This window comes from Plectrocnemia conspersa, unplaced genomic scaffold, assembly GCF_051122295.1.
Source record: "Plectrocnemia conspersa isolate PC_06_02 unplaced genomic scaffold, ASM5112229v1 ptg000006l, whole genome shotgun sequence".
In the NCBI taxonomy this organism is placed as follows: Eukaryota; Metazoa; Arthropoda; class Insecta; order Trichoptera; family Polycentropodidae; genus Plectrocnemia; species Plectrocnemia conspersa.
This window is the reverse complement of record NW_028277170.1, coordinates 6,920,956-6,993,044: the sequence shown is the minus strand read 5'-3', so window position 1 is coordinate 6,993,044 and position 72,089 is coordinate 6,920,956. Positions and strand designations below refer to the sequence as shown.

Below are 72,089 nucleotides of genomic sequence, written 5' to 3'. Positions count from 1 at the left end.
TTTTATTATACAAAAAGAAAATTGAATGTAATTTTTAATCTATAAATATTTTAATTTTGTGTATACACAATTTAATTTAAGTGAACAATTACATTAGAAAGTCAAAATATCGATAATGAAATTAATTTTTATTATCAAAATTTAGATACAGTATATAGACTTCTTTTAGTAAAAATTAACAATGGATGCACGAATGCAAATTGAAGAATTTCAAGTTGCATTTCCAGCATTTGGACTCAAGAGTTTTTCGAATTAAGGTTTAAAATTAAACATCTAGAAATAAATCGTTGGATGATAAATAAAAATGCCACTACAAACAATGAATTTTGAGTGCTTTGAAATAATTACCAGACACTTTTAGCACCATTAAAAATAGCGATGGCTTTACCCACAATTTTCTCTACTATGTACTTTTGTGAGACCTTATTCTTGGAGCTAGATAATATAAAACTAATAAAAGAATCTGACTGACAGAGCTATGTATTATATTATAATAGGGCTTGCTTGAGCTTGAAGTGCACAATATACTCGCAATTGAAGATTTAGCAAATGAAATTCAGTTAATTGCATCAATAACATTATTTGCTTAGTTAAAAATTGTATTTGCTAAATTATAAAACGTCATTTAAGAATTAGATAAGTAAGTGTGGCAAATAAGAAAACCTCTACGTGACTGACCCAAATAGTTTTCTGTTAAAATTAACACAAATTGTATGAATCAAACAAAAAGATCAAGATACATCCCTAAGAAAAATCTACCTGCTGTATTTTCCAAAGACACAACAATCAAGCGGAAATCAGATTTAGCAAATATACTCTGATTTTATAAACTTACTTGATACCAACAAATTATATTCTATAGTTTAACCTTATACATATAAATGTATAAGATTAACACATAATTAATACATCTAAAAATTGTAGTTGCATTGACAAATGCAAATATTAGAAACACAGATACTCAATTAGGTAAGGCAACTCAGTGGTTCGTATTAGGAAGACAGTACGAGCTAGAGGGTTGAGAGGTCATCATAATGGCTAAATCACACGATACGGCGGCAGCAAGTTTCCTGTGTAACCTGCACCTATACAATGCATTGTATAATATATGCGGAAAATTTATGGGCGTTGGCAAACGAACCAATAACCAATTAGTCCAGTCAAATAAGGGTTTGTTTTGGCGTTCTAAAGATAGGGTGAAAAGTCTCATAAGATATCGTGTCTGCTAATCAAGATATTAAAAGGTCAAAGGTCATAAAAATCGTTTTTTTGCAAATATCTCGCCTCCTTTGCGTTACATGTCATTAGATGTTTTACAAAACTTATAGAAAATAAAATTTTCTACAAGTTTGTTTTAAATTATTTCTTCGTATGGTTAATGGTTTTCGAGATATAGCGCGGGGAGTGGGAAGCGCGCATCCGTTTATAGGATAATGCTATGTGAACTACGGAGCCAGAGCTACCTGCACATTTTTCCACAGTTTCATAGGAAACATCGCAAATTGTTATCTGCTGAATAAACCCATCTAAAGCATTATAACTTTCAATCTCCATATCTTCAAAAATCATCATCGATAATGCAAAAATTAATAGCGTATGGCCTCTGATACTTCTTGCAAAAGCATGACCATCCAACATTTTGTCGACAGAATTCGAAGCATAAATTGTACTGAGAGCTTCCTTGATTCAGCTTCCATTCATTATATACCCTATGCATCCAATAAAATACATAAGCATATGAAAGCCTCCTAGTTTCACAACTACTCTGGACAAGTCTGAGTTAGCATCTGAAGCTGCTACGATTTCACGTGCTTTTATGTACAACGGCTGATCAAAAGTTATTAAGCATGTTCTTTGTTCATGTTTCTTGGCAGTGTTTGTAGTACACTGTAATGTGTTGTAAATTGTGTCCATATTACTCGCAGGATGATGAATAAAAGTAAGAAACAGAATCCGAGAAGTTACAAAGTTCTCATTGTTTTTGTAAGTTGTTCAATAAATCCATTCCACCCTGGCAACGGTGAGATATTTTTCCACTTTCCGTACATCCACAACAAATCAACTACATTAAATATTTGTTCGGTTAGTTCTTCTACATCATTAAAATTTCGAACTTGAATCTCTTGCTCAATCCGGGTACGACATGATTTTCATACACTAGAAGGGGTTTATGTGATAGTGCTGCTAACTCCTTTGCACTTGGTTTTGTTGTAAATTTCTTTATGCGGTCATCGGATATAACTTCAGATTTTGAAGTTATTATTTTTATCATTCCCATTACATGAACAGTATTATAGCCATCAAGAGTATAAATATTTTTCTGCAATATCCGCTGCATACTGTACTAAGGCACTTGACTCTGATGGTTGATTACGAGGCTGTGGATGATAAACAGCTGAAATTTAATATTTTACAGTATCACTATATGAAGCAAAAAAACCTAAACTTGACAAAACATCCAAAAGTCTTTATGGATGTTTGGCCTATCTGTATTTCTTCTATGAAGAAATACAGATAGGCCTATTAATAACTGCGAAGAAAAGGACCGTTTTCGTATGGAAGTCATTATAGCATGACTTATAGCTGTGTATTTCGTTTTAAAATGCCCCATCTTTTCTTTTCTGTTCTTTATAATAACTTCTTGCAGAAAATGTAATAAAGTTTTCGGAATTTCTTCATTAATATTTTACTCGGGGGCGGATAGGACTTGGTCTCAACAACATAAGATCGAATATCTTCTCTAATAATTGCCGCAGCAGCTTCCACTACGCGCAAGTGTTCTTCTTCCGAAGTGCCTTTTTTATTTTCATACCAAGCTATGGATAAAATTTAAGCTTGAGCATCGGGAAAAGAAAAAATAGGGAATGATCCAATCTTCGTTGTAATTATAATGCCAGTTAAATATTTTTCTCTTAATTTGGAAATGATCTTCTTATCATCTGGTACATACTCCGTAAGGACATCATTCAACTCTTTCAATTTTTTCGCACAAATTTCTAGTCGAGCAATATTTCATTCATAATTCCTAATAATACAATAAAAAAAGTAATAAAATTATGGTTCAAACGACTTGCCGAGACCACTTTTTTCACGATTGCTTACTTTTTCAAAGCTTATACCAAGTTAAGCAGGTAGAAATACTTGCTGGATTCTATAAACGGATGTACGCCTCCCACTCTTCGCGCTATATCTCAAAAACAGTTAAGGATACAAAACAAATATTAAAACCAAACTTGTAGAAAATTTTATGCTTTACAAGTTTTGTAAAGCATCTAATGTCGTGCGACGCATAAAATGCGAGATATTTGCAAAAAACAAATTTTGTGACCTTTGACCTTTGATATCTTGATTAGCAGACACGATATTTTATGAGACTTTTCACCCTGTCCTTAGAACATCAATACGAAAGTCTGTGCAAAATTTCAGCTTGTTATCTTTCATTCCGATGTTTAGCCTTTATTTCGCCTTATTTGACTGGACTATATGCCGTTCTATGGAAGAGGTTGCGTAGCCGATTTTCTGAGCGTTTGCGTTTCATAATTACGTAAATTAAAAAAATGAATAAATGATTAATTTTTAGAATCGTATTATAATCCCATTGCATGCGCTGCATCTACCGCATGTATGGACTACACGCCACTGACAGTCACATGTTTTTATGTTCATTTTTATATATTGATTAATTTAATATACATATTAAATTACCATTATTTATTAATTGATCTTGCTTTTAATATTTATATTTTAAAACATACTAACACGTAATTGTGTTACACGTACCTTTTTAATTAATATAAAAATTAATCCCTGAGCTTTCAATTCAAGCTCATGCAATGATATCATATCCATATTTTATGTCGAAGAACGTTTAATAAAAATACTAATAGCGATGGTCCATAAATTAAATGCGATCCAAAGACTCAACACAAACATAAACAAAACATTGATACAATGCCTCGTTATAAATATAACTATGAAGATAAATAAGCTAATACTTCATTAACAGTAGTCAGATACATATGCATCTACATTCTTAAAACACGAAAATAATTAACCAAAGTATACAGATAAATTGTTCTTAAACATTATTACACGATTGTTAGAAATATTAATTGAACACATTATTTATATTTGCTACTTCTAGCCAGTGAATAAAGCTGTTAAACAAGATTGTCTCACAAAAAGATAAGATGTGTGGATTTACACACTGATTTTTATTCGCTATAATAAAGATTTTCCAGAATCAAATACAGTGCACTCGTTGTCATTATGTATGTAATATATACGGATTTAAGGTACGTCTTGGTCAAATAACTACGTAGTACACAGTTTGTCACGATTAATAAAGCAAAATCTGCAGAAAACGTATATAAACTGTAATTTTGTTTGAGAAGCTTAATCCTATCAGGTGACTTTATCAAAATTAAATTGTATATGACAAAAAAGGAATTAACGCAAATAATCGGGCGTATTAAAAAAAAAGGACAAGAGAAATGTTTACCGGTTTTTCATTTGAAATGTATCAGTGCTTGTAATATGCACATTTGTTTCAGATGTATTCAAAGTTACTTACATTTAAGATGTGAGGGCTCTCGTATCGCGCCTTTTCTTACTCGCATCTCGTCTGCCGACGTTTTGACAACCGAAGTTGAGATCAGCATCTTGGGCGTAATTTTGCTATTATCTCAGTCGCCGCAAACCCTTGAACTGCGTCGTCCTTGATTCGATTTTGTTTATTTATTATTTTTCCGTTTGTTGGTTACTTAGGGAAAAACAAATGCATTCATTTTCGAATTGGTTTGTTTATATGAATTTTGTTGAAATTTGATTGATCTTGTGTTAAAACCAGTAACCGAATATCCTATTTTATTTAGTGCATTTTTTTTAATACGATTTTAATTGCTTCTCTATAATTTTTTAACATTGAGTCTTTAAATTTACCTGACATTTTAATCGTATGAAAGCTTACATCGTCGGTGATTCTGCATAACCGCTGATCTACTACTTGCAATTCCGCGTAACTGCAAAAGTAGAAAATTTAAAATTTCGCAGCAGCGGGCTTTATGCTACCATTGGCGCATATATTTTTAAATTGACTAATGTATGTGATCATTTGTTGTTTGCTTTAAAACAAACAAATTGCTCGGTAGCTACCCAACGATGAACCCATTGGAAACGCGTCATGTATCGTTATTAACCAGTTTCTGTCATCATCTATTCAGTTGGAGGATATTGACTATTAATTGGAAAGAGCAATGGATCAAGAAGGGATTTCACAGAGGATAATAAAATGAAAAGCAGAAGTGGATACGTGGAAAAGGCAAGGTAATAAAAATATAAAATGAGTGAAAAAGAGCACTTTGGTTTTAGGAAGGTCGGTGTCAAATATGTATAAGGTATTTCAAAACCTTTAAAGAAATGGAATTGGAAAGTATTTGCTTGTAATATGTTTACAGAAGACATTCAAACATGAATATTTGATGACTTTTGGGCAATGTCTTGGAACGAGAAAAAAGCTTAACTAAAAACTAAAACGAAATGAAAGCAACATCTATTATCTGAAAACTACTGGCAATAAAGTGAGTGTATAATAAAGTATTAGTATTCAAGAATGAACAGTCAGGTATTGGTTGGGTGATAGAAGACAGGCGGGAGCCCAGGAACGTTCTATAGAATCAAAAATAAATAATAGCTTTGAACAAATTATGACAAGAAGCTCGGTATTAAATTTTCTCCATGCATTGCCAGAACTACGTTCACACTATTGTAGAATATCTAGCCAAAAACTGTACCTAGAAGCTGTTATTTAATCTGAAGCTGTAATACCGATTGTATGTAGAGCAAAAGAATTCTGTCTCTATTTTACTGTTGCTTTGAAGATTTACTTTTACGAGAAAACATTGTAGTTTTCCAGCCAAAAAAAGATGAGTGTAATACCTGCTGTCTCTATAAAGTTAGTATCAGAGGTTATTTATCAAAGACACGCTGCCCTAAAAGAAGCTGCTTGATTGGAAAAGAAAATAAATAAAGAGGCAGCCATCAAAGATAAAATACATGCTTTGGCAGCTGACTTGCAAGCTCTAATACTATGTCCTTATTTAAATGCCAGTGCATAATTTTATAATTTAAGCTACCACTAGGTATGGGTTAAGTGCAGCAAAATCCCAGGCAACGCATTGGTTCGTATCAGGGATACAGTACGAGCTTGAGGGCTGGTCAATGTCAAAGGTCAATGTAAGGGCCAAATCACACAATACAGCGGCAGCAAAATTTCCTGTGTGATAGTTACCTTGCTACACCTACATAATGCATTGTATGTGCAATTTATGGGCGTGAGAAGATACACCAATGACAGAGAGAGAGTTACCTGTGTGATACTTGGCTTGCTGCACCTACATCATGCATTGTGTCTACATATATGTGGAAAATTTATGGGCGTGGAAGGACACACCAATGACAGACAGATATTTCAACGCAAACATCAGGAAAACAGAACCAAACGGATGTCTCCAACAGAAATGCACCCCTGCACTAAGTATGTGCGTATATACAGGACGCGAAATGAAAATAATGTAATACATAGGACCAGGGATGGTGAACCTATGTAGCGCGTATCAAATATTATAATCTAACAAAATAATAGTTTTATAAATAATATTCAATTAATGTTATATTTAAAATACTAAAAGTTATTAACAATTAAACTCTTCTAAAGATTCTGCTAAACCCATCCCGACAAGATGGTTTACACAACCAGAAAATGTACAATTGCTATTTTCACGCAAAAAAATTGCTTGCATACTAATATATTTTCCTATAATATTGGCTCCGTTATCGTAGTTTTGTTCATATTTATTTTTTTAAATTGTAACAAATATACAAATCAGTTAGATTTTCCTACATACATCAAAGTACACCCAGGCCTCGTATAACACGGTCATTGATACCTAACCTCTATATTGTCCGGCAGTTCTAATGACTGACCGTGCAGCTGTAACCCTATTCGATAAAATTTATCGTAAGCCATCGATGGCAGTTATGTAAATAATTGTGTTTAAATGTATACGATGAGTTTCGCTGGTCCTTCGAACCTCCATTAAAACCAGCTTCACTAGAGTTTCAAGATCGCAGATAAACACAAAGAAAGTCAATTTTTCTTTTAAATAATAATACATAGAAAGAACGCTAATTTCCAAGGCAAAATTGCACATTTCAATGTATGTTATTCGTTATTTCTCAGAAAGAATATGGAAAATTCTTAAAAAGAATCATTCCACTTCATCCGCCGGTTTATTTGTCTTTGCAATCTTAACGACTAATCGTTTAATCCTGTTCGATAATAAAATATTTATAGTAAGCTATTGCTGGTTATCGTGTTTAAATGTATACTATAAGTTTCGTTGGTCCTTCGAAGCCCCGTTAAGACAGCCTGCCCAGCGTTTTAAGGTCACAAATAAACACAAAAACGCTCATTTTTAAGGAAAAATAACAAATTTCAAAGTTTGTTATTCACTCGTTCTTAAAATCAATAGGTAAAAATTCTTTAATAGAATCATTACCTGCGATGAGAAATTTATTTTATAATATATCATTCGCCGGTTTATTCTTCTGGCAGTCCTAATGACTGATCATGAAGTTGTAATCATGTTCGATAATATTTATTGTAAGCCATCAGTGGTACTTGTGTAAATAAACGTGTTTAAATGTATGCGATGAGTTTCGCTGGTCCTTCGAAGCCCGTTAATACGGCTTGTCCCAGCCTTTCAAAGACGCAGATAAACACAAAAAATGACAATTTCTAATGTACAAATGGTACGTTTCCTAAGTCTGTTATTCGTTAGTTCTCAGAAATAATAGGATAGCATTCTTGAAGAGAATTGTTTTTTCCAATGAGAACTGAATTCCACTTTATCTGCCGGTTTCGTAGTACGACTGATCGTGCAGTCGATAATATTTATTTTATGCGTAAATAAATATGTATAAATGTACGCGATATGTTTCGCTGGTCCTTCGAATTTTCGTTAAAACAACCATCTTCAGCGTTTCGAGGTTGCAGATAAACACAAAAAAAGCCACTTTCTCTTTTAAATAATAATAAATAAAAAAAACGCAAATTTTCAAGGCAAAAAATTTACATTTAAAAGTATATTATTCGTTAGTTTCAGAAACAATAGGAAAGAATTCTTGCAGAGAATTATTATCTACGTTTAAAAATAGATTATCTACGTTAACCTAAATAAATCGGGATAATACTTAGACAGAAAAGAAGCTTTAAAAATCGAAAAAATATAGTGACAGTATTCTGGAAGAATTTTTGATTTTGGCTAAAAAATTGCAGTGGAATTATGTTGTAGGGATTTTTGTCGAATACATACAATATATTATCTATGAGGTAAAGTTTAAAAATATGTAGCGTTTTATATCTTAATAAAAAATCATCCAATAATGTAAAACAACTTAATATTTACGAGAAATGTATTCCACTTCATCCGCCTTCTATATGTACGTACTACAGTGCATTCATGGTGAAAATCCACCAAACTCCTCTGATTTTATTTTATCAACACCCATGTGTAAAATCCGTGCTGCTATTGGTTCGTCTCCCTCACACCCTAAATTTTCTGCATTAAGGTATTTATTACACAGGAAGCTTCGTTTACGTTGGATCTTGTGATATTGCCCTTATGATGTTGACCTGTCAACCCTCGAGCTCGTTCTGCATTCCCAATACCAGCATTTGAGTTGCCCGGGGGTGGGTTTGGTACACAAACTTGCAAAAGCATACATATAAAAGCGCATACATGTTTTGCTGCAGTGTGCGCTGTTGGGAAACTGACGACTACCTAGCTAATTCTGTTTTCTTGATAGGTTCGTTTAAGTTGCCTGGGCGTTTTAGTATAATGTTGTAATCACACATATCGTTATGTATCAAGAAATCTTTTTTAAATGTGGTCTTGAGTTTTTATGGCTTATTATCATGGGGGCAATGAACTAGAGAACTAATGAATAAACAGACAGGTTTTCCGGTTAGTCGCCATAATACCATCCCTATAAGTGCAGTGTGCACCTACAGTAAACATTGATACGTACTAGACGGTCGTCATGGTAACTGCAACGATCGGAAAAGGGTTGCAGAAGTTGATCAGAGATAGATTTACGTAAAATATTTAAATTTATTAAAAAGGAACATATTTCACTCAGTTTTCTTTTAAATCCGAAGTAAAAACTCTATAAGATAAACCACAAGCACGGGCAAGATAAACCACATAGTAACTACCACAAAACAAACACAGTTACTTTTACATTACAAGCTCAACTTAACCGTATTAAACGATTGTTTAATTCTTAGAGTCAATCAATTATCTGCATATATAAAATCACATAAAGTATGTTGAATTTCATTATATTAGCAATTATATGAAGTTTTTAATACTAATTTAATTAAATTAATATCATAACAGGTATCCCTAATATATCACGATGGTAAAAAACAATACATTGTATTATTACAATAAATAGAAACATATATAAAAAAACAATACACAAAAAAGTAAAATACAATAAAATATTGAAATAAAATTAAGATAAATTCTACGCATATATTAAAAAAATAGTACACAGTTTAAGATGGCCGAGGTTCGAAAGTTCGAAAACAGAATGCTACTGATAAATTAACAACCTTTATACAAAAGCATATACATAATAATACAGAACATAAATTAGAGGTATGGGGTATGTGCATCAAAATCCCGGGTAACGCAGTTGTTTGTATTAGGAAAACAGCACGAGCTTGAGGGTTTATGCAGTGAGCGTCACGCCTTCCAGATTACATCCAAAAACACACATACGTTTTACTCACACAATCATATTGTAGGAGTTGACAACCAGTTACTGTGATATTATATATATTTTGTGCGAAATAGACCGATATGTTTATTTTAATAACCGGGTGTGACAGACGAAATCATTGAAATGAATAAGCGAGACAACGAATATTCTTACGCGCATGTATCGCTTCTCTCTATACGTCTGTATACGTAAACAACGCATTTACAAAATTATTGCATATGTATCTGTTACTAGCTAACTGTTTTTAGATTTGGTACTCACAATTTTTCATAGTGACTTTTTAAAAATGGAAATGAACTACCAATCTTCTTCTACATCATTAGAACGAGATGCATAAGAAGATTGTTAGAACGAAATCAGAGAAAACTGACTTCCAGCTTAACTGTGATTTTATTTTGAATTTTTATTTTTTAAATGTAAATAATTGTATTTTAAAATATGTAAATTTTCTGTAAATATATTTTCTATGTATGTAAATTTATATCTATTATATATATCATTTGTATCACTATATAATAAAAATATTTTATTAATTTTTGAAATATTTTTAATTGCATTTTTTAAATAATATATCATACATGTAAAAGTTTACGAACTCTTATTAACTCTCCAAACTATGCCGATACGCTGCAGTTTCCCGATAATAACCTTTATTGCAGCGCAGGTAAAAACAAAAAAAAACACACAATCGTATTTTCGTGCGATGTATACGACTTTATTCTTGTGATTGGGCACTAGCACGCGCGAATGCATTGTGTACAACTTGGAAGCTATGACGTTCATTGTATATAGACACCCCTGCTTATCTGTTCTAATACATTATATAAATATATATATATACAAATATACATATATATCATGTATATATACATTATATATAAAATATATACATATATTTGTATATATATTTTTATATAATGTATTGGGAGAACAGATAACTTAAGCTAAAGCTTAATCTATAATATTTATAAATATATTTATTTATAAACACCCTTGCTTATCTGTTATCCTAATACATTATATAAAGATATATATACAAATAAATATATATATTTTTTTTAGTATTTCTATATATATCTTTATATAATGTATTGGGAGAACAGATAAGCAAGGGTGTATATATACAATGAACGTCACAGCTTCCAAGTTGTACACCATGCATTCGCGCGTGACAAGAATATAGTCGTAAACGTCGCACGAAAATACGATTGTGTGTTGCAATAAAGGTTATTATCGAAAAACTGAAGCGTACACTCTTGCTCATCTGTTCTCCTAATACAATGGTACGGAATGCGCAGGTCGTCTAGACTCGCGCAATACATCCCTCATACCCATGGGTCTTTCGATATATATATAATACCTATGTATTAGGAGAACAGATAAGCAAGGACGTCATATATAAATATTATAACTTAAGCTTAAGTTTTCTGTTCTCTTAATACATTATATAAAAATATATATACAAATATATGTATATATTTTATATATAGATAGATCTATATATAATGTATATATATGATATATATATATATATTTATACGTATATTTGTATATATATACATATATTAATATAATGTATTAGGAGAACAGATAAGCAAGGGTGTTTATATACAATGAACGTCACAGCTTCCAAGTTGTACATAATGCTTTCGCGCGTGCTAGAGCCCAGTCACAAAAAAAGTCGTATCATCGCACGGAAATACGATTATGTGTTTTTTTTTTGTTTCTAACTACGCTGCAATAAAGGTTATTACCGGGAAACTGCAGCGTATCGGCATAGTTTGGAGAGTTTAAAAGAGATCGTAAACTTTTACACGTATGATATATTATTTAAAAAATGAAATTAAAAACATTTCAAAAATTAATATTTTAGTGAATGTATGTGTGTACAAATTGGAAGCTGTGACGTTCATTGGTTTGTAGGTTATCATAAAGGCAAAATCAAACGTCACCTCAACAAATATATCAAAACAGTGCACCTTAATGTAATTGATATTTGTACATAATTTTATATATGAATAGATATATTTATTTAATGCTAAATATTTGTTAATGGACACATACTTTAAACCCTTTCGATGCCACCACCACCACCAGTGCTATGGACGTTTACTAACGTCAACCGTTTTTTGAGCGTTTTATGAGACTTAAAAAATAATTGAAGAAAATATATTGGAGAAGAGTAAAAAAATGTAAATATTGGTTTTTATTTTTGTCATTACGCTCGTGTACAAACTTCGTAAATTTATTGTAAATAAATTCACTATATGGCAACACTAAGTAGCAAAGAAAACACGGCTAATTATCAGATAAATATTATGAGTAAATATATTTAATATTTTTTAATGCCCAATTGTAATATTTCGCATATTTATATTATATATTTATTCAAGTAATTATATTATGTTGTTAATATATATATAGCGAAAATATGTTTATGATTTTTAAATATTTTTGTGAACCTAGGATAAAAAGTTTTATATGAATTACACATACATATATATCAAATTACTAATTATGTAATTATATAGATGTTACAATCAATATATTTAACTGATAAAAAAATGCGTTTATATACTTAATTAAAACAAATTGTTTGTACATATTGTACTAGAACCTCAACTGGGGATATAGCTCAGTGGTAGAGCATTCGACTGCAGATCGAGAGGTCCCTGGTTCAAACCCGGGTGTCCCCTTTCTATTTTATTTTTAAAAATATTTTTTTTATAGAAAGTGCATTGCATAAAAACATTAACTACATAATAAACTATTCGTGGTGGACCCGGGCAAGCAAAAGTAGCGATCAAGAATATAGGAACAGCTTGCAGGCTGAATGCTAACAAACTCTTTTCGTTCATGAATCAACCCGTCGCTGTTATGCAAATTTATTTAATAAACTTAAATATTTTAACATATACATAAATCTGTAACAGTTTCACGAAAAACAGTTTTTAAGAAAAGCGGAGTAAATCAATTTAAATACGGTATACTTTTATCTCGATAAAATCTATTTAATTCAAAAGCATAAGTACACAAATTTATATTGTCATATAAACATTTTTTTTACTTTTATGTCGTCATTTATAAATCAAACTGCAGTATTTGTCACTAAGCAAAACGGCAATCAATTGAATTGAAATTGCCCTTAAGTGAATAGTCTGGTGTGGAGTGACGACCACGTTAATAACCCTTTTAATATATATAAATATATACAAAATAGATCAACAGGTGAAACAGAAAAGGCTACAATTCAAATAACTGTCTATAAATGTAATAAAATAAAGTCTGAAAGTTAGTTTTTTGGATTGAAATATAAACTGGCCATTTTGTTATACAGATCTGACGATTTTACCATAGAAAAAGCTTATAATGCTAATCAACCAACAATATTAAACTCTAAATCAGAGTAGCAAAATCTAGAAAACTAAGAGGTGTGCTGTAAAATAATATAATAAACTTATGCCATCCATACCAGTGTAAGAATAACACATAATATATCCATTCAAAAAATATTGTTGTGTAGGAAAATGCATCCATTATAGTTCGAAAACCAACGTAGCACCACACTTATTGCATATGTATGATAATGTAAAATATAAATTAAGTATGGGGTATGTTCAGCAAAATCCCGGGCAACTCAGTGGTTCGTATTAGGGAGACAGCACGAGCTTAGGGGTCAAAGAGGTCATCATTAAGGCAAAATCACACGATGCAACGACGAAAGCAAAGCATACTGTGTGATATCTACATGCACCTATATAATGTATTATATAATGTATAAATTTGTGGGCGTGGGATATTTGAACGCAAACATTGGGAAAACAGCATCAGGCAAGGAGGTAACGGGTTACCACTTTAAATGCATCCCTGCATTTAGTATGTGTGTATATACATGACGCGAAATGAAAATAATGTAATACAAAGAACATGGAATAGTCAACTTGTGTGATTAGATTAAACACATTTATATACAAAAATATTATTTTTATAAATTTTGGTCCATAAATGTTATACACAATTATACACCACATTGCAGTGATTGCATTTGAATAGAAAATATAAACAAGTATATAACAAACGTCTTATTTTAAAAAGGATTTCAGGATTAATTGAATATGTAATTTTGTTTAAGCGGCTAAATTACATAAGGTAACTTAACCCTTTGCACTCGTATTTTTTTTTTGGTTGGGGTAGTGCCAGCTCGTATTTAATTTCAAGTTTTTTTTAAGTTCAATTTTTGGAAGTAAAAATGAAATAAAACATGTTTTGGTTAATCTTTTTACAAATTAAAATTTACACAGCGAAAGATTGATAGTTGTCAGTAAATTAGTGAAAAAACAATAAATTAAATATTAAAAATATATTATAATTTAAATACTTTAATCGAAAAATAACTTTTTTTATTGTACTTTTTTAAATAATTTGTAAAACGTTAACCATGAAACTTAGAAAAGAATAATTTATTGAAATGTGTTGACGAAGAATTGTACTTACTATTCACAAAAAATAAATGACATAGTATTAGGTATACATAGTATAGGAAGGTAAATGTAATGATGTTTTTAGATGATTTTTCGTCCATCGCAATCAAATGCGCGGTAAAACAAATAAATGAATTATTTAAAAAAACAGCTGAGTGATGAAGCGGCAGGGGTTTATAACCATTAAGAAATTGCTAGATGTCATATGAATTCTGAATAATTAAAATATTGACCTGCTTGTATTTTTTTGCACCTATCGTTTATTGTCTTGCGCAATGCGCTTATTATCTTGCGCATCGCGCTCTTTCTATAGCGCTTAGCGCTCATAACATCGATCAACAATTTGCGTTCATACAAAAAAAGAATGGTTACAATATAATAAAATCAAGATTAAAATTACAAAATGCACAAGTTTTTTACTTGTTGTTTTTTTTCTTAGTAAAGCCTTAGTTTTTAGTTTTTTTAATTGTTGTTTTTTCTTGGTGAATAGTTAATATATTCCCATTAACAAGTTTTAGACTTTTTATAAAATCAAATTAAACCTATTATAAAAGATAAAAAATGTACTGTTAGTTAAATAAAACATATAATAACATATAATAAAGTTTTAAAACATAGATAATACGAAAAATTGTTATGCACCTTACAATAAATAAAACACAAACAATATGCACATCAGCACATATGTTTTAAGCAAAAGGATACATTTTGACGATTTAACCAATGATTTTTAAAAGAAAATTTAACACTTTTGACGCTAAGTTGCCGATAATGAGATTCCGAATAAAGTAAAGCGAAGGTCCATATATAAAGGAGAATGTAGATTAGTAAATATGGTTCTAGGACACTAACCGACTGAAAATATATTTCTTGGACAATAACCCCCCGTCAAAACCCCCCTGGACATTGACCCCTCGTGCAAATAACCCCCTGACAATTAACCCACCATGCAAATAACCCCCCTGACAATTAACCCCCGCCACGTATAAAGATAAGTATTTTATATAAGTTGTTAGTATTTATAATAAATGGTCATTATTTTAATAATATAATGTTTAATACGAATAATCAGTATCAATACTAATTATTTGCACAGGGGATTATTTGTACGGGGGGGTTAATGTCCAGGGGAGTTTAGATGGGGGATATATGTCTAGGGGGTATTTGTCCTGCGTGTACGTGCACTTAAGATAGAAATATTTAAAATACGAAAAAGAAGGCCAAATTAAATTAGATATTTTTTTAATATATTCACTGTCTATGGCAGAGGTCAGATTACGGCCAAATCCAGCCCTCTGCTTATTTTCATCCGGCCTGCAAGTAATTGTTAGATTTGACATTTAAAAAAATCAAACTATGTGCTATAATAGAGCGGCCAACCGTCGAGTTAAGGAGCTAGCTAGGTATCACCTTATAAGGTGCTCCAATTGCTTTGGATTTCACTGTTTCGTTATGCAGTTTAAATTTGACAGCATCTTCAGTGCCCACATAACGCCTTTTGTAATAGATTTGTTCGTCTACCAGTTTTTCGGCGAGAACAGTTGCTAAAAGATAAGCACATTGTGTGTAACATCAATAGACAACTAAATAGCAGATTTTTTAACTCAATTCGGTGAATTTAAATTATTTTCGCCTCTTAACGCCATTGCTAAATTCAGGCTTTCGCATGGCTCTTTAAGTCAAAATATTACATGTAGCCTTTGCCAAATAGTTAATATTTTGTATAAGTAAAAGGTTTTGTATAAATAGTAGCAGTATTTATCCGTTTTTAAAGGCTTCTGCAAACAGTAAGTTACTAAGTAAGTTACTGGTTTGCACTAAATTATTTATTCAAGCAGTCAATGCTATGTTTAAGTGACTGAAAAATTAGTTTTGATGAATAGTTTGCATGGAACAACTACAAATGAAAATATTATTAATAAAGTTGAAAAACGTTAACAAAGTACATTTTAAAGTGAATTTCGAATAAAATGTGTAACATCTGATATTAAATAGATTTGAGAATTAGCCTTTGCTGAAGATATCAAGAGATTTCTTAACAGATTGAACTTTGAGCTAAAAAGAAAAACAGTGCTTATATTTAAAATTTACACCACATTTGAATTTTTGAGAGAAATGATAAAGCTCATTTTAATTTTGCTTCCTGGCCCGCTGAGCTTAAAATATTTACAATCTGGTCCTTCACAAAAAAGGTTTGCCGACCCCTGGTCTATGGTATTAGACGAGTAAAATAACCTTGTCTATATTCTTCAGTCATATGTTTTACAGAGAGACTTTCAAAGTGTGTCATGGCGATTTTACAACTTTATATTTAGATTGTCTTGTATAACCGGAATGTCGCAGTCCTTAAGGCGTTGAACTGATATTCAAGAGGCTATCGGTTCAGGTCCCCGCAGCAAACTAAACATTTTAATAATAGGAATGCGCTATTATTAAAATTAGGCCCTAGCTGCTAAGCGACATCTATTGATTGTAAGCTGTAATTATAGTTAACAATATATAATAGATATCCCTAATTTACAAACTGTGTTTTAAATCTTATCCAATTAAATGTGTAAGTGTTGATTATGTTGTGCATAAACGGCTTTTAACTATTGTTTTTCAATGACGCATATTTGGGTCATCCACCAGTAGAGTGTTAAATATGGATAACTTTATATAAGTACAATACAATCCTAAAACTCACTGAAAAAATATGTCTTACAAGACTTTAACCCTTTCACCGCGAATGACTTCTATGGGTGTCATCAAGAAAATCGCCAGTACTCATTAGACATTTAAAGGTGCCGTAAACATTTGAGCCTAATAAGATGGCTTTTTAGTATAATTTAAGGCTGTAAATCACTAGAATTATTTGAACCATAATATTTTTAAAAATATGGCATGAATAGGTGCCCCCACATATTAACAAATTTCGAAATGGCGCTCAAAAATATCAGCTGCGGTGATAATCTAAATGCAATCGGAGCCAGGCTTATCTGCGTTTGTTGCAAAACTTTTGCTGTACAAACAGAACTTGGGAACAGGAGAATATTCTTAGTTTCCAAATCTTTCAAAATTGCAAAATAGAGATGAAGATTTGTTTAATTATTGTCAACACTTAACGGCGCTTCATTCGGACCTAAACCAAAGATTTGAAGACATTCTTCACTTGGATATTCCCGACTACGTGCTTAACCCTTTTGCAAGTAGTCAATCTTAGAGCACAAATACAGATGAATACATACTAATACAGGAGCAACTAATTGAATTATTCACAAATGAGGATCTAAAACCAAAGTTTAAACAACGTTTTGGTTACAAAAACAGATCCCAATTTTATATTCAGCATTATGGATTATTGTACAGAAGCTGTTGATTGCTTTTCCGTCTTCCTATTTGGTAGAACGTGGATTCAGTGCCGTTGTGAGCCTCATCACGAAAAAAGAAACCGACTAGAAATTAGTACTCGTGGGTATTTGCGGTTGCTACTCGCAAACATTGAGCAGGACAAAGTTAAATTTGTAATTTTTCTATTAAGCATTTATGTAGTTTTTCATCCAGGGTCCGTGGGCAAGTTATGAGTATGAAAAGGGATCCGTGGGCCAAAAGAGTTTGGGTACCACTGACCTAGATAGAAGGCCGGACAACAGCGCGCCTGACGTCATTGGGCGCAGGGATACTTGGCGCGTCAAACGTACTTAGAGAATCTACGCGCTTGTACGATTTCGGTATTTTTAATGGCCTTTTCAGGATGAAAAATAATTCTTAAATTTAATAAAATCACGCGCCGAGTATCCCTGCGCCCTATGACGTCACGCGCGCTGCTGTCCGGCCTTCTATCTGGGTGGTGTTGGTAGTACCAACATCACATAGATAGAAGGCCTGGTACTAGACGGTCGTCATGGCAACTGCAACGGCCGGAAAGGGATTGCAGAAGTTGATCAGCTGGCCATTTTGTTATCCAGATCTGACGATTTTCCCATAATATTTTAATCAATATCAGAGTACCAAAATCTGGGAAATTAAGAGGTGTGCTGTCAAAATATACATAATAAACTAATGACATACCAGCAAATTATAATCTACATATACATATGTTTATGTAGATGTGTGAGAATTACACATAATGAATCCATCTAAAAATTCTTGTTGTGTAGTAAAATGCAACCATTATAGTTCGAAACCCAACGTAGCACCACAAGATGTACACTTGTTGCATATGTATGATAATGCAAAATATAAATAAGGTATGGGTTATGTGTTGCAAAATCCCGGGCAACTCAGTGGTTCGTATTAGGAAGACAGCATGAGCTTAGGGGTTGAGAGGTCATCATTAAGGTAAAATCACACGATGCAACGACAGCAAAGCATACCGTGTGATATCTACCTGTACCTATATAATGCATTGCAGAATGTATAAATTTGGGGGCGTGGACTGTTCAGCCAATGGAAAATTGATAGTTGAACGCAAACATTGGGAAAACAGAATCAGACAAGGAAATAACGGGTTACCACTGTAAATGCATCCTTGCATTTAGTATGTGCGTATATACATGACGTGAAATGAAAGTAATGTGATACATAGGATAAGTGTACATAAAGTACTTACACTACATATAAAAAATCAACGTAATCATTTGATTTGTTAAATTAACAACTTTCTTAAAATTTATTGTTCGCTAAAAATCGTAAAAAAAAACTATTATATTATGATATTATAGGCATCGCATTTGTGTAGAAAAAATAAAACGGGTATAACAAACGTCTTGTTTTAAGAAAGATTATAGGATTAACGGTTTGTCGCGATTAATACAGAAAGCTCTTCAGCTAAGTATATTTATACTTGAATATGTAATTTTGCAATTAGCCGTAATATTGTTTAAGCGGCTAAATTACATCAGGTAAATTAAATGCCTTAAGAGTGTGAACGCTGATGAGTAACATAAGGATGAATGCAAATTATGCAAATTTATTCAATATACTTGAGAAGAAAATATTATAAATCTGTAACAACGTATTTCTAATTAAACGTAAAAAAATAGTTTTCAAGAAAACCGAGTAAATCAATTCAAATATGTACTGTATACTTGTGTATTTATAGAAAATCCAGTTAATCTAAATGCACATTAATACACAATTTTATATACAAGAAGGACATAATTTGATACTTTATTCTTGGTGTTCCCAGGTAAACAAAATTTCGTTCAGGAGTATAGGAACAGCTTGCGGGTTGAATGCCAACAAATGCAACTCACGAAAAACTATCAAAAGCACAACAAAATTGTATTATATAAACAAACCAAATTCTCACTTTAATGGAAAAATATATATATACGCATCAGTGGCGTGCGGTCCATACATGCCATAGATGCAGCACATACCTTGGAAATGTAATACGATTCTAAAAATGAAATATTTTTATCATTTATTCATTTTTTTAATTTACGTAATTATGAAACGCAAACGCTCAGAAAATCGGTTACACAACCTCTTCCATAGAACGGCATATGCCGACTGAAGAACGGGCGGGCGTAGTCGATACGCGTGCACCGTGCTCGTCGCGAGTGGAATTTGTCGCGCATGCGCACTAAAACTGTAGCATGTACACGTCATCGTATTTACGATCGCTCGCCATCAACCGTTGATGCGGTTAACATTTTTAAGCTGTTTATTTATTCGGCAATTTTTAAAATCTTTTTCAATTAAATATTGACTGTCTGAATTATTATTTTTTATTTATTTTTAGTGTACCCAAATGAAATATTTGATTCATTATTTACGACATAAAGATATTAGTTATTTGGCATAACCCCTAATATGGACAAACACCAAAGCAATAAATATGGTCTCAACCGCGTTGCTAATCTGGAAAATAATTGCAATTGCCTAATTATATCTTTATGAAAAGAAGTTTTAGTAGTCTATCGTTTAATGAAAAGGATATTATTATTAGTCCAACACCCACATCCCATTTGAACATCTAATCTAAAACTAAAACATTCAAAAGACATTTCAATAGTGAAGTATATGAAAAAAATTAAGTGGATGTGCTCATTTGGAAAAATTATTTTGTTGGCCATGTTTATTATTTTCTCAAGAACTGAATGTCTGGAATAAATGTGGATATAACGATATAAGCAATTTAAGTCAAGCTCGTAAAAGGCACGAATGCACTCAACCTCACATATGCGCTACTAAACAATAAAAAAGATTTGGTAAAGAAAATCGTATCGGAGATTTTTTCAGTGCTCAATTTAAGGAAAATGTTGAATTATATAATAAGGAAGCTACTGCGAATAGATATATTATTTCCAAATTAACTGACGTGATTTGCTTTTTATCTAAGCAATAACTTTCGTTTCGAGGACATTCTGAAAATAATAATACCGTAAATGGAGGCAATTATGTTGAATTATTGTATTTTCTAAGCGAATCAAACCATCACCACCTAGATAGAAGACCGGACAGCAGCGCGCTCAACGTACTAATACTACTAATAATTTTCAAAATAATACTGTATTTTAAAAATCTTTCGGAAATGGAAAACGAATTTTAAAGCAATAATGCGTGGAGATTACTATAAAAAATACTGTAAAATTTACAGTATTTTTTAGTCGCCTCAGTATTTCTAGATATTATATTTTGAATGATAAAAATAGACAAAATGTTGTAGTTTTTAAAAAAAATATTAAAAATAATCACTAAAATCGGATAATAAAATGTTTTGCAATCAAATAATTAAACTTATATAACAGCTTAACAAGCATTACAAATTTTTGAAACATTGCTCAATGAAAAGATTAAATCTCTTAAAAAGATTTACCAAATTCCAATTGACAATTATACATTAATTCCAGTGAAAGACAAAAATGTAATTTCTTATTACAAAACCCGACACTTTGGAAATATGAAAATACTGTTATTCCCTAATGATATTTGAAATTAAAACCATATTTGGACATACTCAAATATTTAGGAATTTAATAAAACAGTTTTAAAAAAAAAATTTAATTTTTCATAAAATTCATTATATTAAAAGGTTATCCTAAAATTTGAAACTTTAAATACTTGTACAAGATTTAAAATTGGTAGAAATAGTCTTAGCATGAACGTGTCTAAAGCTGATGTTGAACGTTCGTTCAGGTCGTTGAATCGCATTATACACATATGAGAAATTTGATTTCCTATGCTGTACTAAATGCCCTTGCTGCACTATCAATCCACTAAGTGTAAAAAATAAATCAAATTGAAAATTATATTAAATTGTAAACTTTTATATAAAACGATTAATACAACATAATAATTAATTTTGCAAAAATACTTTCATATACATTGAATGATAATAAATATTCGCATCGATCCATACTATATAAAACATAATTCCCGTTATAAAAATAAAAACATACAGAAAGTATATTTGAAAATATAATGAATGTTCGAGTTAAAATCATAAAAATATATATAATATTTTAATAAATGCCAAAGTTAACATTTATAAAGTTGTTTCGCCAAACTAAAGAGTTCTTTCAAATGAAAATTCAATGCCTATTTGCATTATAATAATCACTATTATTAAAACATTAGTAAAAATGAATGATAAATATTTAATAATAACCAAATTCGATCACCAAGACATAAAATAAATTAAAAAACAATTGTGTATATATGGGATTAGAACCCAGGATATACGCGCACCACTCGTCAGGTGCTCGGGAGCAAAATAACTATAATGCTATATATGATCCCCTTATTTATGAATGCACTCAGGTCGGTACGGTGGGGTAGCGGACTGGGGCATCGAGCCATATGAATTGCAGACGTCCAGACGCTCGTGTTATATTCTCGATGTAGGATCATCCCGATCCTGCTCGGCCGACCTTTTTTTTTTTTAATTGTTATTTTTTTTATATAAAACGATTAATGCAACATGATAATTAATTTTGCAAAAATACTTTTATATTCTATTCATATTACTGGTTTATAACGATTGTGTTTTATTTATTAATTACTGTCTAGACGAGACTTGGCTATACTCTTAAATTCCTTTTAATGAGCACAATAATATTGAAATACGATCTCGGGGATAATCTCGAACTCTCCACCCAATGTAAAAATACAGGAAAGTATTTTTAATTTAAACATTGGTTTGAAACTATGCTATTTTTCTCGTCCTTAATTAAATTTAAATTATTAAAAGACCGAAAAAGAGAAATAAATATTACGTAAAAAAGTAAAGAGGTAAACAAATTTATATAAAAGAAATAATAATAAAAAAATAAATAAAGTCACGATCACTTTAAACTTATAGCTGTTATTTTGTACATACTTAAAAATTATTTGGATGAAATAATATTTAAATTGTAAAAATTAATGATAAATATTAAATAATCACTAATTTCGAACTCTAAGACATAATTAAAATTAAAAAAACAATTGTGTATACATGGGATTTGAGCCCAGGTTTTTCAGGAATCATCGATTCATTACATTAAAAGGTTCGTTCAGGTCGTTGAATCGCATTAAACACATATGAGAAATTTGATTTCCTATAATGTACTTTCTACACTATCAATCCGCATAGTGTATAAAATAAATCAAATTGAAAATTATATTAAAAAAATATTAAATTGTAAATGCTTATATAAAACGATTAATACAACATAATAATTAATTTTGCAAAAATACTTTTACGTACATTGAATTGTAATTATTACGAATATTACGATTTTCGCGATAAATAAATGTTCGCATCGATCCATACTATATAAAACATAATTCCCGTTATAAAAATAAAAACATACAGAAAGTATATTTGAAAATATAATGAATGTTCGAGTTAAAATAATAAAAATATATATAATATTTTAATAAATGCCAAAGTTAACATTAATAAAGTTGTTTCGCCAAACTAAAGAGTTCTTTCAAATGAAAATACAATGCCTATTTGCATTATAATAATCACTATTATTAAAACATTAGTAAAAATGAATGATAAATATTTAATAATCACTAAATTCGATCACCAAGACATAAAATAAATTAAAAAACAATTGTGTATATATGGGATTAGAACCCAGGCTATACGTGCACCACTCGTCAGGTGCTCGGGAGCAAAATTACTATAACGCAATATATGATTCTCTTATTTGGCAAGACTTTCAGGTCGGTACGGTGGGGTAGCGGACTGGGGCATCGAGCCATATGAATTGCAGACGTCCAGACGCTCGTGTTATATTCTCGATGTAGGATCATCCCGATCCTGCTCGGCCGACCTTTTTTTTTTTTAATTGTTATTTTTTTTATATAAAACGATTAATGCAACATGATAATTAATTTTGCAAAAATACTTTTATATTCTATTCATATTACTGGTTTATACCGATTGTGTTTTATTTATTAATTACCGTCTAGACGGGACTTGGCTATACTCTTTAAATACTTTTAATGAGCACAATAATAATTAAATACGATCTCAGGGATAATCTCGAACTCTTCACCCAATGTAAAAATACAGAAAAATATTTTTAATTTAAGCATTGGTTTGAAACTATGCTATTTTTCTCGTCCTTTAATAAATTTAAATTACTAATACACTCACTTAAGTTGCCCGGGATAGAATTGAGCTCGTCCCTCACGCTACTGATGATTGACAATGAAAAATGCATAACACGGTAATTCTTATTTGCACATAACCGCATATACTACGTATTTGCATCTATCCTTTTGTTTTAATATAATACATTAATATATAACTCGTCTCTCATAACACTTACACTTGCAATATTAATTGTTACTAATTCAATCTTTGGATACACTGTCATTTTTCCAAATTATAGTTATTACAAGTTCTTAACATAGTTTTCATTGTTATAGTTCAAAATAATTTGTTTATAAATATAACTTTTCTCCATTTTGGTTATAAAACATGAATTTTATTTGACATATGACAGCTTTCTCTCGAACCACTTTAAGTCAATCATTGCCATATTTATACTTACAAAATAATATTTGAATACATATCTTTTTTGCAGCTCAGCTGATCTCTTTTAAATTTGGTTGTCATAGGTTTAATTAAAACTAAACCTATAAATAAACCTAAATAATGTGTTCACTTTTCCAGATCAAAACAACAATTAGATTGAAAGAGTGATTCGAGAGAAAGCTGTCATATGTCAAATAAAATTATTGTTTTATAACCGAAATAGTTTCTCCATTTCGTTTATAAAACATATGTCAACCTAATTTAAAAGAGATCAGCTGAGCTGCAAAAACGATATGTATTCAAACATTAATTTGTATGTATAAATATAGCAATGATTGACTTAATGTGTTCACTTTTCCAGATCAAAACAACTATTAGATTGAATGAGTGATTCGATACTTTGTTTTAATTATATTTTTTTTATTGACCTATTTTTAAAAAATGTGCTAATAATTTTCAAAACTAGTAATAAAAATCATAAATAAAACAATGATTTTATTAAATTTAAGATTTATTTTTCATCCTAAAAAGGCCATTAAAAATATCGAAATCGTCGTTAGTACGTTTGACGCGCCGAGTATCCCTGCGCCCAATGACGTCACGCGCGTTGCTGTGCGGCCTTCTATCTAGGTGGTGTTGATCAAACACATTATTAAAAAAGTGAGAATAGATTGGCAGCTTTTAGACAAATTAAAGAAAGACAATATATTATATGATGCGGTTATTGCTGAGTTTTGTAAGAAGAAGCTACGAATATAATTAATTTTTAAAATATAAATACATAATATGTTTATAAAATAAAGAAAATTAATTTAAAAATATAGTTTTTATTCTCCCCCCCTCCCCTAATGGCAATGAAGGTTTTTAATATGTAATTATGAATAATCGTAAATATATTAACTTTATTTCCAATTATTTATAAATAGCAAACGTATATTTTACTGTTCTAACAAAGAAAACAATAGTAGTCATATAATTATGGTGATTTTTTTCTTACATAGAAATAAAAATAATTTCATATAGGAATGATATATTTCATACGGGGCATATATATTGTACAAACGACGGGCCAACGACAATTAATAAATAACAGCGAGTATTGGGAACACAGAACACCAGACAGGTGTTCTGTGTTTCAGGTGTTCTGTGACCAAATAACACATAATGAATCCATCCATAAATTCTTGTTGTGTAGTAAAATGCAACCATTATAGTTCGAAACCCAACGTAGCACCACAAGATGTACACTTGTTGCATATGTATGATAATGCAAAATATAAATAAGGTATGGGTTATGTGTTGCAAAATCCCGGGCAACTCAGTGGTTCGTATTAGGAAGACAGCGTGAGCTTAGGGGTTGAGAGGTCATCATTAAGGCAAAATCACACGATGCAACGACAGCAAAGCATACCGTGTGATATCTACCTGTACCTATATAATGCATTGCAGAATGTATAAATTTGTGGGCGTGGACTGTTCAGCCAATGGAAAATTGATAGTTGAACGCAAACATTGGGAAAACAGAATCGGGCAAGGAGGTAACGGGTTACCACTGTAAATGCATCCTTGCATTTAGTATGTGCGTATATACATGACGCGAAATGAAAATAATGTGATACATTGAACATGGAATGGTCAACTTATGAATCGCGAATCAAAATTTTATATTTAATCGGTACTTAGATTAACCCTTTGCGCTCGTAAGTCGACTATGTGTCGACATCGTATTTCAAGCGTTGTACTCGAACGTCGACAATATGTCGACAAAACTTTGAATGCATTTATTGGCTTTGTGTTCAAGCAAATTTTGAAAATTTAAATTTATTAATAGTAAAAAGACTTCTGTTAAACACATTTCAGTAATATTGAATTTTTAACTTATGCAAATAACTCAATAATCTTAAATTTACAAGTGTAAGTTTATTGTAAAAATTTTCATCGGAACATGGTCAAAGCGCGCGCTGTTAGGACGGCATCGCGCTAGACTTGACAGATTTAGGTTGTCAATTAATGCTTTAAAACTGATTTTTTCCTTCTAAGGGCATCTATATTTTTATGATATGGGATGAAACGGGATCATATGCTCTAATTGTGCATAATTATTACTTTATATTGTGTGTCTGTTATGAAATAAAAATAAAATTTTTAAGACGGAAAAAAGAGCGAGATGCCGTTATGCTAGCAGAGCTCGCTTACTCGCTCGCACTAGTAAAATGAGCGATTGACAACTATCGACCTGGGTACTCAACTCAAACGATAATATTAGTCTCGACACATTTAATATATTTTCGAGCTAGTAAATAGCTAAATTATGTAAAACAGAATTAGTAATCTGTGTTTTAATTATTTATAAATACATATATTGATTTTCTTTTAAAAATTATCCATATAATTACGAATGACGATATAATATTGAATTTTTAAGGACGTGACGATGAATTCGATATTAACCGTGATATTATTACTGTGACAGTAATAGTATGCGTTTATGCTAAGACTATTTTTACCAATTTTAAATCTGGTACAAGTATTTAAAGTTTCAAGTTTTAGGATAATCTTTTAATGTAATAATTTTTTATGATCAATTTATTTATATTTTTAAGAACTGTTTTAATAAATTCAAAACTTAAAAATTCAAAAATAAAGCCACGAGGCCAAACTACGCTGGTTCGCTCTAGGTGTAAAAACGCCTGCCAATCCAAAACAGATCCCCACAAAAAAACAATGTAATATTTATCATTTCTGCCTCAAATGGGCAAATACATACGAAAAACTTGTAGAATATTTGTCTAAATATAAAATTTGATCATTTTCACAAAATATAATAAAACTTTACCAGCCCCACCTATTTTTTTTTATGTACGAAAAAATTGGGTGGGGCCTGGCCCCAATTGCATTTATATTATCACCACAGCTGATATTTTTGAGCGCCATTTCGAAATTTGTTAATATGTGGGGGCACCTATTCATGTCATATTTTTAAAAATATTATGGTTCAAATAATTGATTTACAGCCTTAAATTATACTAAAAAGCCATTTTATTAGGCTCAAATGCTTACCGCACCTTTAAATGTCTAATGAGTACTGGCGATTTTCTTGATGACACCTATAGAAGTCATCCGCGGTGAAAGGGTTAAAAGTCTTGTAAAACATATTTTTTTCAGTGAGTTTTAGGATTGTATTACACTTATATAAATTTATCCATATTTAACACTCTAAAGGTGGATGACTCAAATATGCGTCATTGAAAAACTATTGGTAAAAGTCGTTTATGCACAACATAATCAACACTTACACGTTTAATTGGATAAGATTTAAAACACAGTTTGTAAATTAGTGATATCTATTATATATTGTTAACTATAATTACAGCTTACAATCAATAGATGTCGCTTAGCAGTTAGGGCTTAATTTTAATAATAGCGCATTCTTAATATTAAAATGTTTAGTTTGCTGCGGGACCTGAACCGATAGTCTCTAGGATATCAATTCAACGCCTTAAGGACTACGACATTCCGGTTATACAAGACAATCTAAATATAAAGTTGTAAAATCGCCATGACGCGTTTTGAATGTCTCTCCGTAAAACATATGACTGAAGAATATAGACAAGGTTATTTTGCTCGTGTAACACCATAGACCAGGGGTCGGCAAACCTTTTTTGTGAAGGACCAGATTGTAAATATTTTAAGCTCAGCGGGCCAGGAAGCAAAATTAAAATGAGCTTTATCATTTCTCTCAAATATTCAAATGTATTGCAAAAGGCGTTACGTGGGCACTGAAGATGCTGTCAAATTTAAAGTGCATAACGTCACGGTGAAATACAAAGCAATAGGAGCACCTTATAAGGTGATACCTAGCTAGCTCCTTAACTCGACGGTTGGCCGCTCTATTATAGCACATACTTTGATTTTTTTATATGTCAAATCTAACAATTACTTGCAGCCCGGATTAAAATAAGCAGAGGGCTGGATTTGGCCGTAATTTTCTGACCTCTGCCATGGACAGTGAATATATTAAAAAATATCTAATTTAATTGGGCCTTCTTTTTCGTATTTTAAATATTCCTATCCTAAGTGCATGTAAACGCAGGACAAATACCCCCTGGATAGATATATCTCCCATCAAAACTCCCCTGGACATTAACCCCCTGTACAAATAATCCCCTGTGCAAATAACCCCCTGACAAATAGCCCCCTGAAAATTAACTCCCCGTGTAAATAACCCCCCTGACGATTAACCCCCGCCACGTATAGAGATAAGTATTTTATATAAGTTGTTATTATTTATAATAAATGGTCATTATTTTAATAAAATAATGTTTAATACGAATAATCAGTATCAATACTAATTTATTTCATTCAGCAAAATACAGAATTTTTAAAATATCAATAAAACTAACACATTTACGAAGAAAATATACGTATTGTATATTTTGTACCGGTGACCGGTGCGAGCAAAATTGTTATAAAGAGTATTAAAAAAAAAAAAAAAATATTATTAGGCTAGATACATATGTATGTATAATACAGCTAAACTTTGGTAATGGCGTCAGTATATGTTTTATTAAGTATAATAGAGCGTCACAAGACGTGTTAAGTAATATCTGTATTATCTTTATACGTGGCGGGGGTTAATTGTCAGGGGGATTATTTGCATGGTGGGTTAATTGTCAGGGGTTATTTGCACGGGGGGTCAATGTCCAGGGGGGTTTTGACGGGGGGTTATTGTCCAAGGGGTATATTTCCAGGCGGTTAGTGTCCTAGAACCATATTTCCTAATCTAGGTTCTCCTTTATATATGGACCTTCGCTTTACTTTATTTGGAATCCCATTATCGGCAACTTAGCGTCAAAAGTGTTAAATTTTGCTTTTAAAAATCATTGGTTATATCGTCAAAATGTATCCTTTTGCTTAAAACATATGTGCTGATGTGCATATTGTTTGTGTTTTATTTATTGTAAGGTGCATAACAATTTTTCGTATTAAATGTGTTTTTAAACGTTATTATATGTTGATATATGTTTTATTTAACTAACAGTATATTTTTTTATTTTTTATAATACGTTTATTGTAATCTGATTTTCTAAAAAGTCTAAAACTTGTTAATGGGAATATATTAACTATTTACCAAGAAAAAACAACAATTAAAAAAACTAAAAACTAAGGTTTTACCAAGAAAAAAAAACTACAAGTAAAAAACTTGTGCTCTTTGTAATTTTAATCTTGATAAAATTTTATTGTAACCATTATTTTTTTGTATGAACGCAAATTGTTGATCGATGTTATGAGCGCTAAACGCTATAGATCGAGCGCGATGCGCAAGATAATAAGCGCATTGCGCAAGATAATAAACGATGGGTGCAAAAAAAAATACAAACAGTCCAATATTTTAATTATTTAGAATTCATATGACATCTAGCTATTTACAAATTTCTTAATGGTTATAAACCCCTGCCGCTACATCACTCAGCTGTTTTTTTAAATAATTCATTTATTTGTTTTACCGCGCATTTGATTGCGATGGACGAAAAATCATCTAAAAACATCATTACATTTACCTTCCTATACTATGTATACCTAATACTATGTCATTTATTTTTTGTGAATAGTAAGTACAATTCTTCGTGAACACATTTTAATAAATTATTCTTTTCTAAGTTTCATGGTTAACGTTTAACAAATTATTTAAAAAAGTACAATAAAAAAAGTTATTTTCCGATTAAAGTATTTAAATTATAATATATTTTAAATATTTAATTAATTTTTTTTTAATTAAAATACTGACAAACTATCAATCTTTCGCTGTATTAATTTTAATTTGTAAAAAGATTAATCAAAACATGTTTTATTTCATTTTTACTTCCAAAAATTGAACATAAAAAAAGTCTCGAAATTAAATACGAGCTGGCGCTACCCCAACCAAAAAAAAAATACGAGTGCAAAGGGTTAAACACATTTATATACAAAACTATTATTTCTATCAATTTTGGTCCATAAATGTTACATATTAGGCGTTAAAAATACTAAAAAATATCCGTAATCGCATAAATATTATTATTTGCTTAGCTCTAAATTGTATGAATAGCAGTGGCGTACGGTGGGTGTTAATATTGGGTGTGCTATAAAAAATAAAAAAAAACGTACATTTTTTCATTTTTATTAGCCGAGGTTTTGACATGCCTAAACTGCCTTACAGCTTTTTCCCATATATAAATAAATAAATAAACATCAAACCTAATCTAAAATATTATTATATAAAAATATCAAATTTCCAATAAACATAAACTTATAATTATTTATATATAAAATCTAATCTTCTTTCTTTAATCATAAATTTTTCTATCACGCTATCATAAAAAGTGCTCTTCTTTTTAATATCCATAAGGCTCCCTTTTTCTATTGAAATCAAGCTAAGGCCACATAGCCTTTCTTGGCCTTGGGTACTTCGATAACAATTATTAATTCGTTTCAGAGCAGAAAATGAACGTTCTGCTGAAGCAGTACTGCTTGGAAGAGTTAATATTAGTTTGCCTAATTTATCTATTTCCTGAAAACCTGACTCAAGATTATTTGTGTTCATAAATTGTACAAGCTCATGAACAGATTTCTCTGCAAATTCAGGCAAATGATAAAGAACAGCAAGCTCATTTTTTAAACTTATATAATCAAATAATGCTCCATAAAATTGTTGCAGTTTGGTAAGTAATTCATTTGAAAATTTTTCTTTATATTGCTCATATTTTTCTTTCTCCAGAAGGTGAAAATATTCCAATTTGGACATTGAAGAAAAACGGTTTTCAATTTGCTTACATATATTATCAACTATTGTATTAAATAGTTGGCTAAACGCATGCTTTTCTTCAACAAGCAAATCATTACTCAGTCTTGGATAATTTTCTTCCGTTACATAAGAATCCCATAATGTTTCATAATTATTTTCCTGTTCATGTCTGAGTTGTTGCAAAATTTCGGTAACTTTCTTACAGCAATATAATATGTCAAAAGATTTGGATTGTAAAATGTAGGTGTAACAGAAGGAAGTCTTCTACCTACAAAATCTTGTAAAGCATTTATTCGTTTGGAAGATTTCGAAAAGAATGCAGACAATCCATTTAAAGTTTGAAAGAATGATTTGCACACTTTTATATTGGAAAGACCATGTTGTAATGTTAAATTCAACATATGAGCATAGCAGCGTGTAAAAATGACCAATGGATAAACTTCGAGTACTTTGGCTTGCAAACCATGAATATGCCCACTCATTACACTCGCCCCATCATAAGTCTATCCAACTAATTTTTCTTGAATTTGAAATTCTTCAATTATATTTACAACGTGGCAAAATAAGCCATCGGCTGTTTTATCAGAGCTAACGTCTGTAAAGCCAATAAACCGCTCGTAAACTTTACCTTCATAAACAAAACGCAAAACTGTCGAGAGCTGTGAGTTCGTCATTATATCTGAAGTTTCGTCAAGAATAATAGCGACAAAATTTGCTGAATTTACTTCTTCCGTAATATGATCTTTAATAACATCACCAATTGCTTCAATTATGTCATTCTGTATGGTTGGGGAAGTACCACGAAACACCGTTGCAGTATTTAAATGAGTATCCAAAACAGAATCGTATTCTCGAAGTGCATTTAAAAATTCAAGGTAATTTCCTTTGTTTAGTGAATTACAGGATTCATCGTGGCCTCGAAAAGGTTGTTCTTGTTTTCCTAGATATACTACTGCGTCAATCACTCCTTTTAATATTTCTCTATTTTTATGAACTTGTTCATTATGTTGACTTATATTAGCTTTACGTTGAGCGTCAATCATGACTTCAATTCGTTGTTTTCCAAACATTTTGAGAGAAAAAAATGATTGAACATGTGACTGCGCTCTTTTGTGTTTTTTCAGTGCCATTATCAGATGACTAAGGTCAGCAAATCCACTTTTACTCCACACGCTTCTTTATTTGGAAAACAATATACATGGCCAACAGAACAATCTAGATCGAAGTTCGCAGCCTGTTAACCACTCAGTTCGTTCATATGATGAAAATGAAAAATGTCTTGTATGTTCACATTTATTGTCTTTATGCTTCATAAATAAATTGGGAAGAGGTGGACGTGGTTTGAAAATTTTGATTATCTTCAATTTAATTTCATAACTTCTTTTTGATAATGGATTATTCAGAATATCTTCAACAGTATTCTTCATCATTATTGGGGTAAATAAAAAAATATAATCTAGAATAGAAAATTAAATATTGATTATATGTAAATAAGATAATAAACTATTTTACGCCAAAATATAAAAAATGAGTGACCTGTTATTGTGATATAATGTAATAAAAAAGCAGCGACGGACGCAAGAGTTTTTGAAGTACGCGCACCAAATTCGAGACCAATTTTACTACTGAGCGCTGCCAGCCGACAGATCGACTTCAACCGTTAAATCTCGGAACAATTAACTTTAGTCAGCGGCCGCGCGCAAGGTCGGCGCGTTATATGTGTTGTTCCAAAACGATCGCTCGCGCGAAAACGTTCAGAGCGAATAACAAATACCAATGCATACTATACACTGCATATTAAAATTTTATAATTTTGCATACTACTGTATGCAAAATGATGTCGCTTTACGCCCTAAATTTTCTAAATTTCTAAATTTCTATTTTAGATGGTTTTGCGGGTGTGCGCCGCACACCTAGCACACCCTGAATATACGCCCCTGATGAATAGATACTATTTGATAAATTATATTATAAGATATAATTTAAGAATTAGATATAATGTGGCATATAGAGCCTAATTCTAATAAGAAACTTCTACGTGACCCAAATAATTTGCTGTTAAAATTAACACAAATTGTATAAGCCAAGCTAAAATATTTATATATCTACATCCCTAAGATGAATTTATCTGCTGCATAAATTCGATATCCAGCGAAACAGAATTTTTAAAAGACACGGTAATCTTATCAAATGAAAATTATATGCTAGATATACATACATATAGATGTATGATAATTATACAATTGTAGTTGCGTTGGCAAATGGAAATATCAATCCGTGTCATAAATATAGTAAACTGCATCAATAATATTATTTGCTCAATTAATTAACCAGAGATAAGCGTTTAGATCAGTGATTCCCAAACTTTTTTGGCCACGACAAGTAAAAGAAATCAAGAATTTTCGCGACACACCTGTTTACACCAATGTATAAATTTCTAAGAAATGACGAAAAAATTGAATCAGAAATCAAATTTATTTTTCAAAATAACTCTTATTATCAATATAAACTAATTTTTAAAACACAGAAAGATATTCTTTATCAATGAGTTGGATGTGTTTGCTTTCGTGAGCAAATCAGTTCGAATCGTGGTTCAAAATTTGATAAGCATGTATGCATTTCATCATCGATTCTCAGTAGCCTTTCTCTTTTTTTTGACAGAATTTCAGTCAATGCTGAAAATGCGAACTCGCATAGCCAAGACGAAGAAACTGGTAAAAGGATTTTAACTGCTCTTAAGCTTATCAAAGGATGTGATTTCTGTGAGGAAAGCCAAAATTCATCTAACTTCAGTTCGTTAAATTTCGATTTCAAAAAAATATCGTTGCGCGAATTAATCAGCTGCTCCTCCTCAGCGTTTGTTAAATTGGTTGCTTTATTGTTTGCGAATGGATTTATTATCCACTCATATTCATCGAGCGAGAGTGATGGAGAGCTTTTTGCAGTTCAGTGAGAGAAGCGAGAATTTGTGGGACAATTTTAAGCTTTGATTGGGATTCGTTGACGGTTGGAAAGCAATCGAAATCCCGTTTCAAGATCTTGGCCTTCCACATTGCTAGTTTTATATCAAACGATTTTAATTTTAATGTTGTTGTGATGATATTCTTGACTGGTCCTTGCAGACAAATCCGAAAAAAAATTGAACTTTCAACCACCAAATCACGTCATGGATATCAAATTCAAATCGGTGTTCTGCAACCTCAAGAAACGAAATAACTTATAACTCTGAGATGCACAAGCCGTTTCATAACTTTTCTTTTCGACAGCCATCGAATTTCCGTATGGAAGAGCAAACATTTGTATTCGGAATCCATCGCATCGCATTGTTGACTGAAAATTCGGGACTGAAGTGGTCGAGACTTGATATAATTAACAACCTGGACGACTTGATTCAAAACAATTTGAAGATCTTGAGGCAAGGACTTTGATACGAGCGCTTCTCTATGAATCATACAGTGAACACCAATTATATTCGAATTTTTTTGACGTGCCAGAGTTACAAATCCTCTTCTTTTTCCCAACATTGATGGGCATCCATCGGTACAGATACTCACGCAGTTATTCCAATTTAATTTGAACAGCTCTACGTTTTCATCCACTAACTCAAACATATCTTGTCCTCTCGTCGTACCTTTCAAATCTTCGCATAATAGAAATTCGTTGACAAATCTATTCTCTCTGATGTACCGAATAAAGGCGAGGACTTGAGCTTTTCCACTGATTAGTCAGTTGATTCATCCACTTGAAGAGACCAAAGTTTGTCAGATATTTCGAAATCCTCTCGAATTTGGTTTTGCAAGTCTGCTGACAAGTCTTCGATTCTCCGCTATATTGTGTTATTAGAAAATGGAACAGATTTGACTTTAGCTGCAGCTTCAGCTCCAAGCATGGTTTCTACGACTATCGCCAGTGCTGGGGCGATGACTTTTTCGGCTGTTGTGTGAGCTTTTTTATGTTGTGCGAGCTTTGTAACTGGCAATGAGTCCTTTTTCCGGAAGCTTGATGAACGATGTCAACTTTTTTGATTGCCTGGTTTTTTGAGCCTCTAAATTTTCTAAGTAACTTCGCGGTTTATGCTTGAACGAGTGATGATCCAATTATACGTCTCTTAAGTTTGCTTAGGACAAGAGTCTCATTGGATAACTTTGCGTTGCAATTCAAACAAAACGTAATGTCACCAGCTTCAGACTCTTGTCTTATAAAACCGAATTCAATGTAACTTTCCTGATACTTTTTTTAAATTTAAATATTTTATGAAAATCTCGCGACACACTTTGGAATCTCTCGCGGCACATATAGTTTGAGAATCACTGGTTTAGATCATAGATTTCAAATTAGAGTAAGAAAGCAGAACAAAATATGATAGCTGCCTTTTCAAAGTTATATAGTCTTTGAAAACACTTTTTGACATTGAATCAGACAACTTCTTGCACCATATCTTTAACAGCATAAGTTGTATATAAATAAAATAAAAATTCGCTTGCAAAACAAGGACGAAAATGTGAGATGTGTAAGGTCTTACTTTTATTTTAGATTAGTAATTAGAAACCGTGTATACATTTCCAATTGTTTCCTAATATGCAATAATACACACAAAAAACTATGCTCCCACGCGCATATATGTCACTATGTAACACCTTGAATAATATAAGCAGCTGCTCATCTCATTTATCTGCAGCTAAAATATATCTCAACGAACCAACTTGAATTTGTCATTTAATGAAATCAAAATATTAAAATAATGACCATCGACAGGCCAACTTTTGCCCCCTCCCCTGGATAATATTAAAATAACATCCCAGATTCTAAACTAGAAATTCTCAAGTTATCCCTCAAAAAAATCTCGAACCTATCCTAAAAATATTTTTTTAAATTCAGTGAAATCATATCGGAATACATTTTCACCGGTAGATGTATATTTTTACTAGTGAAAATATATTTTATCTGGCAGATGCTGGTGAAATTATATTTTTTATCTTTTCCACACGTTACAGTAATCAACACATTTACAATGAATGTGTATTTTTCGAGCAAGTTAAATTTTTACTAGTAAATTCCAAATACATTTCTAATAGCGAAAATATAATTTAACTGATAGGCGCTATAATGTCTATGAAACTCAATTTGACAGTTGCGAAACATCCATTTTCTGTTCAAACCCAAACCTAATGAAGCTCTTAAAATAATTAGTTTTAGAAGTTGCATTAAGTCAAGACCAAGATCTCTCAGGGGAAATAAGAGGAAGTCGACAGACATTATATCCTTATATGCGCTTCGATATTAGTTTTTTTTAAATATGATAGTTATCCTTACCGATATTACTACTGACTTCTGACATTCGAATATTGGTTCAAATGTATTCAACACTACATTTAACGACATGAAGGATACAGTTATAAGGCATTTTATCTTAAAAATAGGATCTAAACTTACATACTGAAAATGGGTTGTAGATCCCTTTAAATGTGAAATTTCTGATGTACTAGACGAGTCTTATTTAACGGCCAAATTAATTAACCGGTTCTCAGGTATTTTCTTTTAATTAACGGGTATCCGGTTTAGTTTCGTTTTTTTTTTTTAATTTTAAATAAGGGTCTGGATGTTGCCAAATAATTTTCAATTATAATTCAAAAGATTTTACCATTTAAAATATCGTTTGAATATCTGTCAGATATTCCTTTAAGTAACTGTCAAATATTCAAACGCGAACATTGGGAAAACAGAACGAGCAAGAGATGTGAAAGGGTGCAACTACAAAGGCATCCCTGCACCGAGTATGTACATACAGGACGCAAAATAGGGATGAAGTTTGGGATGGGCCATCAAATATATAGGAACGAATGGCAGTCGACAATTTAAACGGGTTGACACCCACCCGCGATCAATACATTGTAAAGGCAATATCACACACCACAACAGCAAAAAATCTTACTGTGTGATATTAACCTTAACGCACCTATACAAAATACCGTAGAATGTACATATATGACGCAAAATTATACGATAATGATTAACAGACTGATATTTAAACGCTAACATTGGGGAAACAGAACCAGAAGAAGGTGTGACTGGAGAGCACCATAAATGCATCCCTGCATCGAGTAGGTGCGTACTTACAGGACGAAAAATAGGAGGATGAGGTTATACATAAGCCAGGAATGGCAAATCCAGGAAAATTTTGCTAGTGTGTTTGTAAAAAAAACATTTTTTAATAAGTTTTAGAAATGCGTAATCACGAATTCGGCAAATACATGTTTTAAAAAAATAATTAAGGCAAAGCCCATTATTTTATTTCTGATTCTACAATATTTTATAACTATTTTACGTTTTTCTGTGAAATAATATAATAAAAATGCTTTCGCATTAAACATTTTAGAGCCCCTATCAAAATATAGAGTTTGTTTTGTGGTGGAAAAATAACCCCGAGTAGTCCTACAATTAGGAAGTGCAGTACCGGTAATACCGATATTGTACATTGTTATTTTAACCATCGCAATGCAATAAGGGTTACTTGTAAAATGGTTTTAATTTAATTTAAATTATTAAAAATATATTTTCGAATATTTGTTTATCTTTTATCAAAAAAAAAATAGTCACAATATCAATATTTTAGTTTCCAGTTCATGATATTATAGTATTAAAAATAAATTTGCACTCAAATTATTATTATTCACCACGTCAAGATTATGTGAACAAACTTACGTATCAAGTATATGGTATTGAGCGTATTCTTGGCAAGCAAAACTTGCGAAATAGGAATACAGAAAGAGTTTGGTAGTTTGCTATGAATGCAATCGATAGTATTACTACGTAGTAAATACCACAATTGGAACACATATACTATCAAAATCGCACGTATAGTTTCATTCACGTATTAACCCGTTCACTTACAAGCGCATTCATTTTATTTAATTATTGTAATAAGGCATTAAATTGCATTACAAAAATAATTGTTAATAGATAACTCATATTTTTATTAGAAGTGCATCCTTAAAATTATGTAAATTAACTGATTTAATCAAAAAGTCGTTTAATTGTTAAAGAAAGAAATCGTGATGATGTTAGCCCATGTACTAAATAACATATTCATTATATTAATTCTGAATAAGTTTAATTCTTAGAAACATTAGTAAAAAATAATATTTTCAATAATATTTAAAGAAAATTGCTGCTGCTTGATTTGTAATTTTACTGTCGCAATAGCAGAAAAAGTAAATTAAAATTTTTTAAAAAACATTTTAAATATCAATAGTGAAATAAGGAAAAAACAAAAATTTGGTTTAAATACACAACAGAAGATCTTTTCATGACAATTCGACACACCTAAGGTTACAACAATTGGTTCTTTTCGAGCGAGTCATCAAATCACAAAATATTTATTTTTCCGATAGCGAATTTTCTAAATAATACTTTATTGAAATCGCGTATCCATTGTTAAACTTCAAGAACAAAAATAATAATATAACTGTCTTGAAATACAGTTTGAAACGTATAGAAAAAATGAGTCAAAATGTAAATAGCACCTCACGGATAGAGTCTCCAATTCGAGTAATCGAGTACTCGATACTCGAGTATTTTTGTCTATTTTTTAAGTACTTGATAATCGAGTATTTTGAAAATTACTCGATTAATACTCGAAATTAAAAAAATTTGAAATATTTCAGAAACAAAAATAACTTTAACTCAGTCCGGTAAAGGTTAGCGTCTTGCTTTTATTTGGCGTTTATGCCCGAAATCCCGAGCTAGAGCGGTTACTATCAGGTATAATTTTTTCATAGTTCCATAGTTGCATAGTTCCGGTCGTCGGCTATGTTAGTGAGTACGACAGAGAAATTTCTTTTGTGTTTTCTGTTCGACAGTCCCGACTTATCTAATTTATGGCAATGAACAATATGAAATATCAACAAAAAAAAAATTTAGGTTTTATGACTATGCAGTTGTAGCGTAAAGTGTTGTAAATTGTTTATACTGATCCCTCAGCTTAAAATATAAATCAAAACAATTGTGTGTTTTTAAGGCATTTAAAGTAAAGTCAGTTCTTTGCGAACCGTTTAGCTCTAGAGTGAAAGGGATTCACCCAAATACATCTTCGAAGGATATAGATTTAAATTTTTCGCATTAATCAGAAGGAGTAGAATATTGTATATTGTTAAGAAAAAAAATCTATTCAAGAAGAATTACAAAATGCTATTTTGTCAATAGTCGAAGGAAATAAGAGAAAAGCAGAGAAGTGAATGAAAGAAGAGAACATAAAAAGAGAGTTCAAAAAATGTTATATCTATAAAAAGCGAACAGATATAAATTAGAAGCCTTATCCAACGCGTTAATGACAATAAGACCAACATCAACAGCAACGGAAAGGGTTTTTTCCATAACGGGAATAATAAAACCAAAGGTTAGCAGTAATATTAAATTCGAGACACTTTTTGCATTATTGTTTTTAAAAAGTATGTTCGTGAAGTTAAAATAATTGTAAAAATTAACATACTAAGTATTTTATTTATTTATTTATATGTGCACGAATTTGAATAATAGCTATTTTGGTACATTTGGTAAATACTCGAAAGTACTCGAGTACTCGAGTATTTTAAAATTTTAATATTCGATACTCGAGTAGTTGATGGTTCGAGTAATTGGAGACTCTACTCACGGAAGATATTGCTCAACTACTAGTTTTTATTAGAATGTTTTTTTTTTAGATTTTTTTTTCAAGGAAGAACTGTTGGGAATGATTTTATAAAGATAGAGAACTCGAGATATATATATCTTTAATATATTTAAGAAGTTCATAACCATGAAAGATACAGTTTCCATGTTTGACTTAGTTTCAATCGATGGAGCAGCAGCAATGACAGGTGCTGCTAATATATTTATTGCTATGTTAGAGCGACGAAGATTTTCCAGATATTTTAAGCTATCCCTACATTATAAAATTAAGAATGTATAATTTAGAGATTTTAAGAATGTATAATTTACAGATTTAGAGAGAGAGAGCAAAATTTAAAATCTATACATTTTGAAGATTTTAAACTTGATAAGACAAAATCTCTATAAAGGCGACATTTTTTAATGCAAAACAAACTCTACAAAAAAAGTATAAAAACTATTATTTTGTTTGAGCAGCTAATCAGATGACTTTAATGCTTAAGAGTAATGAACTCAAGAACTAATGAATTAAAATCACACGACACAACGAAAGAAAATTATGTAATGTAACCAAGTTTGCAATATGTACATTTATTGCGGATTTATTCAACACGTTGTTGAGCTTTTTAAGATGTAAGGACTTTCATATCGCACCTTTATTTAGTCGCATCTCTTTTGCCGAAGTATCGACCACCGATGTTGTTGTCATCATCTTATCTCAGCCCCCGCAAACCCTTGATTGGCGTCGTCTTTGACTCGATCTTGTATTTTATTATTTTTCCGTTTGTTTGTTACTAAGGGAACAACAAATGAATTCATTTTTATATTGGTTTGTTTAAATGAATTCATATTTATACGAATTTTATTTTCGAAATATAATTTAGAATGACTAATAACTCATAAATATAACTATGAATAAGAGAGTTACTACGTTTATCCTTTGCTTAAACCACTGCCGTTACCGGTAATAGGGCCCTACGAGTCCAACCCTATGGGTGGTATCCAGCTTTTAAGGGCTAGATGAGCGGGAACAACCCCCCGTAGTACTACGTTATTTGTTTGGAGTGTCAGTAGTGTTTTTCTCGAGTGTTATTGGGAAATGCTCTCCTGACGCCGGGCCCTTATTAGCCTACTGGTTGCTCGTCATTGGTAGTCCAAAGGACGCTACCTCTGTTGGGTGTTCACGAGTTGACTTCCTCTTAAGGACCTGGGGTTTTTCAAGTTCGAAAGAGGTCCCTCACTCTGCCACACTGTTAATGACGATCTCCAGCGCCAATAACTATGAATAAAAATATGCTAAAACTTAAACATTAATAGATTTTTGTGATACAAATAACGATATTATTAGCATATACAGATGCGAAAATTGAGGCGCCATTAATTAGGTAACCCTAAAAGTCGGCAAATGGTTAGTGACATTTACATAAAATCGGCAAACACGAGTAACACCAAAAATACAAAATTCGCTAAGAGTGAATAGTAATCATTAACTGCTCAATATTTATTTGACAGTAATTTATAAATATAATGGATTTTATACGTAATCTAATCAATGAGTCATTATTCCTTCTCGGGTAGATAGGACTCGTCAGTGTTATAATACTATCTTTATAGCACAAGACAAAGAAATTTAATCTGGGGAGGTTATACACCTTCATCATGCATCTTAGTATGTCATTTCATAAAAATTAAATAGTATAAGGCAAGAGATCCAATAAATGTAAATGAAAAGAAATAGGACTCAAAAGTTTTAAAGTATCCCTGCATTCAGTATGTACATAATTAAAATAAATTAGGTATATATTTATTTTAATATACCGGGTATGTGCATCAAAGTCCCGGGCAACGCATTGGTTCGAATCAGGGAAACAGTATGAGCTTGAGGGTTGAGAGGTCATTATAAAGTCAAAATCACACGATACAGCGGCAGCAAAGATTTCTATGTGATATCTACCTTAGTGCACCTATATAATGTATTGTATATGCGAACAATTTATGTGAGTGGGCAGACGAACGAGAACGCGAATATTGGGAAAACAGAACCCTACAGTAGTGGTCATCACGTTATCCACATTTCATCCAAAAACACACATACGATTTACTCACACAATCATATTGTAGGAGTTGACAACCAGTTACTGTGAAATGTATATATTTTATTTTGTGCGAAATAGACCGATATGTTTATTTTTATAACCGGATGTGACACAGCGAGACAACGAATATTCCTACGCGCATGTATCGCTTCTCTCTCGCATACATCTGTATACGTAGACAACGCATTTACAAAATGATTGCATATGTATCTGTTACCAGCAAACTGTTTTTGGATTCGATACTCACAATTTTTCATAGTGACTTTTTAAAAATTGAAAATGAACTACCAATCTTCTTCCACATCATTAGAAAGTGACGGTATTGTTGGAACGAAACCAAAGAAAACTGACTTCCAACTTAACCGTGATTTTATTTTTCAAATGTAATTAATTGTATTTTAAAATATGTAAATTTTCTGTAAATATATTTTCTATATATGTAAATTTATATCTATTAAATATATAATTTGTATCACTATATAACAAAAATATTTTAATAATTTTAGAAATATTTTTAATTGCATTTTTTAAATAATATATTATACGTGTAAAAGTTTACGATCTCTTTTAAACTTTCCAAACTATGCCGATACGCTACAGTTTCCCGATAATAACCTTTATTGGAGCGCAGTTAGAAACAAAAAAAGCACACAATCGTATTTTCGTGCAACGTATACGACTTTATTCTTGTGACTGGGCTAGAGCACGCGCGAATGCATGTGTGTGCAATTTGGAAGCTGTGACGTTCATTGCCCTACAGCGATTTTACAAGTGATCACATTTAATTAATCTCTGTATCGAGTATATATAACGTATGATATATGTATATACCTTGATATGAGATGAACATGTAACGGATATAATTTTCAAATATGTCAATGTTTGAATCATATTTATTTGCAAAAAAATATTTTTGTCAATACATTTTATATATGAGGCGTTATATATAGTAAAGGCTTTAAAAGTTTTTTATTATTAAAATATGTATTCCAGAATTTAATTTAGAAATATCAAAATAAAAGTAATATGAGTGTCACTCTGTGTGCATTTTTATTTTCGTCCAACTCCATGACCTTTGGAACAATCTAAACATAATGTGGAAATAAGAATATGTAATAAGCTCGATAGCTACCTGTGAATACAATCAATAAAAATAGTACTTTGTAGTATATACCACATAACGCACACAGATACCAATAAAAGTTTGTTCGTTAAAATTCACGAATTGAGATGCTCTGAATATTTTAATTTAACATCACAAAAAAATTCATTAAAATACAAAAAATAAAATAAGTTGATCGCAATCCGAACAAGTGGGCCAGCCTGGTATAATTTTAAATCATAAGAGCGTTAATTTTAGGCTTTTATCATTGCTCTCTTTTTATATGAAAAAAAAGATATGGTAACTTTGAATTAATAACTTTCAAGAATCAAAAACAGATAAGAAATTGAATAGATAAACTAAAAACTATTGTGTAGGTTCTTGTATATAATTTAGTAAAAATATCAACGAAGTGAAACCAATGTCGACTCGGTTCCAAGGTCGACCCATAAAATTGAAGTGCATCTATTAAGAGAACAGAATTAGCTCGGAGGTTATAGCTTCAATACATTAAACAGCAAAATTTCTAACATGCATCCCATTGGTTCGTATTAAGAAAACATAAAAAGCTTGAAGGTCGATATATTTATAACTGCAGTGCAGCTTGTGCATATTTATATATATATGTGTATGTATTATATGGAAGATCAACCCGGGCAACTGAAGTGCACCTATTGAGAAAACAGAATCAGCTCAGAGGTTTACAGCTCCCACGATCAATACAATAAGCTTTAAACTGGAATCTGTATGCACTTGCTCATGTATAGAGTTCGTTCTGCAAAATTTCCCCGGGCAACGCAAATGTTCGTATTAGGAAGACAGAGGGTTGATAGGTCACTATCATAAAGGCGAAACTACAAGGTGCAACGGCAGCAAACTTCACTATGTAATATTTACGATTTTGCATCTACATAATGCACCGTAGTAAGAATTTATAAATAAGTGTAATTTTTTTTTATAAAGTTAGGCTACGATTTGCCGTACCCTAACATAGCCTAACATAGATTGATTTTGTTTATACATATAAAATAATATATACAGTGGCGTAGCTTGGTTATGTGCCACTCAGGGTGATCCTTAAAATTGCCGCTTCCCCACCATACATTTTTTGCATCGCGAATATGCCGCCCCCAAGCAAGTGCCGCCCGGGGCAGCCCACTAAATATAATATATATATTTTTATAATATATATAGATATACATAAAAATAAATACATATAAAAATATATATACATATTCAGCTCAAGTATGTGCTATTGAGCTTGTCCTGCGAAATGACAGGAATTTAGAAAGTTTTCTAGATTAAATTTATGTGAATTAGATACCCAATTATTTTCTAGAAATCATCTTAGCAAGTACATTTTTATATTATCATAATATGTTTATTATTTTTATATCTCGTTAGAACTTTTGAACCATATTGTACACGTCCAGAGTACAAGTTATTGAGCGTATCCCGGGCAAACGAAACTCGCGGAATAGGAGAACAGAAAGAGCTTGCTAGGTGCTATGTCACCTTGACAAATGCATCGAAACAGTGCACCAAAGTGTTCGTACAGTTTAATGAAGTACATACACTTCGATGAACTGTTCGTAGTTGTCCCGGGCAAGCAAAAATAACGATCAGGAATATAGGAACAGCTTGCGGGTTGAATCTCCATGACTGCAAGTGTAACCGGTGGTAGTAGTAAATATTTCAAAACGTACACAGCTACTAGAAACCATGCAACGTATCCATATTATAGATTCGTTTCATTCAAGAATTAACCCCTTGAGATCCACTTACGTTTATTTTAACAAACATTTATTAAAATAAAGTAAATAAAATTTATTTAGTATTAAACAGTATTTACACTAATCTTAATTATCTTTTTTTTATAAATACCTAAGTAGATCAGGTAAGCTATGCAATTGTAACATAATATTTTAATGATATTTAATAGTGCCAAATACATATATAAATCTTTGAGCACATGATCTTAATTAATAATATTCGTTGATTGGAATACACTTTTAGAGAACACGTTTTTTTTTATTTGAATTAGCCTTTTAGCACGTCATTACTTTTGATTAGTTGGAAAATATAAGTTTTTAAATTTTACAGTCGATTAAAGTTCAAGCTTATAAAATATATAAGCCGCAAATTTTTTGTAAGAATACAGATTTCACTTATTTTAAAATTTTTGACACCATGGGAAATTAATAGGGTTTCAAACCGATTAACCAGTTTAGGTAATTGATTAATTTGTTAACTGGTTTTTCACGATTATTTTAAAATTAAATAAAAAATAAAAAACTTCTTAAAAGTAAAAAAAATTGATGAATAAATTCCTAAGCAAAGAGACGGCTACAAAGATTCCTTAATTCAGGAGCTTCTGATAATGGTTGTTTACTGTTACCACATTTACCCAACTCTTTTGCTATCACTGGGTATCCATAGACACTCGAACTTATTTTCCTTGCTATTTAATTAGCTATTGGTATTACTCACAATGTTATTAACCCTTTTAATAACTGTTAGCAACACGTAAATTGACTATAGTTACAGACTTTTTTTATATTTACGAAAAATGCACTGTAGCAAAAAAGTAAAGTTTTCTGGGTTTTTTTTTGTTAATTGTAAAAATTGCTCAGTCTGATTTTGACTGAACAGTAATTGTATTATTTTAAAATAATTTTCAAATTTTCTTAAAATACTTTTTGAATAATTTGCCTTCTTATTAGTCTTTCTTCTTTTTGTACTTGGTCTCCATAATTAACGATCAAGGAAACTGAGCATTCAGATCTTAAATACGGTTTTAAGAAGTTGAAGAAAGATGTTAGCGATTATATTTTGAAGAGTTGCGAAATCAGTCTCGCTGCACTTTTAACCGTATTTTGAATCTGATTCTCAAAACGTCATCATTTTATTATCTTTGGAAAGGCACAAAAAACACCCTTATTCATTAAAAGAGTGACAAATTGTACATCAAGACCAGTTGCAGTGTTGTCAGCTCTTACTATTTTTTTCAAAATATTTATCCATAGATACATCTTCAATCATTTTCGGCAAGTTTTGTTGGACCAACGGAATTGGTTTCGTCCCGCCCGTTCCACTACTACTCACCTTGTCTTTCACCAAAACGATGACAAAATCTCTCGATGTAGACGTCTTATATACGATTTTTTTTAAGGTCTTCGACAAGGTTTGTCATCGGTTAATATTAAAAAAAATGTTGTCGGGCCTCGGTTGCTCGAATGATTAATCTTGATTATTCTCAATTCATTTAATCGATCATAGACAGTTTGTACCTTTCTTTTTACAACTTTGGGGGTTCCTCAAGGGTTCAACATGGGCCCTCTGCTCTTAACTTAATAACGACAAAAATACAGCAGTTACAAATTCCAGTTTTCTTCTATATACAAATTGTTTGAAATTAACTTTCTTCGAAGTAACTCGACTTTTTTATGAGGAATATATTTTTAACTTTAACGACCCGTTAGTTATTCGCGTCCTCTATGACACTTTAGCTCGCAACTTTCTTGAATTATTAATTTTGATTTCCCGAATAACCAAATACTCCATTTTAATCCAAAAAGTTAAGCAAAACTTATAGAGATTTTTGGTTAATATCCGTTTTTGTATTGCCATTCTATTAGAGTTCTCGCAGAAAGTTGTGTCGTTAAATATTTCTTTAAGCTACTGTGAGTACTGTTGACAGTCAAACTATTTTCGAGGCTTTGGAACGTCTTCAAGAATCACGATCACGTCCTCTTTTGCTATTTAGGGCCAGGTCAACAGCAATAGCATCGGGCTCTTAAATACGCACGTGGCTTTCTCCAGACAATGATTCTTCTGACAAGGTGATGGTATACCAACAGCATATAGCTTTCTCGTTCTAACTCATTTTGGAAACCGACCTTCGACACATTCATAACTTTCGAGTGCGAATCAACCCAAATGTTATCCTCTATACCTGCTCTTCTTGGAATTGCAAAACTGACGGTCAAATTTATATTTTAAGCCGTACGATTTCCAAATTGACTCAATGCCCTTGACTAAATGCCCTTGCTGCACTATTAATCTGCAAAGTGTATAAAATAAATCAAATTGAAAATTATATTAAAAAAATATTAAATTGTAAATTTATGTATAAAACGATTAATACAACATAATAATTAATTTTGCAAAAATAGCTTTATGTACATTGAATGATAATTATTACGAATATTACGATTTTCGCGATAAATAAATATTCGCATCGATCCATACAATATAAAATATAATTCCCATTTTAAAAATAAAAACATACAGAAAGTATAATTGAAAATAAAATAAATGTTCTAGTTAAAATAATAAAAATATATTTTTTAATAATTTCCAACATTAACATTAATAAAGTTGTTTTGCCAAACTAAAGAGTTCGTTCAAATAAAAATTCAATGCGTATTTGCATTATAATAATCACTATTATTAAAACATTAGTCAAAATTAATGATAAATATTTAATAATCACTAAATTCGATCACCGAGACATAAAATAAATTAAAAAACAATTGTGTATATATGGGATTAGAACCCAGGCTATACGTGCACCACTCGTCAGGTGCTCGGGAGCAAAATTACTATAACGCAATATATGATTCTCTTATTTGGCGAGATTCTCAGGTCGGTACGGTGGGGTAGCGGACTGGGGCATTGAGCCATATGAATTGCAGACGTCCAGACGCTCGTGAAATATTCTCGATGTAGGATCATCCCGATCCTGCTCGGCCGACCTTTTTTTTTTTAATTGTTATTTTTTTTATATAAAACGATTAATGCAACATGATAATTAATTTTGCAAAAATACTTTTATATTATATTCATATTACTGGTTTAAAATGATTGTGTTTTATTTATTAATTACCGTCTAGACGGGACTTGGCTATACTCTTAAAATCCTTTTAATGAGCACAATAATAATGAAATACGATCTCGGGGATAATCTCGAACTCTCCACCCAATTTAAAAATACAGAAAGGTATTTTAATTTAAACATTGGTTTGAAACTATGCTATTTTTCTCGTCCTTGTTAAATTCAAATTATTAAAAGACCAAAAAAAAATATTACGTAAAAAAGTAGAGAGGTAAAAAAACTTATATAATAGAAATAATAATAAAAAAATAAATAAAGTCACGATCACTTTAAACTTATAGCTGTTATTTTGTCAAAATTATGTATAAAATAAATCAAATTGAAAATTATATTAAATTGTAAACTTTTATATAAAACGATTAATACAACATAATAATTAATTTTGCAAAAATACTTTCATATACATTGAATGATAATAAATATTCGCATCGATCCATACTATATAAAACATAATTCCCGTTATAAAAATAAAAACATACAGAAAGTATATTTGAAAATATAATGAATGTTCGAGTTAAAATCATAAAAATATATATAATATTTTAATAAATGCCAAAGTTAACATTTATAAAGTTGTTTCGCCAAACTAAAGAGTTCTTTCAAATGAAAATTCAATGCCTATTTGCATTATAATAATCACTATTATTAAAACATTAGTAAAAATTAATGATAAATATTTAATAATAACCAAATTCGATCACCAAGACATAAAATAAATTAAAAAACAATTGTGTATATATGGGATTAGAACCCAGGATATACGCGCACCACTCGTCAGGTGCTCGGGAGCAAAATAACTATAATGCTATATATGATCCCCTTATTTATGAATGCACTCAGGTCGGTGCGGTGGCATAGTGCACTGGGGCGTCGAGCCATATGAGTTGCCGACGCCCAGGCACTCGTTATGAATTCTCGATGTAGGATGACTCCAATCCTGCTCGGCCGACCTTTTTTTTTTTTTTTTATTGTTATTTTTTTATATAAAACGATTAATGCAACATGATAATTAATTTTGCAAGAATACTTTTATATTCTATTCATATTACTGGTTTATAACGATTGTGTTTTATTTATTAATTACCGTACTTGGCTATACTCTTAAAATCCTTTTAATGAGCACAATAATAATGAAATACGATCTCGGGGATAATCTCGAACTCTTCACCCAATGTAAAAATACAGGAAAATATTTTTAATTTAAACATTGGTTTGAAACTATGCTATTTTTCTCGTCCTTTAATAAATTTAAATTATTAAAAGACCGAAAAAGAGAAATAAATATTAGGTAAAAAAGTAAAGAGGTTAAAAAAATTTATATAATAGAATTAATAATAAAAAAATAAATAAAGTCACGAATACTTTAAACTTATAGCACATTTTTAAGCTGTTTATTTCTTCGGCAATTTTAAAAATATTTTTCAATTAAATATTGACTGTCTGAATTATTATTTTTTATTTATTTTTAGTGTGAAAATGAAAAATTTGTTTCATTATTTACGACATAGAAATATTAGTTATTTGTCATAACTGCTAATATGGACAAACAGCAAAGCAATGAATGTGGTCTCAACCGCGTTGCTAATCTGGAAAATAATTGCAATTGCCTAATTAAATTTTTACTGAAAAGAAGTTTTAGTGGTCTTCCGCTATTTGAACATCCAGTCTAAAACTAAAACATTCAAGAGACATTTCAATAGTGAAGTATATGAAAAAAATTAAGTGGATTTGTGGATGTGCTCATTTAGCAAAATTATTATGTTGGTCATGTTTATTATTTTCTCAAGAACTGAATGTCTGAAATAAATTTGGATATAACGATTTAAGCAATTTAAGTCAAGCTCGTAAAAGGCACGAATGCTCTCAACCTCACATATGCGCTACTATACAATTAAAAAGATTTGGTAAAAAAAATCGTATCGAAGATTTTTTCAGTGCTCAATTTAAGGCAAATGTTGAATTATATAATAAGGAAGTTACTGCGAACAGATATATTATTTCCAAATTAATTGACGTGATTTGCTTTTTATCTAAACAAGAACTTTCGTTTCGAGGACATTCTGAAAATAATAATACCGTAAATGGAGACAACTATGTTGAATTATTGTATTTTCTAAACCAATCAAACACATTATTAAAAAAAAGCGAGAATTAATTGTCAGCCCTTGCATTAATATCAATCGGAAAAAAACTTTCAGACTAAATATAGAAAGACAATAAATTATATGATTCGGTTATTGCTGACTTTTGTAAGAAGGAGTGTCAAATAAAATAAATTTTCAAAAAACAAATAAATAAAATAAATTTAAAAATATAGTTTTTGTTCCCCCCTGCCTTACCGTACGCCACTGGTACGTACATACCTATATGCGGATAATTAAACGGTACGACGCAGATGGACCAATGGCAGGCTGCCATTCAAGCTGGAAAATCAATGTTTTGTGCATCTAAATTGTCGTATTGGGAGTACAGAACGATCTTGAGGGTCTACAGGACTTCGATGCACCTCGTATATATAGCACGATATCATGTACATATATGTATATACGTAGAAAATTTAAGGGTATGAGGCAGATGGACCAATGGCAGGCTACAATTTAAACTAAATAATCAATGTTTTGTGCAATCTAAATTGTCGTATTGGGAAAACATGATGGCTTGAGAGTCTACAGGACTTGGATGCACCCATATAATGCACGATAGCGTGTATGTACGTATATGCAGAAAATTTAAGGGTATGAGGCAGATGGACCAATGGCAGACTGTTACTTAAAATGAAAATCAATGTTTTGTGCAACTTCAATGCTCGTATTGGGAAGACAGAAATTGTCAACAGTACAACATCATAAGGGGAAAATCATACGACACTGTACGATTTTGTATCTATTTACACCTACATAATGAATTGTAGTATTAATATGTGTATATATTTATAAATCACATGGGCGGATGAGCCATTAATAACTAATTAATTATAATGTGCGTATTAAAGATTTGACGGATTTCCACTACACATACTATATCCTGTATACAATAAGAGAAATGAAAATGTGATTATGCATATGACCTACATACATATGTCTCATATGTTTTAATATAAAGCCAAAATCATATGATTCAAATCGGCAAACCTATATCATAATATATACATAGATTATTCTATGAAAAAGCACAGTGGTGTCAAACACGCGGTCCGCTTCTCAAAACTTACAGTTGATTTTATTAAATTATTAATCAGCCACCACCTCAAAATAAACAGAACAGTAATATAAAATAGAAAATAAACGTTAAATACCTTAGCTTATACCGAAGCTCTAAACTTGAATTTACTAAACATATTTTGGAAATTTGCTCTAAATGTCTTGCTGCCAATGCGACCCTCAGTTCGATATTTTATAGAAAAAGCGAGCTTAATATAAAAAATTAAATTTTAATTGATAGACAATTAATTAGACTAATTTTAACACATGCTTGCCCGGTGTGTGGTAACAAGAGTAATACTACTTTTTTTATAAATTGCAAGTTGTTCAAAATAAAGCGAGCAGACGAAATCCTTGAAATGAACATTACCGCTTAAACAAGACAAGCGAGACAACGAATATTCTTACGCGCATGTATCGCTTCTCTCTCGCATACGTTTGCATATGTAGACAACGCATTTACAAAATTATTGCAGTACAAATTTTTGATGAATCTGTTACCAGCAAACAGTTTTTGGATTCGGTGCTCACAATTTTTCATAGTGACTTTTTAAAAATAGAAAATGAACTACCAATCTTCTTCTACATCATAAAAAAGGAACGAAACCAAAGAAAACTGACTTCCAGCTTAACCGTGATTTTATTTTTTAAATGTAATTAATTATATTTTAAAATATATTTATTTTCTATGTATGTAAATTTATATCTATTAAATATATAATTTGTATCACTATATAACAAAAATATTTTATTAATTTTTGAAATGTTTTTAATTGCATTTTTTAAATAATATATCATTTAAGAACTCTTTTAAACTCTCCAAACTATGCCAATATGCTGCAGTTTCCCGATAATAACATTTATTACAGCACAGTTAGAAACAAAAAAAACACACACACACAATCGTATTTTCGTGCGATGTATACGACTTTATTCTTGTGACTGGGCTCTAGCACGCGCGAAAGCATTTATGTACAACTTGGAAGGTGTGACGTTCATTGTATATAAACACCCTTGCTTATCTGTTCTCCTAATACATTATATAAATATATATATACAAATATACGTTCTCTTTTTATGTGGTAGATACGTTCCACAGGAAAACGCATAAAAATAAATCGCACAAAAAAATACTAGACACACGTATAAAAATAAAGGATACGTTCCATAATTTTTTAAAACCGCACAAAACTAAATCAATGAGTTACAATATACCGAAAATCGCATAAAAAAAGGTTTCTTAAATTTCAGAAAAATAATTAGTCTTGCCATGTTCTTTCTGAAATGTTTATTCATAATTTTATAAAAACGTTAACAATCATAGACAAGTTTATTAAATTTGAGAAAAATATAATCTTAGCATATTCCTTCTAAATTTATACGGAAAAGTTTTACAAAAAAAAATACAGAAAATTTTTATAAAAGTTAATCTTTCTTTACATATTTTCTTTATAATTATCGTCGCTATATGAGAGTGTTCGGCATAATTTGCGAACTGGTTCGAAATCAATTTCATCACTAGAATAGATAGTCAGCATATCAGATCTATGTCCTGAAGATAATGATTCTTCACAAGTAAAATTAGTCTCAACTTCGCATGTTGATTTTTTCCCTTTGACAATATAATCAGTGATTAAACTTTGCGATGGCTTTGCTAATTTTTTGTACAATTCCTGATATCCAGAAATGCAATTCTGAAGCTCTCGTTGAAACTTGAATGCTCGTTCAGAATTATCATCTTTTCGATGAAATGGTTTGCCAATTTACTGGAAAGTTGAAGACCTTCTCGAATTACACTTGCAGTGAGTGTGACTGGAGTTTCATCTTCTTCCGATTAATTTTCGTTTTCTTGTTCTTCAACGGTATCAAGAGTTATACCAATGATATCATTGTCATTCATGACATTATCCTCAAGTAATTCGTCTAAATCGTTTTGGGTATATGTTTCAAAACCTTCCCCACCCATTTCATGTGCTAAAGAAATTATTTCAGCTAAAACGATACATCCGGAGACAAAATTCTCCGAAGTTCTTCAAAATGGTCTAAAATAGTTATTTAAAAAAAAATGCTTCTTGAAATAAAAACCGCATAACTTCAAAACCGCATAAAAAGAGGACCGAGTGTACCAACAATTATACCAGAAAACATTATATAAAAACACACATACGAATTACTATTGTATGTTTATTTTATAACCGGATGTGACACAGACGAAATTCTTGAAATGAACATTACCGCTTAAACAAGACAAGCGAGACAACGAATATTCTTACGCGCATGTATCGCTTCTCTCTCGCATACGTTTGCATATGTAGACAACGCATTTACAAAATTATTGCAGTACAAATTTTTGATGTATCTGTTACCAGCAAACTATTTTTAGATTCGGTACTCACGAATCTTCTTCCACATCATTAGAAAGTGACAGTATTGTTGTTAAAGAAAACTGAATTCCAACTTTACCGTGATTTTATTTTTTAAATGTAATTAATTGTATTTTAAAATATGTATATTTTCTATGTAAATTTTCTGTAAATATATTTTCTATGTATGTAAATTTATATCTATTAAATATATATAATAATTTGTATCACTATATAACAAAAATATTTTATTAATTTTCGAAATGTTTTTAATTGCATTTTTTAATTAATATATCACTTAAGAACTCTTTTAAACTCTCAAAACTATGCTAATACGCTGCAGTTTCCCGATAATAACTTTTATTACAGCACAGTTAAAAACAAAAAAAAACACACAATCGTATTTTCGTGCGATGTATAAGTACGACTTTATTCTTGTGACTGGGCTTTAGCACGCGCGAAAGCATTATGTACAACTTGGAAGGTGTGACGTTCATTGTATATAAACACCCTTGCTTATCTGTTCTCCTAATACATTATATAAATATATATATATACAAATATACGTATATATATCATATATATATATACATTATATATGGATCTATATATAAAATATATACATATATTTGTATATATATTTTTATATAATGTATTAGGAGAACAGAAAACATAAGCTAAAGCTTAAGCTATAATATTTATATATGACATCCTTGCTTGTCTGTTCTCCTAATACATATATATATATATCGAAAGACCCATGGGTATGAGGGAGGTATTGCGCGCAGTCTAGACGACCTGCGCATTCCGTACCATTGTATTAGGAGAACAGATGAGCAAGAGTGTTTACAAGCTATATCATATGGGGAATGGTACATTTTTTAAACAAAAATATGCTGCGGCAAATTATGCTACTTTTTTTAAATTATAAAATCATTTCTCGATTTTAGACTTCACATAAATATAGATAGCAAATAAACATTTTCAATCAGTACTAAATATCATTATTAAGTCAGCAAATAACAGTGGATATTGATAGAAAAAATGCTGCTAAAAGTTGCCAAGTTTCAAATAATAAATTACTTATATTTACATATTTCTCTAACATTAAATTTTGATGTAATATTGGTGTAAAATAAATGTTAACTTGTATTTTGTTATTTTTTTTTAAATAAACTTTAAAATTTCATTCCTTAATAAAATTAAGACTCCTAGTTATTTCGTGGCTGGCAAACTCTCTAGAATTGAATTTGGCAAACTCTCTAGAATTGAATAAGTTTGACATCACCTGTTTAGCAAACGAGCAATGAGTGATATTCATTCATCACCGTTTCATGTATTATATTATACTATATATTATTCATACGAAAAATAAAATGAGATTTAAAGCTTAATAGAATTGGCTTCCCGCGATCGATGCATGTCACGCACTTGTTTGTATTAAGTGACATGGGGTATGAGGGATGTATTGCGCGCAGTCTAGACGACCTGCGCATTCCATACCCTTGTATTAGGAGAACAGATGAGCAAGGGTGTCTACAGGCTACCACCATAAGGGGAATATTACACGGTGAGGTTTTTTAAATAAAAATAACGATCTCGAAAAATGAATTATGCTACTTTTCAATGATGACTTTTTAATGTTAACAATTTTATTTGTAACAAATTAACCACATAAAAATTATTTCAAAGTATTATCAATTGCCTACTTTGACACATTTTCAGATCATTATCATATTATAAGATATCAGAGTTCTCAAAAGTTGTGTATGTATACATATATTGCTGATAAAGAATAGGCACAGTAAAGCGAAGCATAGAATAATCGCGTTTATCGACTGTTTTTTTAACTAGTGATTGTTATACGTTAACCATGTCGCTTGTAGACTAAATAATTAATTTAAGAAAAATGAAATCGTGGTTTAGTGAATAAACCTATCAGTGTAATATCTTCCTACTGGCTCGCTACATACACGTGTACATGCAGTATAAAGGGGTATACGAACCAATGCTAACACAATTGCATCTCTGTGTGTATACAGGAAACTGCACGGGAATGAGTTGAGCGTTATCGTGCCTGAACAGCTGAGATTGCAAAAATTTATTTATATTATTTATTGCAAATTTCATTATAATCATCTGACCATCCATACAATTCTATATAGTATAGCTCTATTTGATTTTTTTAAATCAATGATTATAAATATTTTATGAAAATGACAACTTTGTAGAGCAGTGGTTTTTAACCGATGCACCACAAAAATCCGCAAAATGGTAGGCTCATTTAAAGGATTTGTTACCCTTGCAAAGACAAGAAAACCTAATATTATATCTACGCACTGTTTTTTAAATAGAGAATCTTTAGTTTCGAAAACATTACCAGTAGCACTAAAACCTGTACTAGATTAAGTTGTGAATATGGTAAATTTCATAAAATCAAGACCTTTAAAAACACGCATGTTAAAAAAACTTTGCATTTATATGGAAGCTAAATACAAGTGTTTTTTCGAGATGAAGGTATGGATGATTTTATAAAATATCTTCAGAATAATGATTGGTATGCTAAAGTGGCATATTAATTACTTAAATAACGTTAACACAATCATTCAAGGAAAAAACGAAAAAATTTGATATTCATTGACAAATTGACAGGATTTCGGAAAAATCGAATAATAGAAAAAAAATAGATATGTTTCCTTCACTTAATGAAAACATTCCCTAGGGAGTTATTTCCGCAATAATAGAACATTGAACTTTATTGTAAGAAAAGATTGCATATTATTTTCCATCCTTAAATATAGAAAATTATGACTTGATACGAAATCCATTTGCTACGATTGATACATCGTGTTATGGATTTTCCTACGCCGAAAAAGATGAATTAGTCTCATTGTCGACTGATCGTACTTTAAAAATTAAATTTTCCGAAATGACAATGGAGGACTTTTGGATTTTTGTCCAAGAACAATATCCAGTTCTTTACATGAAGGAACTGAAATTTTTGTTACAGTTTTCAACATCATATTTGTGTGAGTTTGGTTTCTCAACAATAACTAACAAGACAGAGAAAAAATTTAGATGAAAAATTGAGGGTAACTATATCAAATATTCGACCTAATATTTCTGATATCTGCAAAAGCCAACAAGCTCAGATATCACAATAATTAATTTTTGATTGATCATATGAATTCTATTATGTTAAGCAGGGACGTCATTTTGGGTAAACAAAGGGGAGAAAATGCACCACTTAGATTTGCCACCCAAAGAGCACCTTCAAATATTAATACAAATATTTTTAATAAAACGCGTATAAATATAAAATTGTTTCTAGGGCAAAATTAACTAACTAAATTTATTTTTAATATTAAACTTTTTTTATATAATTTAACTTAAAAAAAATTGTATGTAATTTTGTATGTAACTATTATTTTTTTTAATATGTAATAAAAATTATGACCATATTTTTTTTTCGACCTCTTAATTGTGTGCACCGCCACTTTTACCCATGATCAAAAGTGCACCTTTACTTCGAAAAGGTTAAGAACCACTGCTGTAGAGTAACAACAAGATGACTCAAACCAGGATAAACCATCTCTAAACGAGAAAAAGAAAGCAGTAAAACGTCTTAAGAATAATAAACACCGGAAACATCATTGATTCGAGTACTATTAACTAACAAAGAGAAAATAGTAAAATTAACGTTGATTTATAAAAAGTTATATAATTTTGTATAGATAAGAGAAAAACGCAATGACTAATGAGACGACACTATTATATATATTATATAACGTATGATTGATATTTTAGCCCACTAACAATTTTTAAATTTCGCTTCAAATTCGCACCCTGGATGCTGAACAGTTTGGATCGGGAGAACATAAACTGACGAAAGCTTCGTAAACCTCGCCTGACCATGTACCGAGGTGCACACATATAAATATCTAGCGCAATACTATCAAAGGCATCGCGTGTATATGTATATCGTTCATTTATTTTCGAGCTTAGCCATTTTAATGTCTAAAAATAATTAATTTAATAGTTCCTGCGCAACCGTTTTAATATTTTTTTAAATAAATCTAGAAATTATAATAAGTAACTTATTAGATTAGTGTCAGTAAAACAAATATACAAATTATAAATTTGTTGACAGCAATAATTTCAAAATAAATATTTTCTATTAAATATTTCGATTAATTTTTTTTACGATAATAGTTGAATTAAACCAAATATGAACATTTGCAAATATATAATAAATGCAATAAAAAGTTACCTCTTATAGTGTCAGAAAATCTTTTAGTTTCTAGACAATTATATTACCAATTTTTAAATAAATAATTAAAAATTTTATGATAAACTCGTGTGAGATAATAATGTCAAAATACCAAATAAGCAAATTATAGAAATGTTGATTGCAATTTTTAAATATAATCAATTACTGCACAATTATATAGCAAAATATAATCACGCAAAAATCATAAAATCATACTAAAAAAACATCTGTTTCAAAGAAAAAATAGAACACTACTATATATTGTTTAATAGACAATCATTTATGATATATTTCTTATCAAAAAATATTACTGTTTTTTTAAATAAACTTTAATGTGAATCCGTCAATTTACTTTGTAGGTTAATAACTATAATTTGGAAAAACGACAGTGTATCTAAAGACTGAATTAGTAACAATTAATCTTGCAAGTGTAAGTGTTATGAGAGACGAGCTAAGTTATATCTCAATTAACTTAATGTTTTATATTAAATAAAAGGTCAGATGCACATACGTAGTATATGCGGTTATATACAAATAAGAATTAACGTGCTATGCAATTTTTATTGTCAACCATCAGTGGTGTGAGGGACGAGCTCAGTTCTAGCCCAGGCAACTAAGTGAATGTATTAAGGGAACAGATCGAGCTTGGGATGGATAACCGAATAGAAATTAAAATGCATCCCTGCGCCGTAGCATTGGAGGTGGGGTATGAAACTTTACGCTGTTCAGAGCAAAATGGCCGTCTCTAAGTATAATAAATTGTGGTCTACAATATTTTATTTTAATATTTTCAGACAAGTATAACTTAATATACTATACGCAGATGTACATAAATGCGTATATGTACATACATGAAATAACGTGATATGCATTTTTCGTGGTCAATCAATACATTAATGAAATGAGTGACGAGCTCAGTTCTTGCTCGTGCAACTAAAGCGAGTGTATTAAGGGAACAGAACGAACTTGGGGGTGGATAACCAAATAGCAATATAAATGCAACCCTGCGCCGTAGCATTTAAATAGTGTTTCAATAAGAGCGCCTTTTTTAAATTTCGCACCATTTAAATAACGCAGGTATAAACATGAAAATAGAACGATATATCAATGGTATGAATCGATGATTCCTGAAAAACCTGGGTTCAAATCCCATGTATACACAATTGTTTTTTTAATTTTAATTATGTCTTAGAGTTCGAAATTAGTGATTATTTAATATTTATCATTAATTTTTACAATTTAAATATTATTTCATCCAAATAATTTTTAAGTATGTACAAAATAACAGCTATAAGTTTAAAGTGATCGTGACTTTATTTATTTTTTTATTATTATTTCTATTATATAAGTTTTTTTACCTCTCTACTTTTTTACGTAATATTTTTTTTTCGGTCTTTTAATAATTTAAATTTATTAAAGGACGAGAAAAATAGCATAGTTTCAAACCAATGTTTAAATTAAAAATACTTTCCTGTATTTTTACATTGGGTGGAGAGTTCGAGATTATCCCCGAGATCGTATTTCACTATTATTGTGCTCATTAAAAGGATTTTAAGAGTATAGCCAAGTCCCGTCTAGACGGTAATTAATAAATAAAACACAATCATTTTAAACCAGTAATATGAATAGAATATAAAAGTATTTTTGCAAAATTAATTATCATGTTGCATTAATCGTTTTATATAAAAAAAATAACAATTAAAAAAAAAAAAGGTCGGCCGAGCAGGATCGGGATGATCCTACATCGAGAATATTTTACGAGCGTCTGGACGTCTGCAATTCATATGGCTCAATGCCCCAGTCCGCTACCCCACCGTACCGACCTGAGAATCTCGCCAAATAAGAGAATCATATATTGCGTTATAGTAATTTTGCTCCCGAGCACCTGACGAGTGGTGCACGTATAGCCTGGGTTCTAATCCCATATATACACAATTGTTTTTTAATTTATTTTATATCTTGGTGATCGAATTTAGTGATTATTAAATATTTATCATTCATTTTTACTAATGTTTTAATAATAGTGATTATTATAATGCAAATACGCATTGAATTTTTATTTGAACGAACTCTTTAGTTTGGCAAAACAACTTTATTAATGTTAATGTTGGAAATTATTAAAAAATATATTTTTATTATTTTAACTAGAACATTTATTTTATTTTCAATTATACTTTCTGTATGTTTTTATTTTTATAATGGGAATTTTGTTTTATATAGTATGGATCGATGCGAATATTTATTTATCGCGAAAATCGTAATATTCGTAATAATTATCATTCAATGTACATAAAGTTATTTTTGCAAAATTAATTATTATGTTGTATTAATCGTTTAATACATAATTTTACAATTTAATATTTTTTTAATATAATTTTCAATTTGATTTATTTTATACACTTTGCGGATTAATAGTGCAGCAAGGGCATTTAGTCAAGGCATTGAGTCAATTTGGAAATCGTACGGTTTAAAATATAAATTTGCGATAAAATATCTATTATTTGTGAGTGACCGTCAGTTTTGCAATTCCAAGAAGGGCAGGTATAGAGGATAACATTTGGGCTGATTCGCACTCGAAAGTTATGAATGTGTCGAAGGTCGGTTTCCAAAATGAGTTAGAACGAGAAAGCTATATGCTGTTGGTATACCATCACCTTCTCAGAAGAATCATTGTCTGGAGAAAGCCACGTGCTGGCAAATCAGTGTTTCCCAAGCTTTTGCCGTGTTTCGTTGTTTGCAAAGCTAATTTATTATTTTTATTTTTGTAATTTCATCATCCTATATCTTTTATTTAATGTAGGAAGTATTATTATACACTTTGTTATTTTCTGTATATTGTATTATACGTATTTGGTGATTTTTTTGCGGTATAAATTGTGATAAAATACTGGGATATGTCGTCCAGACAAGATACAGAAAGACTTTTAGACGAATGTGAAGATGATGTCAATGTCGATGAATCTTTTGGCAGTGATATCGACTTTGAAGAGTTGGATTCTGATGCCACCGACGTAAATGATGTAATCGATAACGAAGCTGACGATTCTTCATCAAAAGACGAAGAAACGTTCATGTCAAGATCTGGTCTAGAATGGCATTCAACTCCACGATACAATTCCAGAACGCGAATCCAAAATATCGTAACATCTTTTTGAGGACTTGGAACAGAAGCTAGCAATGTGACTACAATCAAGGAAAACTTTGCTCTCTTCATGACTGCAGCGATGATTCAAGAAATAAGTACTAGTGGAGACTAATCGGGTCTCTAGAAATAACAATCAAGACCACACCAACCAACCGGAAATAGCAGCATTCATCAGCGTATTGATAGCTTCTAGAAGATGCAATGGCCGTAGACTACCACTAAAGGAAATATGGACATCTAACCAGCTTTTTAAGTAATTCTTTTTTCTACGGTCATTTCAAGGGACACATTCGTATATTTATACAGCAAAATTCGCTTTGATGACAGAAACACCAGACAATTACGATTTCAACAATCGTAAGAGAAATTTCGCGCTTTTATCAAAAGTAAGCCCGGCAGATATGGAAAAAAATATGGGTTGCTGCTGATGTAGAGTCATCGTATATTTTAAATATACAACCATACATGGGAGAGCAGCAAGTACGAGAAAGAAATCAAGGTGAAAAGGTAGTGACTGATCTAATTAGTCCTTATATTGGAACTGGACGTGGTGTCATTACTGACAACTTCTTTTTGTCAGTGCCCCTTGCTCAAAGACTTTTGGAAGACAACATTAACAGGAACAATTAGAAAAAATAAGCGTGAAATACCGCAAGAATTTTTGCGCTCACGCCAGCGAGAGGAATTTTGGCTTTACCGATGACATCACATTGGTTTCATATGTTCCGAAAAAAAAACAATCGGTCACACTGTTGTCAACAGAGTTAGCCATGGAACTTGCCAAGGAGAATATAAATTTGCGAAAAATAGTGGGATATCGTTTCATAAACATATTCAATATGGTTTCACACTTTATGATCAAGCAACTAACGTTGAAACTGTTACTCCACTGACAATACTGAACAGGTTAGGAGAAATAGGTGCAGCTTTTGCCCTAGAAATTAGGACAGAAAGACTTGATTTTTGCACCACCTGCAAAAAAAAGCGATATGTACGATTGCAACATCCGTGGAAAATATTTTGAAGATCACGAATTAGCAGTACAAGTTACCGGAATTGACGTAAGTTATTTAAGAAGTATTATTAAGTGAGCATAGAGTACAATTAAAATCTGCTTATTCTAAACAAACTGCAAAGCTTTATGTTCAGCTGTACCTGTGGCATTCGATGATACTTATAATGCATAAAATATGAATACACGGGCCCGTGGTAATAGAAAAGGCGCTGCTTCTGATGTCAGTTTATCAGAAGAGGCCGCTGAAACCAGTAAGAAGCATTTCCGTTTATATCGGTAAAATTTTGCCGGAAAGTTCTCAAGTGTATCTTGTAATATGGATGTGCTAAACAGACTATTATTAACAGAAGAGAGGGTCGGCCGCCCAGATCGGGCAAATACCCCACAGTGCGCCATAGCATATTTATGCAGAAAGCGCATTTGGGGTTGGATACGAAACTGTACGTTTTCAGCGGGAAATGCGTATTATAAATTTTCAGACAAATGTAACTTAATAGACTATACGCGGATGCACACAATGGGTATACTAGATATTTTTCCTACTATTAGATCACTTGTGATATATATCAAATTAATAAAATATCATTGATTTTTTAAGAAAAACGGACTCTGAATATACAAAAGCATTTTAATGTGAGTCCGGTAATTTAAAAATAATAATTAAATAAATTTCGCTTCAAATTCGCATCCTTGATCTAGACCCTGGAAAGTGAACAGTTTGAATCGGGAGAACATGAACGGGCGGAAAGCTCGATAACCGAGTCAGACTATGCACCGAAATACACACATATAAAGACACTGCGCTACACTATCAAAAACATCGCGTATACGTATTGTTTATTCGTTTACCTCCTTTAGTTTTACAAAGTTTATTAGTTTTTAGATAATTTTTATATTTTTTTTAAATATACAATTTAAAATATTATTATAAACTAAAGTCGGAAAACCAAATATGTAAATTATAGAAATGTTGATAGCAATAATTTCAAAATAAAATATAATCAATAACCGCGCAATTGAATAGCATAATATTATCATGAAAAAATCAAAAAATTCGATAGCTACATTATAATAATAAAATAGCTACTTGAAAGAAAAAATAAAAAAACACAATATATTATATAATTTAGCCAAGTATCACTTGTGATTAGGGATTCCAATCCCGGGCCAAAATTTTGATCCCGGGATTTCGGTATTGCAATTAGTCGATCCCGGGATCCCGGGACCAGTCCCGGGATAATTTTCATGTTATTTTATCGATAAAAATAATTTAAAATGAATAATACAATATATTTTTACATCTGTTTTTTATAACGTACAATGTATAAAGTACGTATAATTTTAGTCTTGGGCTTAAAATAGAAAATAATATAATAAAAACAAAAAAGGGAAGGTCCTATATATTTATTTGAGAAGAAAAAAATGAACTTTTGACAATGTATGTACATATGTACATTCATAGACACAATTAATTGAAAACATTATTTTGAATAAAACTCACGAAGTAACATCAAAGCATCAAGTGTTTTATCATTTAGCCTTGATCTGATTTTGGTTCCTAAGCAGCCTGCTGCTGAAAAAGCACGTTCAGACTCACAGCCTCAAAGATTCACAGATGACACGTGCAACTCGCGCAAGTTTGTACACGAAATATAACGATGTTGTCAATAATAATTCGATTGTGCTTGATAAATCAATCAATCCGAAAAATTCGGGATTATGTTTTATAATCCCGGGACTCATCAGGTATTGAAAATCGTTCGGGATCCCGGGATCCCGGGATCCGGGATCCCGGGATTGGAATCCCTACTTGTGATATATTTCTAATTAAAAATTATGACATTTTTTTTTAAATTGATTTTGGATATTCACGTTTTAATGTGAGTACACCAATTTTATTACAATTATTATATAAACTTCGCTTCATATTCGCATCCTTGATCTAGACCCTGGAAACTGAACAGTTTGAATCGGGAAAACATGAACCGACGGAGAGTTTCATAACCGAATCAAACTACATGCATATAAAGACAACGCAATACTATCAAAAGCATCACGTATACATAATGTTCGCGGGTTTAATTCCTTGAGTGTAAAAAAATTAATAGTTCTGGTGCAATTGTATCACTTATTTTTCATTACCGATTATTAAATATTTGAATTTTTTTTTTTGCGATATTTGTTTAATTAAAGAAAATATGCAAATTACAAAAATATATTAACATAACATTTATATAACAATAAATATTATAAGAAATATAATCACGCAAAAATAATATGATCCTGTACCTACACTGTCTTGAAAAATATAACTAATTAAAAAATAGTAAACTACTAAATACTGTATAAAAAATATTTTAGCCCACCATTTAGTCACTTATTATATATTTCCTATTAAAAAATATTAAGCATTTTAATGGTAATTTAAATAATTTTCAATTCAACTTCATATCCTTGACAACAGTTTGATTAGGAAAACATAAACCGGCAGAAAGCTGCATAACCAAATCAGACTATGCACCAAGGTGCACACCAGTGGCGTGCCGTCCATAGACGCGGTAGATTCAAAACGCCATCAGCATGAACGGTTGATGGCGAGCGACTCACGTGATCGTGTTTATAGTCGATCAATCATGCATGCTGGTGGTGTTTTGAATCGACCGCATATAAGGACGCCACGCCACTGCTGCACACATATATAACCCAGCACAATACTGTCAAAAACATCGCGTATACCCATTGTTCGTTTATTTAATCACATTAGTGTCGGAATATTTAATAGTTCCCAGACTTTTTTTTAAATAAATAATATAAAATATTATTATGTACTAATTTATGTGCAAAATTAGCTTCAGGAAACCAAATAATTTATAAAAATGTTGACAACACATTGTGTAAGAATATTTTGGCCTAGCATCTAGTCACGTGTACTCTAATTTTAAAATCTTACGGAAATTGTGCTTAGGATTACGAGCGTTTTAGTGTAAACCGGTTAATTTGTAGACAATAATAAAATTAATTTCGTTTCAAATTCGCATCCTTGATCTGAACAGTTTGAATCGGGAAAACATGAACCGACGGAAAGCTCGATAACCGAGTCAGACTACACACCGAAGTGCACACATATAAAGACCCAGCGCAATACTATCAAAAACATGGCATACATGTTTTCATTATTCATACACGAGTTTACCTTCTTTAGTATCAAAAAATTTATTAGTTTTTATGCAATTAAATTTCTTTATTTTTAATAAATAATTATGATAAATTCATGTAAAATAATAATGTCACAAAACCAAATATGCATGTTATAGAAATGTTGCTAGTGATACATTCACATAAAAATCTCGAAATCCGATAACTACATTATCCTAAAAAATACATATTTCAAAGAAAAAATAGAAAATCACTATATATTGTATAATGAACAAGCCTACTATCACTTGTGATATATTTTTTATAAAAAATAATGTTTTTTTAAATGATGTTTTTTTAAATACTGTTTTTTTTAAATGTAAATGGACTTTGATATACACATGGTTTTTAATATGAATCCGTCAATTTAAATGCAATTATTAAATAAATTTCCATCCTTGATCTAGACCCTGAAACTAAACATTTTGAATCCGGAAAACATGAGCCGACGGAAAGCTCGATAACCGATTCAGACTGTGCACCGAAGTGCAGACATTTAACGGTCCAGCACAATAATACCATAAACATGGCGTATATGTATTAATTTTTCATACACCGGTTTACCTCTTTCAGTATCAATATGTAAAAAATTATTTTTCTTTATTTAAAAAAAAATGATTAACTCTTGTAAAATAATTATGTCAGAAAACCAAATATGTAAATTATGTCAGAACACCAAATAATTGAAATATAAAATAAAATCAATTACCGCATAATTAAATAACATAATACATTTACGTAAAAATTATGAAATCCGATAACAATATTATCCTGAAAAATAGCTGTTTCAAATAAAAAACAGAAAACCACTATACATTGTATAATGGACAAGCCTACCATCACTTGTGATATATTTTTTATTAAAAATATCCTTGCTTTTTTTACTTTGGATAAACATAAGCTTTTTAATATGAATTCGTAAATTAAAATACGATTAATAAATAAATTATCCTTTTTATTCGTATCCTTGCTCTAGACCCTGGAAACTGGACAGTTTGAATCGGGAAAACATGAACCGACGGAAAGCTCGATAACCATCGAAGTGTAGACATATAAAGACAAGTCCAATACTATCAAAAACATCACCTATACATATTATTCATTCATACACGGGTTTCCACCTTTAGTGTCAGAAAAATATTAATTTTAAGTCAATTTATATTAAATACAAAAAATATTACCTGTTTTTAAATACGAGTAAATAATTAAAAATATTATGATAAGCTCACGGAAGATAATAATATTAGAAAACCAGACATGCAAATTATAGAAATTAAAGTATAATCAATTACCGCACAATGAGAAAGCAAAACATAATCAAGAAAAAAGCATAAAATCAAAATAGAAAACCACTAAATATTGTATAAAATACATTAAAGTCTACCATCACTTATGATATATTTCTTATTAAAAATAGCTTTAGATATATACAAGCATTTTAATGTGAATCCATCAATTTTAATGTAATTAATAAATAAACTTCGCTTCTATTCGCATCCTTGATCTAGACCCTGGAAACATAAACCGACAGAAACTTTATAAACCTAGCGGAAAGCTTTGTAAAGCGACTAAGCATTGAGGTGCACACATATAAAAACTTAGTGGAATACTATCAACGGCATCGCGTTTATATATCGTTTATTAATTCACGTGCTTAAACCTTTTACAGTCAGATTACCTATTTTGTCATTAAATAATAGAAAATATTTTAAATTAAACAATTAAAGTGCATCCTTGATCCAGACCCTGGAAACTGAACAGTTTATATCGGGAAAACATGAACCGGCAGAATGCTTGATAACCGAGTCAGACTTTGCACAGGAGTGCACACATATAAAGGCCCAGCGCAATACTATCAAAAACATCGCGTGTATGTATTCATCCATACACGGGTTTACCTCCGTTAGTGTCAGAAAATTTATTATTTCCTAGACAATTAAATTATTTATTTTTAAATAAATAATTTTAATATTATGATAAACTCATGTAAGATAATAATTCCAAGAATACAAATATAAAAATAATTGAAATATCAATAAAAATAATTTAAATAAAAAATATTATAAATTACCATAATATAATCAAGGAAAATAAAAAATAATCTGCTTCAAAGAAAAAATAGAAACCCACTATATATTGTATAATAGACATTTCACTTGTGATACATTTCTTATTAAAAAAATCACTGTTCTTTTTAAATGGATTACACAAGCGTTTTAATTTGCAAATCTTAATGTAAACACAATTATGAAATACACTTCGCTTCAAATTCGTATCCTTGATCCAGACCCTGGAAATGAACAATTTGAATCGGGAAAACATAAACCGACGAAAAGCTTGTCACTATGCACCGAAGTGCACACATATAAAGACCCAGCGCAATACTATCAAATACATCGCGTATCAGTGATTGAGGGACGAGCTTAGTTCTCGCCCGGGCAACTGAAGCGAGTGTATTAAGGGAGCAGATCGAGCTTGGAGGGTGGATAACCGAATAAATGCATCCTGCGCCGTGGCATATATGTGCAGAATGCGCATTAGAGGTGGGTTACGAAATTATACGCTATTCAGCGGGAAATGATCATCTTTGGGTATAATAAATTATGATCTTCAATATTTTATTTTAATATTTTCAGACCAATTTAACTGAATAGACTATACGCAAATGCACACAGATGCGTTTATGTACATATATGAAATAACGTAGTATGCATTTTTCATGGTCAATCAATACATTAGTGGTATGAGGGACGAGCTCAGTTCTAGCCCGGGCAACTGAAGTGAGTGTATTAAGGTAACAGATCGAGCTTGGGATGGATAACCGAATAGTAATATAAATGCATCCCTGCGTTGTAGCATATATATGCAGAAAGCGCATTGGGGGTGGGGTATGAAACTATACGCTGTTCAGTGCGAAATTGTCGTCTCTGAGTTTAATAAATTATGTTCTTCAATATTTTATTTCGATATTTTCAAACAAGTGTAACTGAATAAACTATACGCGGATGCACACAACTGTGTTAATTTATGTACATATATGAAATAACGTGGTATGCATTATAAGATAATGATGTCTAAAACCAGATATGAAAATTATATTAATAGCAATAATTAAAATATAGATGTAATCAATTACCGCACAATTGTATAGCATAATATAATCAAGCAAAAATCTTTATATCCGATAACTTCACCATCCTGAAAAAAATAGCTGTTTCAAAAAAAAAATGGAAACCACTACATATTATGTAAAAGTCATTTTAGCTTCTAAATTTTAATATACTTATTTTTTTATTTAAATTAACTTTGGATATTCACAAATGTTTTAATGTGAATCCGTCAATTTAAATACAATTAATAAATAAATTATATAAATTTGTGATAAATTACAAAAAGTTCTATACCCTTTGAATTGGGAAAACATGAACCGACGGTAAGCTTGATAACCGTGTCCGACTGCTCCGAAGTTCACACATAAAAGGATCTAGCACAATACACCCATACCTCGCTATACGGCCGCTCTTTATACGGCCTTTCGCTATAACGGCCCTCTTCAATTAAGGCACGTTTTCGATTTACGGCCAAAAATGTTTCGCTATAACGGCAAAAAAATTATTTTTCGATGTCGATTTTAAAAAAAAATTAAAAATAGATTTAATTTGCATAATTTTAAAATGAAAGGTGAAGCAGCTAGCGCCGATGAGGCCGCATTTAAGGAATATCCCAACATTTTAAAGCAAATTATTGAAAGAGGTGGTCTAAACCTGAACAAGTGTTTAACGTAGACGAAACAGGGCTTTATTGGAAGCGAATGCCTGATTGCACGTACATTTCAAAAACCAAAAATCTGCGCCTGGTTATAATGTGTCTAAATAACGATTAACTTTGCATCTTGGTGCAAATGCCGCGGGTGATTTTAAGCTAAAACCACCTTTAGTATATTTGTCCGAAAATCCAAGGCCTCTTAAAGGACTAAATAAAAATCAATTACCCGTCATATGGAGATCTTTAGAGGATTGGTTCAAAAATCACTTTTGCACAGAAGTGAAAAAATATTTGCGAGACAATAACTTAAGCAACAAGGCTTTGCTAATTTTGGATAATGCACCAGGGCATCCTACTAATTTATCCGAACTATCTGAAGATGTCATGATTGAGTACCTTCCGAAAAATACAACAGCTCTGATACAACCAATGGATCAGGGTGCAATAGCCACTTTTAAGGCATATTACCTACGCCGAACATTCCGACAACTTATAAGGGAAACCGATGGTAAATCTTCAATTAAAACATTTTGGAAAAACTATAACATCAAGGATGCTGTTGACAGCATCAGTGAATCATGAAAGGAATTAAAATTAACAACAATGAACCATGTTTGGAAAAAAATATGGCCAGAATGTGTAATAAGTACTGATGCAGAAGTTAATTGCCTTCCTGAAATTAGGCAAAACATTTTGGATCTAGCACATGATCTCGGCTTTGAAGGTTTGAACGAGCGTGATGTGCTTGATCTACTTGAAGCTGATAGGGAATCCCTTTCATATAAGGAACTCATTCAGTTGCAAGCAGAACCGGCTCTGTCTCTTCATCAAGAGACAGAGCCTGTTGTATTCAAACAGCTAACATTAAAAAAATTGTCAAAAGCTTTTTTCTATTTCGAACAAGGAATAAACATCTTCCTTGAAAACGACCCTGACGTCAAACGTAGCGCTAAAGTTTCTCGAAGAATTAACTCAGCCATTAGCTGTTATTAATCACTGAAGAACGAAAGAGACAAAAAGGCAAGACAAACAACGTTGGACAATTTTTTTAAGCCAGGCCCATCCTTACCAGCGGAAAATGAGAACGGCAGTGATCTGCAGGTTACCATTTCTTCATCGTCTTCAGATTAAAGCCATTTAAAAAAAATTATGTATGTATTTATACACATATTTTATGTAACATGAAGTTGTTTCTATTTTTGTTTATAGATTATTGTTGGTTTTTGGAGTCTGTTATTATTTTATGTACAAATGTATGTACTTGTTATGTATGTATTTTTGATTTAAATGAAATAAAAAGATAAAATGCATTTTAAATGATAAACCATGTTACATATTTAACAAATTTGGAACCGATCCCATTGAATTTGTATGAATTTGTATTAGAATGATTGATTCGTTATACGGCTTTTCGCTTTGCGGCCAAGTTTCGTGGAACGTATCTAGGCCGTAAAGCGAGGTATGGGTGTACTAAATTTATTCATATGCGGATTAACATCCTACATGATGTATTTTTTATTAAAAAATATCACTGTTTTTTTTAATTAGACCGGGCTTGGGGTAGATATCCGAATACATAGCAGTGTGCATGCATCCTGCAACGTAGCATATACAGCCATGGCCATAATAATGGGACACTCTTACAATAGTGAGTAAATATACAAGTGCATAGTCCGACCGAAATATTTTAGCACGTAGTTCTGAGAACTACTATACAAAAGAATTCGTCGTTTTTAATGGCTCACTTGAGTTTTAAAAAAATACTGTAAGTCAAATTGTTTAGTCTCGCTTAAATGACCGTTATGTTTAGTTGCTTGATTTCGGCTTTTATTTCTCGTTATCATTTTTTTCATTTAATGATTTATTTTGAATATTACATACACAATTGAAATATGACAACAAAACGTGAATTAGGTGAAGCTAAAAATGCGAATATAATTTTATTGCATTCGTATATTATTTATTATTGACTGAATAAATCGGAAATTAATAAACACAATAATTGTTTACGACACGGTTCAATGTATGTGGTTCTTACAAACCAAAGCCAAGAACTGGAAGAAAACGATAAACAACTGCACAGAAAGATCGAATGTTTGTTCGTAAATCCCTTAAAAATCGTCGAAAAACGTTTTCAAAGCTGACTGCTGAAGCCTCTATTTATTTATTTGACTAAGTGAGAAGAAAGCTCAACAATGTAGAACTCAGAGGTTGTAAACTCCGACACAAAACGCTGCTTTCAGAAATAAATGAAATACGAAGGTTAGAGTGGGCCCGAAAACATTGAGATTACACATCTGAATATTAGGCGAAAATTAATTGGTTTGATGATGAAATAAAAAAAGAAATATTTAATACTTAATTTTTTTAGAAATTTCTACAGCAATTATTTTTTAAATAATCATAATTTTTAAATGTTTTTTATTGAGCCCCTGGTGTATTGTCACGTGCGTCGAATAGTCGGAGAAGAATTACAAACTGATCGCGTTAAGTCAAATATCGTGGCGGAAGCGTTATGGTCTGGGGTCGCATGGCAGCAACAGAGGTAAGAAACCTGTGTACTTGCGAGGGTGGTATGAATATTGACATTTATATTTCAATATTGGAATCTACTTCAATGAATTCCTACTGCAAAACATTTTCAAGCACAAACCATGCTACCATATTTTTATATTTTATTTTATTTTTTTAGATTAAATTAAGACCATCGTGGCCTAACAGGTTAACCCAATGCGCCACGATGATCGAAAACAAATTTTAAATTTATAAAACATAAAAAAACGTATATATACATAAATATAACAATACTTAAACATAACAAAATATTATAAAATATTAAAATTAAATGATACAAACTGGATCAGATCCTCGTAGCTAACATTAAATAAATCAATATGTAATGCCAGCGTATTAAGGAGCCGGATGGCCACAGCTATAGGCGAGTCGGCAAGTGCGGATGTCCTAGCCCTAACGGCCATCAGAAGAGGTCTCGATCGTGATTCTCGAAAATGTTCCGGAACCCAAAACTGGAATTCCTCGAGAATAGCTGGATTGTCGACAGCACCTTTTAGTAATTTGAAAAAATGCTTAGCGACATACAGCTTTCTGCGAAAACTCAGCGAATCATATCCCAACGCTCCTAAAAGAAAGGCGCTGGGATATAAGTACGGATAATAACCAAATGTCCTTTTGTAAAGGTATCTTAAATACCTTTTTTGAATTTTTTCCACTAAAAGGGAATATTTGGCTATTCGGGGATTCCAAATTATAGATCCCGATTCAAGAATGCTACGAACTAAGGTGTCATAGAGGATGCG

At 31.1% G+C, this 72,089-nt stretch overlaps 1 long non-coding RNA gene, 1 other non-coding gene and 2 pseudogenes across 2 annotated transcripts; 3 read left to right on the top strand and 1 right to left on the bottom strand.

The window, feature by feature from the left end:
• The first annotated feature begins 12,473 nt into the window (after positions 1 to 12,473).
• TRNAC-GCA (transfer RNA cysteine (anticodon GCA)) lies at positions 12,474 to 12,545 on the top strand. Its single transcript has one exon. It is a non-coding gene; the product is annotated as a tRNA-Cys (tRNA).
• A 7,584-nt stretch (positions 12,546 to 20,129) lies between these two features.
• LOC148234130 (uncharacterized) lies at positions 20,130 to 20,664 on the top strand (annotated as a pseudogene).
• A 9,718-nt stretch (positions 20,665 to 30,382) lies between these two features.
• Positions 30,383 to 33,015, bottom strand: LOC148234129 (uncharacterized). Its single transcript, XR_015809987.1, has 2 exons — positions 32,615 to 33,015; positions 30,383 to 32,534 (listed from the first exon to the last, which is right to left on the bottom strand). It is a non-coding gene; the product is annotated as an uncharacterized LOC148234129 (long non-coding RNA).
• A 16,342-nt stretch (positions 33,016 to 49,357) lies between these two features.
• Positions 49,358 to 60,807, top strand: LOC148234128 (uncharacterized; annotated as a pseudogene).
• The last annotated feature ends 11,282 nt before the right edge of the window (positions 60,808 to 72,089 follow it).